Raw genomic sequence first — 72,089 nt, 5'->3', positions numbered from 1 at the left:
GGTTGAGAGTGAGTGTGTGAATGAGTGAGTGAGTGAGTAGTGAGGGATGGAGGGAGGGAGATGGAGGCAGAATGGAGGCAGAATGGCTGGAAGTGCTCTCACTCGAGATAGTAAGGAAGTCAAGGATTACCTTGTGTTGGTGGAGAGTGAGGTGGGGTACTGGAGGAGGAAGAGATGATGGTGATGATGATGATGATTATAAAGTAGGTGTAGTTCTGCTGCATGATGATGATGATGATGATGATGATGATGAGATGATGATTATGAAAATGATGATGACAAAGATGGGGGTACTGATGATGATGATGATGGTGCAGTGCTATTTGCTTAATTGTAAAGGAGAGAGGGAATAATGGTATCAGCATTTTGTCAGCAATAACCAGCGCTTCTAGCTCCTTGAACGCGATGAAGAGGTGATCGAGGTGGAATATATGGAATTATAGCAGAACGAAGTGATAGTAATATATATACACACACACACATTATATATATATATATATATATATATAGATATATATATATATATATATATATATATATATATATATATATATATATATTTTTTTTTTTTTTTTTTTTTGTATTTTTTTTTTTTTTTTTTTTTTGTTTTTTTGCGAATGAAGGTTAGTCCCCGACCATAATAGAATGCTACGTCCCTCTGGTCCATATGGGTGGAAATAAAATCCTTAATATATTGATGGCATAATACCTCTATCTCACAGGCATAAGTTGTTCAAGGTTAAGTAGTAAGTTTCTTTAAAGTTGTCTTTAATCATTGATTCTATTAGTAATGGCGTGTTTAATGTGTGTGTGTGCGTGCGTGTGTGTGTGTGTGTGTATTTACTTCGTTGTATCATACGGGAAGGGAGCTATGCTCGTGGTAACCCGTCTTTGTATCTTTCAGCATCAAGTTTTTTCTTAAAATCTTGAATAGTGTTTGCACACACTGTTTCTTTGTTTAATTTGTTCCAGGTATCTATCACTCTGTGTGGGAAGCTATTTTTTCAGATCTCTTCTGTAATTATCTTTTTTCAGTTTCTTTTCGTGTCCTCTTGTTTTTCCATTGCCCCATTTCAATAAATCATTCTTATCTAAGATTTCCATTCCTTTCATAATTCTATAGATAGTAGGTCTCCTCTTTCCCTTCTTTGTTCCAGAGTTGGTAATTCTAATTTGGACAGTCTTTGTTCATATGTCATTTTGGAAAGAGTTGGTGCCAGTTTTGTTGTTGCTCTTTGTATTCTTTCTAATCTTTTTATATTCTTTTTGGTACTGGGTGTCCATAGTGTTGCTGCGTACTCGAGTTTTGGTCTTATTAGTGTAGTTAAATTTTTTTATCATTTCCTCGTCCAAATAGACAAATGCCACTTTTATTGACCTCAATATATTGTAGGTTTCTCCGACTATTTTATTAATATGCTTATCCGGTGTCATGTCTTTGCTGATCATCACTCCAAGGTCTTTTTCCGAGTTTACTTTTTTGACCTCTTCTTCATCAATTTTATAATCTCTCGATATTCTGTTTTTACTTTTTCCAAATTCCATTATACTACATTTCTTGATATTGAATTTCACTTCCCACTTTTGAGTCCATTTCCAGATCTTGTCCAAGTCTTGTTGTAGTGAGTTGCAATCCTCCTCCGTTCTTACTTTCTTTAGTATTTTTGCGTCGTCTGCAAAGAAATTCATATAACACTCTACTCCTTCATCCATGTCATTTATGTATATGGCAAACATGATCGGGACCAGTACTGATCCCTGCGGGACACCACTTATCATTTCTTCCCAATTTGAGAATTTATCTCTAATTACTACTCTCATTTTCCTCCCAGTCAGGAAGTCTTTCATCCATTCCAATAATTTTCCTCTGATGCCACCTATTGACTCTATTTTCCTTATTAGTTTCTTGTGTGGTACCTTATCAAATGCCTTTTGTAGGTCCAGAAAGGCACAGTCTGCCCAACCATCTCTCTCTTTTATTATATCTATTAATCTCGAGTAGAAGCAGATCAAGTTTGTTGTACATGATCTTCCTTGTGTGTGTGTGTGTGTGTGTGTGTGTGTGTGTGTGTGTGTGTGTGTGTGTGTGTGTGTGTGTGTGTGTGTGTGTGTGTGTGTGTGTGTGTGTGTGTGTGTGTGTGTGTGTGTGTGTGTGTTATTCGCCACCATGATCTTGGATCACGTGCTGGTTTAGAGATCGACAGCTATGACCCTACCGGATGAGAGCTCAAAGCTCATGCCTGACCTGATCTATGGATACAACTGTGACCTTACACACACTTACACACACACACACACACACACACACACACACACACACACACACACACACACACGGGTGGAGAGCATTCGGAAGAAGAAGTAAAACAATAGAAAAAGGGAACGAAAAGAGGAAAAAAAAAGAGAGAAAAAGAGAAAAAGAGAAAAAGAATGGAGAAGCAGTGGACAAACAGGACTCCCATGGGATCAGGAGGAGTGCCAAATGGATCTAAAGTCGAGGAGAAAGAAAGTTTCTCTCTCTCTCTTTCCCTCTCTCTCTCTCTCTCTCTCTCTCTCTCTCTCTCTCTCTCTCCGCCCCTCCTTCCTTTCTCTCTCACTGACGGAGAAGATAAAAAAAATCGCGAGGATATGGAGATGTAGATAACAACAATGCTGGAACGTCTTCCTCAGAGGATAAATAAGTGCCAATGATCTAGGACAACGGTTCTCAGCCTAAGGTCCGTGACCCCTTGGGGGATCAGTGAGTTTCAACAGTGGGGCCACAATTCGAAAACTAGTGTTTGTTAGTGGATGCAAAGCGATTAACTTTAGTGATGAAGTGGTTTCATGGGGGGGGGGTAAAGAACAGCGATTCATAAGTGTCGAATGCATGAAAAAAAATTGTTCAGGAGCAATGACCTTAGGTCACGTTCTACGTCACACATAACCCCAGGGACCTAAGGTCACCCCCAAGGCGCCTTCATGAGGGTCGTCGTGACCTCGTTTTCTGCGAAGTAACACTAGGAATGATGTCATAGGATTTTTCTTTTTAGTATTTCCCACAATGCATTCCTGTTGATTATATTAGACACAATGTACAACCCTTTCCTTCCCCCATCCCTATCATACTTCAAGATATAGTTGTTGCGCCTTTTGGTAAAACTACTTCATAAAATGACCCAAACAAATCTGGTAACCATTTACCAGGTAATTTCATTTTCGAATCAAATTAAAATTGTCGTCCAGATCCCAGACGACAAGACGCGAAATCCCTCGAGTTTATCTTTGCCTCACACACAGTGACGATACATTGCGAAACAAAGGATTTTCGTCTTAGTCACAATATCTATAAGGATCAATTTCGTTTCCTCTCTTACTGCATAGGCTTAGGATATATATACATCATAGACATGAAATGTGTGTGTGTGTGTGTGTGTGTGTGTGTGTGTGTGTGTGTGTGTGTGTGTGTGTGTGTGATTCACCATGGTCTTGGATCACGTGTTGAACTCGTGATCGACAACTACTACCCTCTCGGAAGAGAGCTCAGAGCTCATATATGACCGATCTATGGGTAATGCTGTGACCTTACACGCACACATACCCCCAACTCCCCGCCCACGAGAGTTGGAGTAACGACTTGCAGCGCAGCGATACTGAAATTATTTCAGGCCTGGACGGGATTCGAACCCGGACCGCCGTGGTGGAAGCCGTGAATGCTACCACTGCGCTATCGAGAGAGAGAGAGAGTGTGTGTGTGTGTGTGTGTGTGTGTGTGTGTGTGTGTGTGTGTGTGTGTGTGCGCGCGCGCGCGCGTGTTGTCAGATCTCCTTACTCCATACCTACCTGTCACTTTACATAATATACTCCTATTTACACTATCATATACTTTCTCTAAATATATAAACACAACATACCACCAAGCTCTCCCACTCCAGCATTCCATTCTTTATTGTCACATTTTCTTATTCCACAAATATTCGTTACTTTCCATAAAGTGATCCTGGTTATTTTATCATACACTTTCTCTAAGTCTATAAACACTACATAGCGCCAAGCATTTCCGCTCAATTTTTAACTTTTTCACTAAATATTTTCAATTTTCATTGGTTTTCGGCCAAAGAATTTACCTTTTTTTCTTCAACTGTCTTCCCTTCCTTTGCCTTACCTTCCTTCCCCTTCCCTTTTTCTTTGTATTCATCTCCCGCACAGCTTAAGCCACTGTTGATCTTGTATATATTCTGAACTCTATCTTCTTTCTCCTTCTCTCTTTCTTTCCCTGTTGGAATATATCTTATCTCTTCCTTCACACAACTCCATACGTTGCGAGCAGGAATTTATCTTTTTCAGCTAAAGTTCATATATACTTTTCTTCTACGTTTCCATTTTCTAATTAGGGTATTACACCCTTTACATTCCTTTTATCACCCTATTCTCCACTCCTGATCAATCCATCTCGATTCCATCCCGATGCGTTTTTGTTTTTATGGTGATTACTGGTCCTTCCCGTCTCTCACACCGACTTGACGTCATCACTGTGGACAGTTTCTTTGCGTCCTCATCTCCTCTCGCAGTCGGGTGATGTTTTATGAGATATCTTGGATTCTGGGAAGGATCTGGGAGGATACTGGGGAGGAAGGAGTTGTGATGAGGAAATGTGTGCTGGAGAAGTGAGGAGTTGGGTTTTATCGTTATTTCTTTTACCCTTATCGTATATATTTAATCAATACTTCTGTTCCTGTGGACAATATTATATCGACGTTCAGGGGAATTTTAAGTTCTTTCCGTTGTTTTAGTTAGTCGGTGGTGGATGTATATCGTAAGATATTTTCTGCCCATGGGAAATGTTAAAGTGTTCTTCTTTATATTACAGTGCAGTTGGGATAGATGTTTAGTTTCTTATATAAATGTGTAAGAAAAATGGTATGTGTTCTGGTATTATTTCGGTAAAGATTAGGGAACAGTGTTATTACTATTTGTTGTCAGAAGAGAAGAAAGGATGAAGAGGTGAAGGATTAGGATAGTAGAGGAACACAAAGAGAAACACGGAAGAGGTTGTGGAAAAGAAGGAGACCACAAATGGAAAAGAGGAAAAAGAGAACAATGGTGGAAAAAGTGCATAACGAAAACAGAAGGCAAGGACAAAAGGGAAGGAAGGGATAGAGAGGAGAAAGAGGATAATAAAAGAGAGAAAAGGGAGCGGAGAGGAAAGGAGGAGGATTATATTACAGATGACCAGTGTTTCTATCCTAACAAAGAAGAGAAGTTAACAGATTTAATATGACGGTCTCAAGCATTCTTCACAGAAATACAAACGCTCTTTACAAATCCTCTTACGGATTTGTCAGAATCTTCAAGTGCCACTTCAGATTTCCCTGCGTCTGGTGAGGTTAAGTTTTTCTGCATGAAATGCCAAGGAATTGACTTCCCTGTACGTTTTTAAGTTGTTTATATGTTGACACGTATCACTTGTACAGTCCCTTCGGCTATTGTCGTTTTCCAAGACGATATTTCTCTTCGATGTCCTCACCAATTTGTCATTATTTCTGTGGGTCACCTAGGTTATGCCCATACTTGCTTTAGAAATTATAATAGAATAGTATTAATAATGAATAAACGAATAGATGAAATATGTTGACGAGGCATGAAGATCTAGACTTCCATGGTTCCATCTACGGAAACATTAGTGAACAATGCTTTGACATCAAGTGACATCGTAACTAACTTCTTACCTGTGATGTCCATATCTATAAGCATCAACACAACTCAAAAAATATATCAGATGTGCGCTTTTCATAAATCCTATATACATATTCATATATACATATAAATATACACATACATACACACATGCTTATATACCTACATATAGATAAATACATACAAATATGCACATACACGTATCTACACATAATTTTATTTACCTTTGAATTCATTCTCGCAAAGTCCCTTTCCTAACTCTGCATTTACGAAGAGAATAGTTGCATCCGCTTGGAAAGAAGCGATGGAGCGAAAATTGAATAGAAGGAATCTGCATGAAAATGAAGACGGGGAAAGGTGGAGGCGAAGTCATGCAAGAGAGAGGAACTAGAAGATTCGGCGAGTCGGCGAGGAATCAAGAATGCGATGGAGAAGGAAAAGAACGAGACGAAGAGGAAAAGGAGGGCAAGGAGGAGGAGGAGGAGGAGGACGAGGGTGAGGGCGAGGAGGAGGAGGAGGAGGAGAAGGACGAAAGTGAGGGCAAGGACGAGGAAAAGGACGAAGACAAAAATGTAGACGAAGACAAAGGGCAAGACATAGACGAAGCGGAGAAGTAGGACAAGATCCAAATTCTGAGGAGAAAGGTCAAAACACAAGGATGAGGAAAAGGATGAGATAAAGGATAAGGGTGTAGATAAGAATGAGGATGAGAGTGAGGATGAGGATGAGGGTAAAGATAAAGATGAGGAAAATGGTGATGATGGTGATGATGAGGAGGAGAAGAAGGATGGGGATGAGGTTGAAGATGAGGATTAAGATGAGACTGACAAAAGGATGAGGGTGAGGACAAGGATGAGAGTAAAGATAAAGATGAGGGAAATGTTGATGATGGTGATGATGACGATGATGATGATGATGATGATGATGATGATGATGATGATGATGATGATGATGACGATGATGATGAAGAGGAGGAGGGGGATGAGGAGGAGGAGGATGAAGATGAGGATAAAGATGAAGTCTGGCTTGTGTTCGCTCGGAAGGAACACAAGCCTTGAGCAAGACCGAGAAATAATTCATTCTTACATTTAATTCCATCTCTTTCTCACCGGAAGCGGAGGAAGGAAAGTTAAGGCAAAGTTCAAAACATTGTTTTCACTCCGCCTTAAGTTCTCGTTTATTTTGGGAAAAGAGGAAAGAAAAGAAAAAGAAAATAAGGATGAAAAGAAGAAAACAAGAAAGGTGTAAAAACAAACAAATTGACGTCATCTCTCCTTAGGATTTTTTTTCATATGTTTAGTATAATTTTTTATAAGAAATATGGGATTTTTTTTTTTTTTTTTTTTTTTTTTTTTTGTATTCCATATAAAATTAATTGATGACACAAACTAACAAGTTGAAGTAGGTGGGAAGAGGGAAGACTGGGGTCTTATTCCGAGTTTCATTCTTGACTAGTTTCGCTACTAGCCCTGTAGCACTTCTTTTGAAAAAGCTTCTAGCGAAACTAGTCAAAAATAAAACTCGGAACAAGACTCCAGTCTTTCCTCCTCTCACCCACTTCATATTACTAATTACCTTTATCCAAGTCTACGATTTCAATTTTCATACTAAGAGACAAATGGTTGTGATCCTGATCCTACAAGATGGACGGCAGAGAGAATCATCTCCCTCCATCTGAAGGTGGAGCCCCGAGGAGATGACATACGGTCTTCGGATCGGGCCCAAGATCTCTCACACGTCCAACTTCAACCATATCAATATATATATATATATATATATATATATACATATATATATATATATATATATATATATGTATAAGGTGGAGGGAGTAAAACGAAGACTATCTAGGGATTGATCTACTCTAACGTTTCAACCAACTTGGTCTTCTTCAGAGAGATGTACAGGAAGGTTTTACATGGAGTGATATAAATCGTAACCCATGTAAAAACTTTCTGTACATTTCTCTGAAGAAGACCAAGTTGGTCAAAACGTTAGAGTAAATCAATTCCTTGATCGTCCTCGTTTTGCTCCTGCCACCCAATATATATATGTATATACATATGTATGTATATATATATATATATATATATATATATATATATTATCAACCACCATGCACTTTAATCCTAAGCCATCAACATCGGACGAACCGTGGAGGCACATGCAGAAATTGAAACGTGGTACGCATGTGCCTCCACGGTTCGTCCGATGTTGATGGCTTAGAATAAAAGTGCATTGTGGTTGATAAAAATGTATCTCTAGTCACTGGGACCCATTCAGTGTTGTACATACATACACACATATATATAAACATATATATATATATATACATAGATATATATATATATGTGTGTGTGTGTGTGTGTGTGTTTTAACATATATACAAAGAGAAGGAGGGGGGAGGCAGGGCGGGAGAGAGAAAGAGTTATTTCGTGGTGCGCCCGATCACGAGCTGCCTAAAAGCCTCGATCGCATTAGCCACAAGAAGGAAATTCGTTCAAGTCTGCGACCGTGTCAAGGGATTGAAATCTATCTCCTCTAAGAAGGTGTCCAGTTCTTTTTCATTTCCAAACTCTCCTTTAAGTTTCTTGGAGTCAAAGGGCTGGAAAACACTCGGTTCCCTTTCTTTCCGCTTCCAGGCTACCTGGAATTGAGATAGACAGCTACAGATTCCATACTCTCACCGCCTCATTTCTCCCTTCCAGTCTTAATTTCTTCCTATTTCCTGGAATTCGAGACCCAGGAGAATATCCAATTCCTTTTCCTTTGCTCTCATCATTCTGGGTTTTCTGGATTCTTAGAAGAGGTCTTCAAGTTCTTTTCTGACTGCTATGTTCCAACCATATGTCTTTTTAACCTTAAACCTTTCTTATTTTTTGGGGGGTAGAAGGAAACGATCTCTAATTCATTTTCGTTCTTCCTTTTTCTCCTCCAGGTTCCCTGGATTTTTAGAAGAAATTTTGAGGTTCGTCTCTCACTGTCAATCTCCTTTAACCATAGGTTCTTTTTCATTATTTTTTTTAAATCTCCATCAATATGTCCGCTTACCTCAGATTTTTTTTTTTTTTTGGGGGGGGGGTTTACAAGCAACGGGCTGGGCCGGACCCCACTACGCGGGGGCTCGGCCCTTCAGGCGAGCTTGTTTCACTTGCAAACGCCTTCGGCCAATCAGTCGTCTCCGTTCCCGTGACATCGCCTCTCTTGGCCAATCAGTTGTCTCCGTTGCCATGCCGTCGCCATTCTCTCAGCCAATCAGGGGCCGGAGGGGACGTGTCCCCTTGAGGGATTTCCGGTTTCCGGTCCGATTCAGATTGATATCAACAGGAATTCTTTTATTAGTATATAGACAAGTAAATATATTCTTTTTCTTCCTTCCAGGTTTCCTGGATTCGAGGAAGAGACCTCCAGGTTCTCTCCTCCGACCGACACACCTTCTCGACCGACCTCCGGATATCCGTTCTTCCGGGGCCAAGCAGGAAGTCGGCTATCGATCGCCACTGGAAACCGAAGAAGGCGCTGAAGAAGAAAGTTGACTTCAAGGGCGCTCGACATCGGAGGAGTCTGACCCAGTCCCGAGTCGATGTGTACACAAGTGATGTTGGTACAAAAAAGAATGGCGACGGGGGCTTGAGAATAGTCGATAGAGAAAAGATGCCTAAAATTGGACATCATTCCCTTGCTTCCAGGAATACACTGACTCGTAGCTTGGAAGAGACATCTGAAACAGGGTACCGTTACAAAACTCAGAATCATATCGACGAATCAAAACATCATCAAGTCGATTATTACAGAAGTAGGGCTCTCACAAAGGAACATAGGTATGACCGGGGAATGATGAGAATAGCCAAAGAAAATGAGATGTCTATCAATAAGCACAACTCTTTGATTACAAATGACATCAAGATACCCGGGAATAGTTCTTGTGGTTCACATCATGAGGTGAACGGTAATTTCCTCGTAAGGAAAAACCCACAAATGTTACGTACATCAGAACCACGCACAGCAACAATCAGACGAAGACGATGGACAAGAGAGAGTCACCTCAAACAGGAAAACTCACACGTGTCTGAACCACCCACAAGAACACGAGAACCATGGCCTGAAAATCAATCAGAGTCCCTGGATAATTCCCAAGTGGAGTTTTCTAGAACCTCCTATCACCTTCATCACCAACTACACAACATCCCCCAAGATTACGAGCCTCTCCATCACCATCCACAGCAACATCACCACCACCAACATTACCAGCAACACCAACACCGTCCCCAACACCAGCACAAGAACAAAGTCTATTACTTCCAGGACAATTCGCAAGAGGAAGATGATGAAGACACTTCCTGGAACGATGACCACCGAACTCGCTCACAGGAATCCAGCGTCATCTCCGGCCATCATCCAAAATTGGTCGCTGATTGGTCGTATGTGGATAACGAGAAGGGGCTACCTGCAAACCAGACAGGGGACCTTGTCGTAGAAGCAGCCCCTCCCGCCCACAGGACCTTCCTTCAGGTTTCCAAGAAGACGTTCCCCTTCGGAGAAGGATCAAATTCCGACCCCACCGTCAGGCAGCCTAAAAATCTCCCCTCGACATCTCCCCCTCTTCCCCTTCGTCCTCCTCGGACCATAAATGAACCATTACTGACCCGAGGACTGACAGTAAAAGCCAAATCGCACTCGAAACGATCATCCTCGAAAAAGTCGTCCTCGGAACAGACGCCCCCGGCAAAGTCGTCCTACTCTTTCTCGCCCAAGTACTCCTTGAAATCTAAACCGTCGCCATCCTTTTCCGGGTCCTCGTACTCCAACTCCAACGACCTGACCCTCGACTGGAGGGCAGACGACTTCACCCTCCAGATCAGGTACACCGAGCCTGAGGACGCAGGCACATACATCTGTCAAGTCAATACAGAGCCTTCCATGGTTCAGGTTGTCAGGCTCAACGTCATAGGTGAGTAGAGAAATAATAACACTTGTCTATGGTAATGTCTGTGATCGACAACGACAGTGCTACGGTGAAGCGTGATGGGATAATTGAAGCTGGGGTGGGGGGATGACGCTACCGAGTTGATGCCACAGATACACACACACATATACACAGACACATATACATATACATTGGGGTGATCAATTCAAAGCACTGTTTTATTCCTACTACTAACAACTGTTTCTCTGTTGCAACAGACATGGTGGCGGAGATCGTTGGGAAACAGGAGCTCTTTGTGAAAGCGGGAACCCCAGTTGCTCTGACGTGCAGAGTCCGACATGGGGATCTTATGCCTGGTAAGCATAAAGCTTAATTTCCTTTACCTTATTTTGAGTTTGGATCCCAAGAAGGACTGGTCAAGAAATAATCACAGGAAAAATGTTACGTTGATAATTATGAAACGATCTGACATCATATGCTGTACGAAGTAATCTAGAGATAGCGTGGGATAGTGTCAATAGTGTGACATATAACTAGGTGACTAATCATAGTCACCAGGAAACCTTGTAAGACATGTAGCCATACTAACCAGATGTCATTACCAAAGCTTTAGAACAATATTTTTTTTTCAGTTTGTATATTTTTCATCACCTTACATAGGTATTTATATTCTTATAATCTGTTGAGTCAGTAATTAAATAACTTCATAGTTTTGTATATTCATATGGTCACACACACACAAAGAAACACACACACAGCCCAACCTCGAACATTAGACGAGTTGAAATTTAAATATGATTAGAAATAAAAAATATAGATTAAGTTGGAACCGTACATGAATTTGAGGCTTGGTAGGATTAAATGGAGAGTAGAAGACGGGACCCGACGAGCGTTGCTCCTTTCCTGTATAATACAATTAGGTACATACACATACATACACACACACACACTACCACTACCACTACCACACACTACCACTACCACTACCACACACTGCCACTACGGAGGTCCGGGTTCGATCCTCGCCCGGGGCTGAAATAATATCAGTATCGCAGCGCTGAGGGGTGTTACTCCAACTCTCGTGGGCGGGGAGTTGGGTGTGTGTGTGTGTGTGCAAGGTCATAGCATTACCCATAGATCGGACCTACGAGCTCTGAGCTCTCTTCCAGGAGGGAAATAGCTGTCGATCACGAGTCCAACACGTGATCCAAAGACTAAGTGAAAAGACTAAGACTAAGTGAATACACACACGCTCGTGTTAGGCAAAGTAAAATGAAAATAATACCGAATAGTTGAAGGAAACTTGAGGAAAATTCGAGAAGAGGTAAAAATTAATTTGAGAGAGATAAGAGAAAAACAGAAGAAAAATGAAAAAATAGAGAATGAAGTGGTGATTAGATTGGAAAAAATTGAAACACTATGGTTAGAAATTTAGTTTACAAATTAAAACATCATAATTACATGGCGGAAAGAATCCCACATAACATCGATATAACTGAGAGGGAATCGTGAAAAGAATAATGTAAGAGAAAGCACATCAACAATTGTGGATAAATACTCCAATATGATGATGATGATGATGATGATGATGATGATGATAACAATAATATGAAAAATAGAATAAAAACAGTGTTTAGGTTAGGTAGTTACGGAAAAGGATGGGCGCGGCCACCTAAAACTTAAATTCAGCCAAAGGCCACGGTAAACAAAATCTTCGGTAGCAAAAAAAAACTCACCAGATCGGAGAAAACGTAAGGCCTTGTTTAAACTAGCGGTTTGAACCGCGCGGAAACCGCGGCGGTACCGCATAGTCAAAGAAAAAATGCTCGGTTGTGTGTGAACACCTCCATTGATTTACATTGTAATTGAACCGCTGCGTTTCAAACCGCTAGCGTGAACAAGGCCTTAAGGATATATTGGGTAAAGAGAGGTGCTACTGAGGGAAAGAAAAAATACATATACATATATATATATATATAGATATACAAATAAACATATACATATACACAAACACATATTCGCCATTTGGATTTCAACCTGTGAGAAGCCCTAAGGCCTGTTTCATTAATTTCGTAGTCTTCTGGGTCTATGAATAGAAATTCCAATTACCGTAACAGCGTTTGTGTTCATCTGACCAAACCCGCGCTTCGAATACGAGCCGAGGTGCCCATTGTCAATTAGTCCATCTCAACCTGTCCGTAAGAGGTGAGTCTACTCTCTCTTTCAAGTTCTCGCTAAGCCTTTCCGTTGTGGATCCATTCCACTTTCGGACCAATAACTTTGCTGTGTTGATGAATAAAGGCATTGTTGTTAGTCGCGTCTAGGGAACAATTGTCGCGTCTGGGGAACAATTGTCGCGTCTAGGGAGCAATTGTCTCGACGCTTTGATCACCCGTGCCACACACATCAAAGCCATCGGGTGTACTTTCTTCCTCTTGTGCCCTCTCCCTCTATATGTGGTTCTCACTGAACAAGTTCCAAGTGGTCAGTGTTTTAGGGGTTCTGGGGACGTTCCTACAGAATAGTCACGTAGTTGTCTTTTATGACTGAAGACTAATCGCCACTCGAAAAAGAATGTCGGTCAATTTTGAATTTCGTCGTTTCTCTATTCTGCTTCCCATCTTAAATCTCTCCTTTGCCAGTTCTTTGGCTCCACTTATTCGGTGTGATATTGTACTCAAGGATAGAACCGATAGTTAAAGCTAGCACAACTCAATTGTATAGAATTACTCTGTTAGGTGAATATATGCATATACCATAGGCTTTTTCCCCCTTACAACGGAGGTAGCCAAAAACACAAAAGCATAAATTCCATTCCCACCCATTCTATCCTTACGTATTCTACTCCCATGCACTCCCCCTCCCTCCCTCTTATCTTGGCTCCTCCTGGATGACGGGTCATCCCTGCATCTCGCCCACTGTCCTAGGTCAGAAGCAGTGTTATGTGAATACAGCGAGGGGAACACACGCACACACACACACACACACACACACACACACACACACACTCACAAACACTTAATCTATTCTGCCCTCGAATAATGAAGAGCTTTAAGGCTAATGATCTTTAAACTATAAGAACCAAAAGATACGGAATAATATAAGCAAGAGTCCTGTAAACCACAGACACACTAGTACAAATAGGTGAATACAAATAGGTAGCTTTAATAAGGTCGTAATAAATAGACAATCATATTAGGGGGTAATTAAGAATTGGTAACTGAAAATTGGTCATTATAGGTAGGAAACCACAATCTAATAAATACAAATAGAGCAAAGTAGGCATATGATAAGTATAAATGTGTGGATATAAATATCTTAGTGTAAATATCAGAATATGTACAAGAAAGATAATAATGAATAATAAAGGATAAATAATAAAGGATAGATAATTAAGGATATCAATAAAGGAAGATAGATGAAGAAGACATGGGTCTTGGTCCTGGATTTTTTTCGTAACCAGCTTTACCTTAAGCCTCTTTGGAGGAACGAGCTTAAGGCGAAACAGATTAAGAGAATATCACATTGGGTTTTCCACGGGCTTCGCCAGCGCCGACCGTTGAGAGTTCGTTTGAGCAAAAACGGCTTCGGTTACAATATTTGAATTTTCAAATCCCCAAATATCAAATCATCTCTCCGTCATATACAACAAAAATGAATGATGTACCGAGAGCTTGTAAACCTATTCGAATGTTAGACATTTTGTTGAAATGTTCTTAGAGATGTCTAGATTTCTGTAAGCGAAGTCATATTCTAGTTATTCTAATGGAGGTTGGAGGTAGGACGTCGAAGGAAAAATATCCCAGTGTGATAACCAACACGTATTAATAGATAAACAAAAATACAAATAAGCAGAACTGGGAGCGTTACCGCCGGACAGGTAGTGCGTTACCGAAAAATCCATATGTATACATATACGCATTGTATATATATATAATATATATATATACATATATATGTGTGAATATATATATATATATATATATATATGTAATATATACATATGTACATATATACATATGTATATAATACGTACTGACGGAAACGCACCCAGATTTTTCGGTAACGCACTTTACCTGTCCGGCGGTAACGCGCCCAGCTCTGCAAACAAATTAGCATAGTTACAAAGGATTACAAAGGAGAAGCATACCGACAGGAGACCTTTTGGTCTATAACTAATTAAATTCAACTTGAAGAATTCGTGCACAGAGTGACCATCTCATCTCATGTGTTGATCTCCCTCCCCTCCCCCTCCCCCAGGATTCATCTTCTGGTACAAAGGGAAGAACCTGGTGGACTATGCCTCGACTGGTGGACGCATCCAGGTCCTCACGAAGCCCGAAGGGCAAAGCCAGCTCGTCCTCCAGAACGCTGTTCCTTCGGACTCTGCGAACTACACCTGTTACCCTCCAGGCGGGACCTCAGCCTCGGTACAACTCGGTGTCATTGTGGGTGAGTACGAAGGTGGCGGCACACTAAGCGTTTCTCGATAGCATGCTATTTGCTTTTGCTACTTCGTTTTGAGTTGAGATTATTTTGGTTATAATGTTCTAGACTTCCGGAAGAATGTCTCAACAATGTGTCCAACATTCGTATGGGTTTAACTTCTCTTTGTGTGTGTGTGTGTGTGTGTGTGTGTGTGTGTGTGTGTGTGTGTGTGTGTGTGTGTGTGTGTGTGTGTGTGTGTGTGTGTGTGTGTGTGTGTGTGTGTGTGTGTGTGGTTCACCACCATGGTCTTGGATCACGTGTTGAACTCATGACCGACAACTATTTTCCCTCCCAGAAGAGAGCTCAAAGCTCATGTATGACCAATCTGTGTGTGTGTGTGTGTGTGTGTGTGTGTGTGTGTGTGTGTGTGTGTGTGTGTGTGTGTGTGTGTGTGTGTGTGTGTGGTTCACCACCATGGTCTTGGATCACGTGTTGAACTCGTGACCGACAACTATTTTCCCTCTTCCGGAAGAGAGCTCAAAGCTCATGTATGACCGATCTGTGTGTGTGTGTGTGTGTGTGTGTGTGTGTGTGTGTGTGTGTGTGTGTGTGTGTGTGTGTGTGTGTGTGTGTGTGTGTGATATCCTAGTTATTCAAATGGAGGTTGGCGGTAAGATGTTGGAGGGAAATTATCCCAGTGTGATAACCCCTTTAGACCTCCATCAACCTGGATATGCATATATTCTTACAGGCAATCCACAAAAACAACTGATTGATTCCGTGATCGAACACGAAAGATGGATTCTTTCGCTCCCCGGCCGACCCTTCCAACTTTGGACCTGTGTCACATAGACGACGGGTTCAAAGAAAACGGGGAAAGGTCCTCCCAATGTCAATTCACAGAACGTCAACTACCACTAACGCAGAAACAAAAATCTATCCTAAGTGATTGATTGTTGGTCAGGATGGTGATGATAGCAATTGATGTGATGGTGATAGAAAGACCTAAGAACAGATGACTGGATGGAGTAAAGGGGTTATCCCACTGGGATATTTTTCCTCCAACATCCGATTAATCGGTGGTACCGCCCACCTCCAGCATTTTTCCGCTGTAAAATCCCTATGGCAAACTGTTTCGTTTTCTCAACAATTTTGATAGAATGTCAGTTGATGCATATGCTGGTGCAAATTTATTTTCCTCCAGCATATCAGGTTCCTTCCCGAAAGCTGTGGGCTTCAAACCTGAAAACCACCAGAGTAAAGACGTTATCACACTGGGCTATTTTTCCTCCGACTGTTGGAGCAGATTTATAGCCCACAGCTTTCGGGAAGGAATCTGATATGCTGGAGGAAAATAGATTTCCTCCAGCATATCAAATGACATTCTATGTAAATTGTTGAGAAAACAAAATAGTTTGCCATAGTGATTTTACGGCGGAAAAAGTTCTGGAGGTGGACGGTACCGCCGATTAATCGGAGGTTGGAGGAAAAATAGCCCAGTGTGATAACGCCTTAAGAGTAGAGTAGTAGTAGATGGCGATAGAGAAGAAAGTGGGGAAAGGAGGAAGGAAAGAAGGAAAGTGGGGAAAGGAGGAAGGAAAGAAGGAAGGTGGGAAGAAAGGAGGGTAAGAGGGGGCGAGGGAAGGAGGGGAAGAGAGAAGGAGGGGGCGAGGGAAGGAGGGGACAAGGGAAGGAGGGGAAGAGGGAAGGATGGAAGGGAAAAGGGAAGGAGGGGCGAGTGAAGGAGGGGGCGAGGGAAGAAGGGGGCGAGGGAAGGAAGGGAAGAAGGAAGGAGGGGAAGAGGTAAGGAGGGGGCAAGGGAAGAAGGGGAAGAGGGAAGGATGGAAAGGAAAAGGGAAGGAGGGGAAGAGGGGAAGAGGGAAGGAGGGGAAGAGGGAGGGAGGGGAAGAGGGAAAGAGGGGAAGAGGGAAGGAGGGGCGAGTGAAGAAGGGGAAGAGGGAAAGAGGGGAAGAGGGAAGAGGGAAGGAGGGGAGAGAGTGAGAGTGGGCGAGTGCGGAAGTTTAATAAAACTGATGAATTGGATCGGGTTACAAAAGAATTGACAGATGAAAAATTGGAACGCGGGTTGTGCTGGGTCAGGGAAGGAAGGGGGTTAGCTAATAGGACGATGGAAATAAAAAAGGAAAAAATAAAATATATTGTGGAATGGATGAGTTTATTCTCTTTTATACTGCCTTCCGTCAGGATATTTTATTGATCTCGGTAACACATTCTTGTATGTACGAGTATGTCAATAGCAAAATATAAACGACAAGAGACCCCTTCATATGTTAAGGAATGTATGCAAAACAAAAAATAGATAAATAATAACAATAATGATAACAATAATGATAATAATAATAATAATAATGATAATAATAATAATAACAATAACAGTAACAAAATAAAATAAGATAATGAAATAATCTAACTTTTTTATAAGTTTCTTTACGTTTTATTTATTTTCTTATAAGTTCCTGTCACGCATGCGCGATTGAAGTGAGTTCGTTTGAGTAGAAACGACTTCGGTTACAATCTTTTATTTTTCGAATGACTGAATGACGAACTAAGAAGAATTAAACCTAGATTACGAATATAAGACACGTTGCAATAAAGTCCTTAGAGAAGTCTAGAATACTGTAAGCGTTGTCTTCCAGCTTTATTCACAACATTTGAAGGGAATCGTGATAGCGTGACTGGGGCTTAAGTTCCTTTGTTTCCATTACTTTTTGTAAGTCATAAAACTCTTTGTAAGTTCATATATCCCTTACGAGTTTTATTAGGATATGAAAATCCAAGTTTTCTTTGTAGATTACAATATATTTTCTCTTTATAGTTTCATAATCTTTGCAATCTGTTGTACTAAAGTCATATAATGTTCGTAAACTGACAAATTCTCTTTAAGTTCCAATAATATTTGCGAATATATATATATATATATATATATATATATATATATATATATATATATGTATATATATATATATATATTACGTTCTTGTGTTTTTCATGGGTTCCAATACTCTTAGTATTATACGCCCTACTAACTCTCATGTAGTTTTTTAAGTTCTTTCACTCTTTGTTACTGAAAATAGCCTGTAGTTCTCAGAAATCTTTGTAAGTAAATTCTCTTCCCTCTCTTTTGTTTTTCTTTTTTCTCTTTTTACTTTTGATTTATCTTATCTTATTTTCCAGACGAGAGACAAGCGGCAATGCAGCAAGGCAGTGGCGGGTCGACCACATTCATCACCAACACCAACACCGAAACCGACGACGACAGCAACTCCTACGTCACATCCTCGGCCGGCAACCTCGGCCGGAACCTCGCGTGGCCCGTTGGCAACGCCACTATGTTCCTCTTCGTCTTGAGCTTCCTGTATAAGGGCGACTTCCTCGACCTCCTGCTGGGGGAGACGGTCTCGCGTGTGGCACTCACCCTGAGTGCCGGGCTGGCACTCCTGTCCCTCATCAATTATGGGCCGGATGTCCTCATCATGACCCCCGGCCTCGTCATTCTTGCAACCGCGTTTCTTCTGCAGTGGTGGTGGTGGTACCCAGGGCACGAGGCAAGCAAGGGTGGAGGAGGAGGAGGAGGAAGAGGAGGAAGAAGAAGAAGAGAAGGAAAAGGAGGAGGAACAGGAGGAACAGGAGGAGGAGGAGGAACAGGAGAAGGAATAGGAACAGGAGGAGGAACAGAAGGAAGAGGAACAGGAGGAACAGGAGGAGGAGGAGGAACAGGAGGAGGGGGAAGCGGAGGAGGAAGAAGAGGAGAAGGAGGAAGAGGAGGAAGAGGAGGAACAGGAGAAAGGGGAGGAAGAAGAGTAGGAGTAGGAAGAGTAGGAGAAGGAAGAGGAGGAGGAAAAGGAGGAAGAGGAGAAGGAGGAGGAATAGGAAGAGGTTGTCCTCCGGACACAGGCTCCTCTCCACACTCCCCATCCTCCTTTCCCTCCTCGTCCTCCATCCCTTTCCTCCATCACTCCATCTTCCCATCAACATCTCCCTTCCACTCTTCCTTCCTCTTCTCCTTTTCCTCCACAAATTCGTTCGTCTTCTTATCCTCCTCCTGCTCTTCCTCCTCCTTCATCTCCTCCATTTTTCCTTTGCCCTTCAACATTTCAACCACAATTTTTCTATTTTTTTGTTCTGACACTTCTGCTATTAATCAAAACACTCTTATGGTGACGAAACTTGTCCTAAGACGTCGTCTCCAACCAAACTGCAGAATGGAACCAGATGAAGGAAGGGCATCAACTTGGCTGATGAGCGTCAGTCATCACGACCCAGATAGATTCGTTTCTTTGCTAAAACCTCAAAGAAGAGGTGAATGGGCAATAAAGAGCGAAAGTCAAAGAGAACGATCGAAGGAAAGAGACAAAGAACCAAAGGTATGCCTTCATTCGGGAGGTCTGAAACAGGAGGAGAGTTTTTTGAGTAAAGACGAAGAAGAAGAAGAAGCAGCAGAAGAAGCAGAAGAAGAAGAAGAAGAAGACTACATCTTAGATCATAAAGACCCCTTATCTCTTTTGGATGAAGAACATGATGGCCACCTTCTCCAGTCCCTCAAGGTACAGAACTCGCGGCTTCAGCCGAAGAACCTAAAACAGGGAAAGGTTCTCTGGAGTCAAAACGAAGAGAGTAACGACTTCGGGAACCCAAAGCTCTTGGACTCCAAAAACTCTAGAGAACCACTGACTCCAGGAGACGTCCAGAAGACACGTCCTCCTCCAGGGCTCGAGGCCCAGCCCATCCGGAAGGTCAAAGAGGATTATAGGTCCTTCTCGAGATTGAAGGACGACGAAGAACGTTGTCAAGAATGTCAGGCAAATCTTCCAGAGGAAGTACCTAGTGATAATCATCTTCTTCGTCCAGCATGTCACCCTTCTCTTCCTTTTCCTAATGCTCCTCACCACACTCTTCCTTCTCCTCCTCCTCCTCATGCTCTTAGCCTTCCTTTTCCTTTGTCTCCTCCTTATACTCCTGACTCTTTTCCTCTAACTCCCCTAAATCACCACACTCCTCCTCCTCATACTCCTAGTTTTCCTCCTGTCTCTCCTTGTCCTTATACTCCGCTTTCTCTTCCTCTAACTCCTTTTCTTCATCTTCATCCTACTCCTCCTTGGTTCTTCCCCCACACTCTCAAGCTCTTGCTAGTCGTCGACTTGGGACTCGGAGTGTGGGAGAGGGGGGAGGGGGAGTGGGAGGAGAAGGGGAGTGTGGAGAATGGGGGCGAGGGGGAGTGGGGGAAGAGAGAGGGAGTGGAGGAGAGGAGGGAGTGTGGGGAGAGGAGGGAGTGGGGAGAGGATGGAGTGTGGGGAGAGAGGGGTAGTGTGGAAGACGGGAGTGGGGTAGAGGAGGAGGGGTGGGGAAGAGGGGAGTGGAGGGAGAGGGGTGTGTGTGGAATGGGGGGAGAAGGGGGCACTTCCCGAGACCACAGAACACCCCCCTACTCCTTCCCCCCTCTCATTTCCACCAGAAATCTCTTCCCGCCAATCTTCCCTCCTCCAGCCTTCCCATGAGGACACAGAAGCTAAGTGAATGAATGTCCAGGCCCGTGTGTTATATTATATATTATCTGTTTGTACTTCTTCCGGAAATATTTTCATAAATAAATGTGAAACTATCTACTGACACGGTTTTTCGCTAACCTTTGCTTCTTGTTAGATAATAAGAGCACAAAGATAGTGCAGAAAAAATAAACTTTTTTGTTCAGTTATATTTTCAGGATTCGTATTCAGTCATTGTAAGCCAGTCCACTTCTAAATATGATCATGAAAAAAGAATAATAATACTGAACACTCAATTATAAACGATATATTTCAACATATATGTATATATATATATATATATATATATATATATATATATATATATATATATATACACTTTCTATCTCCTTTGCACTTTATTTATATTTCCCTCCTACACTATCTTTCTCCCTCTTCACTCTTTCATTCACTCATCATTTTCTTACTCATTGTCTTATTCGCCCCCTCCCACCTTCACTCAGTCCCTCTCATCCTCCCTCACTTACTCCTCCACTCATTTCCTTCCTCCCTCATCCACTCCCCCTCTCTCTCTCTTTCTCCATCTCTCGCTCGTTCATTTTTCATTTTCGCATTTCAAACTCCATGAACATTTTTGTTCTCGCATTCTTAATTTATTTCTTTTCCTTCTTTCCTTCCCCTTTTATTTATTTCTTGTATTTCCTCTACGTTTTTTCCCTTACCTTTTCTTTGTTATTTTTCTGTTCTTCGTTCTTTGACCGTATTTTTCGTCTACTTTTTCTCCATTTTATTTCTTTTCAATTTTCATTTCCGATTTTTCCATCCTTTTCTTCGTCTTCTTCTCCGTCTTCTTTTCATCTATCTTCTTCATCTATTAATTCATTTACTTACTTGTTTATTAATTTATTGACTGATATATTTATTTCTTCATTAATTTTTTTAAACCATACAAGATCATTATTTATATTAGTGTTTTTCTACTTTTGTTTATGTTTGAAAAAAATCTTTTGACTCTCTACCACTTCTGTGACTTTTGAAGTTCTCTCTTTCATTAACCCTTTCCTTCCACGTCTTTCCTCCTCCTCCTCTTATCTCTGCCCTTCCCATTTCTTCTCTTTCTCGTGTAAACCATAAACATCCTCAGGTAGTTGTTAGTATGAATTATGTACAATAAATCCATCAGTGCTCCAACATTCCTTCCAATTTACGTTCTTACACTGGAATTCTTCATATTCTCATCTTGTTTTCCTCTTACGTTTTCTCTAATCCTAGAATGATCTTCTCGAGAACTCTACCTTCTCTCCGCTTCACATTCTTACAATGGAAGTCTTCAAATTCTAGAAACTCTGCATCCTTACAAAGCGGGCCCTACACGATCAATATTGCGCAATATTTCATATTACACAATATTATTGATGGTGTAGGAATGGTGTTGAAGCACACGAATTTGCCCTGTACATTCGATGCCTTCAATATAATGTCATTCTTTAATACCATCCCTACAACTTCAATGATATTGTACAATACGGAATATTGCGCAATAATACTGGTTATGTAGGGCCCCCTTTCTTGAAACGACTTGATCTCCACTTAGGTACGGAAGGCCATCCTTCAAGTGAATGAAATCGTCTGGCTATTCTCAAAATAAAATTTGTAGAGTACATTACATTATTCAAGGAGCTACTTGAGACTAAACCAATGAATTGATCAAGAACCACTTTAATAAAGCTTCTTCAGGGTGGAGACAGCGATAAGATCAGTAGGTCCTTTCAGTGCAATGTCTAGGTGGAAATTGGTCTGTGGACTAATGTCGGAGTGGAAATTGGTCTGTGGACTGTCTGTGTGGAAATTGGTCTGTGGACTAATGTCTGAGTGGAAATTGGTCTGTGGACTAATGTCTGAGTGCAAATTTGTCTGAGTGGAAATTGTTCTGTGGACTAATGTGTGAGTGGAAATTGTTCTGTGGAATAATGTCTGTGTGGAAGTTGGTCTGTGGACTAATGTCTGCGTGAAAATTGGTCTGTGGGCTGTCTGAGTGAAAATTGGTCTGTGGACTAATGTCCGAGTGGTAATTGGTCTGTGGACTAATGACTGGAAATTGGTCTGAGTGGAAATTAGTCTGTGGATTAATGTCTGAGTGGAAATTTGTCTGTGGACTATCTTGAAAAGACCACCTGCTCTCGAGGGATAGTAGTTTTGTGGGAGGGAAAGAAAATTTTCTATGAAACTTAAAAGATAGTCGTGTATAACAGGTGGTGAACTAGAACAATGATATTTGACACCAGAAGGAGCATCACTGCTCTAGTTCGCATGTCTTTCTTCAAGTGTCTTTTTTAAGATTTTTTTTTCAGAAAAAAAATATATATATGGTTTTAACATGGGTTCTAACCTTTCTCTTGTTTTGGCCAATCTTTACATGGAGTTCTTCGAAAGGGCTCTTCTTCCGACTAACAAACCCTCGGGGACAAGACTGAATGAACACAAACGTTCGATCAAGTACGGGCAAGAAAGCTCAGCAGAGTTCCAGTACGTGAATCGGTTTAACCATCGTCTTGACTGGAACAAACCTGATCTAATATATAAATCTGGTTGCGGGTTCAGAAGGAAGATGGTTGAATCCACACTAAGAGAATATATTCCTAATATGAATATTTCAAAGGGGCAGTGGTCTCCGGACATAACATCCGGACTTATGGTCACCAACATCGTTAACAGGCATCTTTCATCTGACCTCACACCAAATGACCACCAGGTCAACAATTGAGTAAAAGTCGGCCTCTCTGGTCCGTCCCCGGCTCCTATTTAGTAATACAGTGCATAAATACAGTATCCTCCTTCTGTACTGTACTACTGAAGAGGACTGTAGCCAGCAGTCGAAATATATTGACTCCCCTTTTCCAGTCTTTTCTTATGCTCCAACTGTGGTATTAGTTTTGATACACACACACACACACACATATATATATATATATATATATATATACATACATATATATATACATATATATATATATATATATATATATATATGTGTGTGTGTGTGTGTGTGTGTGTGTGTGTGTGTGTGTGTGTATTAAGAGTATATACGGGCAGGAGATTTTCTCTTATACATACTTCATTGAAAGTGATGGCTAATTGTGCATTTATTATTTTTAAATGTATTTCCCATGTACAAAAAATAATAAATGCACAATTAGACATAACTTTCAATGAAGTATATATATATATATATATATATATATATATATATATATATATATATATATATAAATATGTGTGTGTGTGTGTGTGTGTGTGTGAGTGTGTGTGTGTGTATGTCAAGTTCAAAGACAAGTGAATATTAGCCACATATTTGGAAATCCTCGTTGAATCTCAGGTCTTAATATGAGGCTAAACCGACAAATGCTTCGTTCCAAAAATCTAGTCCTCTCCGAGGGTCCCTGAAAAGATTTGCAAATTACTAAAAGCTTTTAGCATCTTAGATTGTATGTCCGTCCTTGCTCAGCGCATGCAATTATCATGTCTTTTCTCTTGTACTCGTTTTAATGTGAGGCAGAAAGGGCTGCTGAATAAAATATGTTCCAGTTGAAAGCCGTAAAAGCTTTGGAGGAAGACGAATGAAAATATTTGATCCCCAGAAGATGTCGAAGATAAAAAAAAATAATAATAAAATAAATAAATAAATAAATAAATAAAAAATCACCCCTTTATAAAAGAGGGTGGCTGGATAAATAATAAACAAACAAACAAACAAATAGATAAATATAATGTAGTATCTACAGTACCTACAATAATTTATATCTAACTGCCTAACCATACCAGAAGCGCCAGTATAGTTAAATGTGGAGGCACGAGAAAGAGAGAGAGAGAGAGAGAGAGAGAGAGAGAGAGAGAGTGAGAGAGAGAGAGAGAAGGGGGGAGAGGGAGAGAGTAATATTTGTAACAATTTTACTACAATAAGAAAAATTCCTACATATTTTCATAAAAAAATCTATTTTGTTTATTTTCCTGTTCTTCTGCAGCAATGTGCCATCACATAATTAATCTCAATAATCAAACACGCAATAAAAAAAAGAGAAAAAACATCTCTCTTTGTTTCTCTCACTTTGCTTATTTTTCTCTTTGTCCTTATTAATCTCTTTCACTTTCTCTTTTTTCTTTTGCTCTCTCGTTTTTTGGTTTTTAATCTAGACCTCCTTGTCGTCTTTTTTTTATGAAGAAGAAAAAAGAAAAAAAAAATCGTCTTTGCCAAACTTCTGATCCTTTTTTGGAACGTCAGACAGAATGAGTCTCAAAATTTACTGAAGGAGGAAAAAATTGTCTTTTGTTTGCTAATGACCTCCTTCTCCTCCTAAACACAGGTTCGAGTCCCGCACTCCTCTTGCCCCGCGCCACCAGGTGTAAACTCCTCATCTTCCATGTGCAAAGAAAGCAAACAAATAAACAAAATAAATAAACAAATAAATAAATACGATAAATAAATAAATAAAATTAACAAATAAATATATTAAATAAATAAATAAACAAATAAGATAAAATTGTACCGCCCATCCGATCCGCTGCCCTCCTTAGTACTGCTCACACTAGCGGTTTGAGCCGCGCGGAAACAGCGACGGTACCGCAGTCCAGGAAAAATTCCGCGCTTGTGCGGAAGCGCTTCCATTGTCTTACAGCGTAACTGAAACCGCGGCGGTTTCAACCGCTAGTGTGAACAGGACCTATATCTCCTTGACCACCTCTATGACTTCATCACCTTTTCGGCGCCATATTGTCCCCAAGGATAAAAGCGCTGGTAATTTATTTCCCAAAATATCAAAAAATCTCTGTTCTTCTTTCTCCTCTTTTTCTCTCTTTTTCCTCTTTTTATTTAGTGCGCTGGTGGCGTAATCGCTAGCGTGCTGGTCTCGCATTCGCTTAGTTGTGGGTTCGAATCCTGCACTCCTCTCCGATTCCCTGCTGTGACTGCCTGCTACCTACCCCAACAATTCCCAAAGGTGACGGCTTCGGCCGCAGCTACTCATGGAACTGCCCAGTGTAGGCCTTATGGTCTCTTGCAGTCTCCTTCATTCTTACGTTCTTATGTACTCAGCGCCTCCTGGCGTCTCCTTTTTTTTTTTTTTTTTTTTTTTTACTAATTATTTTTGTTTTTCATTTTCCCGGTTTTCCTTCTTCTTCTTCCACGTCTGTTTCCTCTCGTTGTCCTTCGAATTAGTCTTTCTTTTTTATTCTTCTTCTTCTTCTTCTCCCCTCTTTCACTCAGAAGTGAGTTGTAGCAAGAATTAAGTCATCATGTCGGAGAAGGAGAAGGGGGAGGAGGAGGAGGAGAAAGAGGAAGAGAAAGAGGAGAGAGCGGAGGAGGAAGAGAAAATGGGAGAAAAGGGAGGGGGGAGGAAAAGAGGGGGAAAATGAAGGAGAAAGAGAAGGAGGAGGAGGAGAAAGAGAAGGAGGTGGATGAGAAAGGGGAGGAAGAGGAGGAGGCGGAGGAGGAAGAGAAAGAGGAGGAGGCGGAGGAGGAAGAGAAAGAGGAGAAGGTGGATGAGAAAGAGGAGGAAGAGGAGGAGGAGAAAGAGGAGGAGGAGGAGGAACAGGAGAAGGAGAAGAAAGAAGATGAAGATGAGAAAGGAAAGGAAAAGGAGAAGAAACTGGTGAAGAAGAAGAAATGGAAGAAAAAGAAGAGCAAGAGGAAGAGGGATGAGGAATAGGAGGGGGGAAGGGAGAAGGAAATGAGGAGAAGGAGGAGTAGGAGAAGAAGTGGAAGAAAGAAACAGAAGGAGGATGCGGAGGAAAATGAGGAAGAGGAAAGGAGGAGGTGGAAGAGCAAGTGAAAGGAGAAGGAGGAGAAGAGAGAAGGAGAAAGGGGAAGAGAAGGAGGATGAAAAGAATGAAGATGAAAAGGATGAGAATGAAGGGGGAGGAAAGGAGGAGGTGGAAGAGGAGAAAATGAAAGGAGAAGGAGAAAAGGGAGGAGAAAGGGGAAGAGAAGGAAGAAGAGGAAGAGGAGGAAGAGGATGAAAAGGACGAGGAATAGGAAGAGGAGAAGTGGAAGGAAGAAGCAGGAGTGGGCGAGGGAAGAAGAGGAAGAGGAGAAAGTAAAAGGAGGAGGAAAAGGAAAAAAGGAGAAGGGAGAAGATAAGGAGAAAGGAGAAGGCGAAGGAAAAAAAAGGAGGAGAAAGGAGAAGGCGAAGGAAAAAAAGGAGGAGAAAGGAGAGGGCGAAGGAAAAAAAGGAGGAGAAGAGGAAAGAGGAGGAAGAAAAGGAGGAAGAGGAAGAGGATGAAGAGGTAAAAGAGGACTGGGACCCCGCTCACGGGCTCAAACAAAGCCCGTGGGAGTGACACTTCACTCCCCCCCCCCAAAAAAAAAGGGGGGGATTCACAAGAACACCAAGAAAGGAAGAAGAGCATTAGTACAAACGTATCATCATGCCTTGATGAACAGAGAAAATCTAACGTAGACGAATGATATGTGGCTCTGGTCCGTAAGGGCGCCACCAGAACAGTCTCTTAGATATAGTTTGCATGGTAACACTGGATAACACAGGACGGGGCAATACTCCAGTACTGGGTATAGTTCGAACCCTGAATGAATGTCGAATTTCTGGGAATTTGGAAAATAAAAATCCTTTCAAGCACTTTGGGTTATATGAAGGCGTTATCACACTGGGCTATTTTTCCTCCGACTGTTGGACCAAATTTGCAGTCCGTATTTTTCGGGAAAGAATCTGATATACTGGAGGAAAATAATTTTCCTCCAGCATATCAAATGACATTGTTGAGAAAACAGAATAGTTTGTCACACTGATTTCAAGGCGGAAAAGGCTCGGTACCGCCGATTAATTGGAGGTTGGACGAAAAATAGCCCAGTGTGATACCGCCTTAGGCGCCCAGACGTGCTGTAGGTGTTGGATATTTTTAATATTAATATTATGTTTATTGCATATCTTAATTATATAGCTAACTTATTTAATGTTTTTATTTAGATAATCTAATTAATGATTGGTTAATATTTTAATTGATATTTAATATTATGTTAATCTAATGTAAATGGACAACGCTGTTTGAATTATTTCCCAGTGCATCATGAACTGTGGTGATAGAAAACGAAGAGTAAAGATAATAGGAGGAAGAAGAGGAGGAGGAGGAGGAAGAGGAGGAGGAGGAGGAGGAGGAGGAAGAGGAGGAGGAGGAGGAAGAGCAGGAAGAGAAAGAGAAGGAAGAAAAGGAGGAAGAGGAGGAGGAAAAGAAAGGAGGAGGAGGAGGAAGAGGAGAAGGAAGAGGAGGAGGAAGAGGAGGAGGAAGTGGAGTAGGATATGAATAAGAGCCTCCTGGCATACGCTCCTCATCTTGTCGTAACTAATTGTAATTATAGATTCGTGAATGAACTAGCAAGGGTTGGTCGCTAGGCTATCCAAGAAAATTGGGCAAAGGTGATGGCTTTGGTCACAGAGGTGGCGGCACACTAAGCATTTCTCGCTAGCCTGCTACTTGCTTTCGCTACTTCGTTTGAGCGGAAACGACTTCGGTTATGTACAAAGTCGTACAAAATATTGTACAATATTTTGTTTTTCAAATTTCTTAAAGTCAGATTATTCTTGCGTCATATTGTGAGGAGTTAAATGGCGAACTAAGAGAAGCTAAATCTAGAATACGAATGTAAGACACTCTTTGTCGAGATGTTCTTACGGAAGTCTGGAATAATGTAACCGAAGTCGTTTCTACCCAAACTGCGTAGCAAAAGCAAGTGGCATGCTAGCCTAGTGTGCCGCCACGTTAAGCTCCTATTCATTTTTAAACTAACCAGCTTAATCTAGATCTGGGAAAATTAGAAGTATGAAATCACATAATCGTAGCTTCACGTAGAATGAAGAGGTGAATTCTAGTTTTGGAAGAAGCAGAGGTTCATCTAGCTCTGAGAATACTAGAAGTGGTTAAGCATGATATTCTAGTTCAGTCAGGAATAATTTAGAATTGGGAGTTGATCTGCAGTTTGGTCTGCACAATTAGAAGTATGAAATCACATAATCGTAGCTTAACGCAGAATGAAGCAGTGAATTCTAGTTTTGGAAGAAGCAGAGGTTAATCTAGATCTGAGAATACTAGAAGTGGTTAAGCATGATATTCTAGTTCAATTAGGAATAATTTAGAATTGGGAGTTGATCTGCACAATTAGAAGTATGAAATCACATAATCGTAGCTCAACGCAGAATGAAGAGGTGAATTCTAGTTTTGGAAGAAGCAGAGGTTCATCTAGCTCTGAGAATACTAGAAGTGGTTAAGCATGATATTCTAGTTCAGTCAGGAATAATTTAGAATTGGGAGTTGGTCTGCACTTTGCAGTCGTTGCTGACAAATTCCTCCTCTTTGTTGCAAAATGGAAACCTGCAACAATGGAAGTTGCGTCAAACGTTTTTCCGCAACAAGTTAGGTTGTCGCTCCATCAAAGAGAACGGCGCCAATAAACGATATGAGGTCATATCAATAAGTGGTGTCACTGACTCCGTGAAGGTTTCGTTCGCTAGCGTCTTTCCGTGAATTCCATAAACGAAGCGTTCTGAAACCAAAGACGGTATTTATTGAGTATTCTTTTCCCGCTGACCATCGACACGCGATATTTTTTATTTTATTTTACTTTATTTATCTATTATTATTATTATTATTATTGTTATTTTTTTTTCTTTTTTGGTCGAGGCAATTTCTATAGTCTTGCTTCTGGCTAGCGCCATACTATTCTAGTCAGTCCGGTTCAGTCTCGGGGACAGGATGAGGACTCGGTAGTCGAAGTCGATCGTCAATCAGAATTCCACTTCAGGATTCGGTTTCAGCTGAAGTCGATCCTTCAGCGGGTCGAGGAGGTGCGGAGGGAGAGGAGGAGGAGAAGCAGGAGCAAGTGATGGAGGAGGAGGAAGAGGCGATGGAGGAGGAGGCGATGGAGGAGGAGGTGGTGGGGAGGAGGAGGAGGAAGAGGCGATGAGGGAGGAGGAAGAGGAGGAGGAGGTGGTGGAGGTGATGGAGGAGGAAGTAGTGAAGGAGGAGGAGGTGGCGGAGGAGGAGGAGGAGGGGAAATGGTGGTGAACGAGGGGGACAAAGATGGAAGAAGGAGGGTGAGTAGAGGGAGAAGATATGAGAAGAGGAGGAGGAGGAGGAGAAGGAGGAGGAAGTGAGCATGTGGACAAGGAGGGGGACAAGGATGGGAGGAGGAGGAGAAGGAAGAGCAGGTGAGCATGTGGACAAGGAGGGGGACAAGTATGGAAGGAGGAGGAGGAGGAGGAGGAGGAGGAGGAGGAGGAGGAGGAGGAGGAGGAGGAGGAGGAGGAGGAGGAGGAGGAGGAGGTCCGTCATCGAAAACGGAATCTATAAAGTTTGTCATCCTGTTCAAGAAGCTAATACAGTTACAAACCAAAAGTCAATAAAGACTTACAAGGTCTTATCACACTGGGCAATTTTTCCTCCGACTTTTGGAGCAGGTTTGCACCCCGCAGCTTTCGGGAATGAATATGATATGCTGGAGGAAATGATTTTCCTCCAGCATATCAAATGACATTCTGTGTCCTGGAGATGGGCGGAACCGCCGATTAATTGGAGGTAGAATAGCCCAATGTGATAACGCCTTCAGAGGTCCGAGTCCAGTAGCTTAGCGCTAAGAAAAGGCCATGTTTGTGTATTTTTCTTTACAAGTGCCAAATTTGGCACAAACATAAAATAATTACAAGTCTATTTAGATTTAAGAAGGAAATAGGCAAGAATTGATTTACTAATCGGGTGGTCAACGAATGGAATAGACTTAGTAACCATGTAGTAAGCGCTGAAACTATCAGTTGTTTCAAGAAAAGGTTAGACAACTTTATGGATGGGGATGACATGTGGTGATGGATATGGAACTGCCTAGTGTAGGCCTTATGGTCACTTGCAGTCTCCTTCATTCTTTTGTTCTTATTGCTGACGTCACTATTGTTTAATTAATCAATTTCACGAAAAAAATCTTGGCTCTAATCCATATATTAAAAATCCGTTTGCAGTTACAGATTTCAGTCATTTTTCTAAATATAAGTCATTAACACTAAAAACGCTGGAACAGGTGTTTATTGATGAAAAAAATCGTACAAAATTCCCGAGTCAAAATCATGCTGCGTGGTTCTGGGCCGTAGGGGTTTTTTAGTTAACTCCCGAGCATATTGACAGAGCAAAAGTTATGTATTAAAAATATGAAGAGAAACAGACAAGGCTAGCGGGCAGAAAGGTAGGCAGGCGGTCAAACTCATAAGCAGACATACACACAGACAGACATGGAACCAGACAGACAGTTAGGTAGATAAGCATACAGAAAAACAGTCAGACAGACAAACAAACACAGACAAAAACAGACAGGCAGATATCTAATCTGGCAGACAGAATGTCACAAAAGATAAGCACACATATAGGGAAACAGACAGGTAGGCAGACAGATACATTGACAGACAGGCAAATAGGCATTCAGGCAGACAGGGAGACAAGACCCACAGACAGACAGACAGACAGACAGACAGAATGGCCATCAGCTGATCGCCGGGCATGATTGATGGCCACTCTACTGTCGTGGCTGAGAGGTTCGATCCCACAACTGGATTACGTTCATCCACCAAATGAAAGGGGGAGGAAGGAGGAGGAGGAGGAAGGAGGGAAGGAGGAAGAGGAGGGGAAGGGTGAGGAGGAGGAGGGGAAGGGTGAGGAGGAGGAGGGGAAGGGTGAGGAGGAGGAGGTGAAGGAGGAGGAGGAGGTGAAGAGTGAGGAGGAGGAGGTAAAGGGCGAGGAGGAGGTTAGGGCGAGGAGGAGGAGGTGAAGGGCGAGGAGGAGGAGGTGAAGGGCGAGGAGGAGGAGGTGAAGGGCGAGGAGGAGGAGGTGAAGGGAGAGGAGGAGGAGGTGAAGGAGGAGGAGGGGAAGGAGGAGGAGGGGAAGGAGGAGGAGGGGAAGGAGGAAGGAGGAGGGGGGGAGGAGGGAGGAGGGGGGAGGAAGGAGGAGGAGGAGGGGATGAGGGGAAATATGAGGAGGTGGAGGAGGTGGAGGTGGAGGAGGTAGAGGAGGAGGGGAGGAAGAGGAGGGGAGGAGGGGAAGGATAAGAAGGAGGAGAAGGAGGAGGGGAAGGATAAGGAGGAGGGGAAGGATAAGGAGGAGGGGAAGGATAAGGAGGAGGGGAAGGATGAGGAGGATAAGGAGGAGGAGGGGAAGGATGAGGAGGGGAAGGAGAAGGAGGGGAAGGATGAGGAGGATAAGGAGGAGGAGGGGAAGGATGAGGAGGAGGGGAAGGAGGAGGAGGGGAAGGAGGAGGAAGAAGAAGAGGAAGGAGGTGAAGGAGGAGGGAAGAGGGCATCTCATCGTTAATCACTGGCGATTCTATCCTTAGGGGCAATATGGCACCGGAGAAGTGGAGTCAAAGAGTAGTTGGTCAAAGAGAATTGAGGGAGGTAATCGTAGTGCAAACGATAGCAGAAGTTAAAAGTGGTCGGCATTTCTTCAAAATAGTCGGCATTTATAAGTAGTCAGCCTTTTTAAGTAGTCAGCCTTGTTTAAGTAGTCAGCATTGTTTAAGTTGTCAGCATTGTTTAAGTTGTCAGCATTGTTTAAGTTGTCAGCATTGTTTAAGTTGTCAGCATTGTTTAAGTAGTCAGCATTTTTAAGTAGTCGGCATTTTTAAGTAGTCGGCATTTTTAAGTAGTCGGCATTTTTAAGTAGTCGGCATTTTTAAGTAGTCGGCATTTTTAAGTAGTTTTTTTTTTTTTTTTTTTTGGGGGGGGGGGGGGGGTAGAGATTAGCCTTTCATCAAAAAAATTATGTTACGTGACTCTGGTCCGTAAAGGATGCAATCCAAGTTTCTAGAATACTATATAAATGCGTTAACGATTTTAATTTCCTTTAGAATGGTTTTGATAAAAAAAAAATGGAGAAGTATATACGAATATTTCAATAATACCTAAACTATAACAATAATATTCCCTATTCTAAAACACAAAATTACAAGAGCTGGGCACTTCGTTACTAACGCACTACCTGTCCGGCGATAACGCGCCCAGCTCTGCATTATTTATGTATTTGTCATACAAGAATCGTGAGATCTCCGTAACGTGGCATACCAACACGCCTTGTTGTGGTGTACGTATAAGCACCATATAGTTGTGAATATTGTGTGCATATGTATATATATTGTTAGATTGGGAGATATGTATTTTCCCTTTACATAAAAGAATTAAAGTTGTTGTATATTATTATAATTGTTTGTATTTATGAATGAGCATGTTGTAAACACCAAATGTTCTGCTCGTTAATTCGAGTTTTCCCACCTAAGCTTGGTGTCAGTTAGTATTTTGATTATGCCTTTAAGCGTGCGCATGCTTTTGGTCGTAGTGCTTATTTAAGTGATTAATACAATATTTTACTTTGTTAGTATTATTTCATTAGCCACGTACAACCTCCGTTTTCTTTGATGGGTTTCGTTGGAATATCCTGTCGGAGCGTGAGAAGACGATCACGAATCTTAGGACACAAGAACGAGAAATGCAAGGATACAGTGGGAGGTGTAAAAGGTGAGGTGTGATAAGAAAACGGGAAAAGGAAGAAAACGGGAAGAGAATGGCATAGTTGGGCGCGTTCCTCGGTGCGTTCCGCTTTAGTTTGGCCGCGGTTAGCGCTCCCAAACTATAAAAGCTTAAGAGACAGGTTCAAACCGAAATAAAAGTCCGGTAGGCCACATATCATACCAAAGAACAATTTCGTAGGCACCTATACTGCTTTAATGGTTTGGGAGCGCTAACCGCGGGCAAACTAATCCGGAACGCATCGAGGAACGCACCTAGGAACGCGCCCATTTCTGGAGAATGGGTATGGGAAGTGGGGAGGGAAAAGGGACGAGGTAAGGGTTATTAGGAGAAAAGGGAAAGGTGGGTAAGGGTGAGGGAAAATGAGAGGGAAGGTGAGATGGAGTGGTTGGGAGATAAAGGGAGATGACGGAAGGAGCGATCAAAGGGTAGAGATGTGAGATAGAGAACAGATCCCCCCCCCAATAGAAAATGGACCCCTATGGAAAATGGACCCCCACTTAAAATACTAGGAAACCTAACCTATCTAAACCTAACCTAACCATCCTAGTGAATGGTCGGAAGGCCTTGGAGAAGTCTGGACAAAATCTGTAATACAATCAAAACTTATATTGTATAACTGTATTACTGTGGGCATGCATTAGCAGTGCAGTACATCAGTATTAACGACAAAGAGTTGAATATTTTAGTGGGAGGTCCATTTTCTATTGAAGGAGTTCGTTTTCCCGTATAGAAAACGGACACCGGGTCTAATTTCAGTGGGTCCATATTCTATTTTACATCAGCAACATTCTCAACCTACTCCAATCCTCTAATACTCCACCACCCCGACTCCCACCTTACTCCACTCCGGACCCACCACTCCACATATCACGTGACCCGTGCAATCTCCTTCTCCATCGCGCTAACAGCAGTGGTCATAACGAAAAGTGGAGTCATAATATTCCCTCTTTAGTTCTCCTCCACCAACACTCCTCCTCCCTCACTCCCTCTTGCAATGCCTCTCCCCCTTTCTCACTTTATTCCTCCCTCCCTATCTCTCTCCCTCACTCACTCCCCTCCTTCCTTCCTTCAATGCCTCTCCCCCTTCCTCAATTTATTCCTACCTCGCTTCCTATCTCTCTCCCTCACTCACTCCCCTCCGTCCTTCCTTCAATGCCTCTCTCCCTTCCTCACTTTATTCCTCCCTCGCTTCCTATCTCTCTTCTTCACCCTATTCCTCCCTTCCTTCCTCACCTCCTCCTCCCTCCTTCCTTCCTTCAATGCCTCTCCCCCTTTCTCATTGCATTCCTCCCTCCCTTCTTCATCCTATCCCTCCCTTCCTTAACTCACCTCCTCTACCCTTTCCTCTTCTTCACTCCCTCCCTCCTTCCTTGTCTCTCTCCCTTCCTCAACCCCTCCCACCTTCCCTATCACCTTTGTCACACCGTATCTCCCTTTCTCCATTTCTGTCTTCCCCTGTTCTTCCCTCACTATGTCTCTCTCCCTCACTCCTTCCCTCCCTACCTTCCTTCTCTCCCCTGACCATTACCTCTATCTCTCCCTCTCTCCATTTCTGCCTTCCTCCGTTCCTCTCTCACTCCCTGTCTCTCTCCCTTCCTCCTTCCCTCTCTGCCTTCTCTACTCAGTCCCATCGACAACAGCTGGTACTCGGGTCATCCTGAAGAATCAAGGAACGTTTTACTCTGTACGATTATCGCTCAACGATAATCGTTCATGGCTCAATGATAATCGTCAAACGATTGTCTTCAGATCATCCAGAGGAGTCCAGGTACGTTTTGCTCGGTACGATCATCGCTCAACGATGATCGTTCATGGCTCACTGATAATCGTCAAACGACTGTCTAGAGCATCATTTTTTTTTTTTTTTAAACAGGGCTGTTTTGCTTCGAGCTGTAAATACAAGGCTGATCATTGTAACCGAACCTACCAACGCGTTTACCCATATAGGATGCACGTCACTTGCCTTTGGCTGCAGTAGACACTAACAATAATAATCTCACCAAACAAAACGTGCCTTCACACGATCACGTGGTTAGAGTGAATGTGACAATCAAGACATTCTTCACTTGTATCGAGTCTATAAAGACAACAGAGTCTATCCTCATTACAGTGGCGTGGTTAGGATGATTGTGTTCATATCAAAATAAAGGACAGAAAAAAAAGCGTAGACTCAGAGGTGACTTGATACAAGTCTAAGATTCTAAAGGGAATTAACATCAAAAGTGACAAAATGTTCACACTGAATGAGAATTCTGCCGGTAAAATACAAAATAAATGAGTATTTATATAAACAAATGAGTGATGAATATATGAAATGATATTACAAGGAACCAGAATACGATCTCGTCATAAATATATCGTAGTTCTCAAGAATTCTGCCAATAAAATACAAAATAAATGAATATCGATATAAATGAATGATAGACGAAATTATATAATTACAAGGAACCAGGATACGATTTCGTCATAAATATACCTTAGTTAAAGAATTCTGAATGATAACCTGAATGATAAAACCTATACGGGTGTTAGACATATTGTTGAAATTTTCTTACTTAGAGTAGTCTAGATTTCTGTAAGCGAAGTCATATTCTAGTTATTCAGATGGAGGTTGGAGGTAGGATGTTGGAGGAAAAACAGCCTAGTGTGATAACCCCTTTTTACTTTATCTTAAATGGACACCATGGTGAGAGAATCCAATTGTAAAGAGGTAAATTGGGTGCACTGGTGATCTAATGTATGAGGTAACAACTACGTATTCTGTTCTCTTTCAGCCACTTTTAGGCGCTGTGGAGATGGAAGGTGGAACTGAAAACTCAAGAAAGCAATCCAACAAATGTAGTACAATCAGTGAATGCTTCCGTATCGTTTGCTTTGAGCCAAGTGCGCAAAGACTTCGAGGAACATAACGCAAAGAACTCAGCACCTGGGGAATCCCCTCTTGGGTTGTGCTTCCTGCTGCCGTTGCAGACCAGGAGAACGATGATTGATGAGATAGCGTACCAGGTGTTACCCTCTCTATCTCTTCTCCCTCTCTCTCTTTCTCTGCAGAACCTCTTCTACTCTATCCTCGTCTTTATCCCCGTCCATCTCTATTCTTTTTCCTTTCCTCTTCCTTCCACAAAGACACGTCTTTCCCTTCCCTCCCTTACCTTCCGTTTCAATTTCTTTATTCTAAATCCTCCACATATATTACTCTTTTCTTTCTTCTCTTTTCTTCCAAACACTTACTGGTTCCTTCTCTTCCCACTTTCTCCTTTCCTGATTCGTTCCAGACATTTTCTTTGAATGGATTGCATTCTCCATTCCTCTTCTCCCCTTCTTTCTTTTTCCATTTATCTTCTACTCTTATTCCTGCGCCTCTTCCTCCTTTCTTGTTATTCTACTCTAAGTCTCCTTTCTCTTTTCCTTAATGTCCTTTCTCCTTTCTTGCGCACACGCACACACACACACACATATTCACATACGCACACACACAGCCATCAAGGACCAACGCATATCAAAAGTTAGGGGAATAACTGATTCAGGTCTAATTGGGATTGTTGAGCGGATTTGGCCAGCCGGCTGAATCTTTCCAGGGAACATGGTTTGCATAGTTCGACGGAGGTTGGGGAGGACGGAGGTGGGTTGGGAGACTGGGAGGGGGGGACCGGGGGGGGAGGCTGGGGGTGAATTGTTAGCCACTTCTGAGGAGCACAGAGATGGTCTAGGGTTTGATGAAGCCTTTCGGGCGCGTCAGAGGTGGTCTGGTGGACTGCTGTGGGTCTAGATGTCTGGGTTTGTTTTGAGGTTCCTCTGGGTCTTATGGGTTAGCGTTCTGGGTCTCAAAGATCTAGGTCTGGTTGGGATTTTCTCTGTTCAGCTTTCTGGGAAACAAAGATTGTGGGTTGTTCGTAAACTGCCCCTCTGTTGTTTGCAACTGTCCCTCTGTTGTTCGCAACTGTCCTTCTGTTGTTCGCAACTGTCCTTCTGTTGTCCGCAACTGTCCTTCTTTTGTTCGCAACTGTCCTCCTGTTGCTCGCAACTGTCCTCCTGTTGCTCGCAACTGTCCTCCTGTTGCTCGCAACTGTCCTCCTGTTGCTCGCAACTGTCCTCCTGTTGCTCGCAACTGTCCTCCTGTTGCTCGCAACTGTCCTTCTGTTGTTCGCAACTGTCCTTCTGTTGTTCGCAACTGTCCCTCTGTTGTTCGCAACTGTCCTTCTGTTGTTCGCAAATGTCCTTCTGGTAGATAGACAACGGAGAGAATCGTCTCCCTCATGTCTTTTTTTTTTAACCCCGCCAATCCCTTACCGGGGATAGTTGTACTGCACGTGCACATACACACACACACCATCTTGCTCAAGGGAGGATAGTAACGGCCTTTGTTATTGAAGCTACTAATCCGTCAACGGGGCTCGAACTTGAACTTACAGAGTAGGAAGTCAAGATGCTAACGCTACACCAAACGTGTTTGTGTGCAGTGCATATTGCTCCGAGGAGAGAGGGGAAAAATATTCTTTAGTAGCATTTCAAAAAGGAAAAACAAATACACAAATTTTAAAACGGCAGACTAAGAATATCTTGAAAAAAAGGGGTGGTTCACGCCGTTAGTAACATAACAGGAAACCTAGAACAGAAAGAAAAAGAAAAAAAAGGGGGGGGAGAGCATAAAAAATAACGATAATAAAATTAAATTAAAAATAAAAATGAAACAGAACAAAGGAACTGTTTTGAAGAATCCCACGCAGCAGCATACGAAACGGTAGAAGCAGAACAGGTAGCAACAGTAGCATAACATTATGCTGTATGCTGCACGTACGTAGAACCCTCGCCGAGCGGGCTAGAGCGTCGCTATTTGCGGCGGAGGTCGAGATGACGGCAGATCGAGCTCCGCCACCAGCGAGTTGGACCAAGGGTGTGGTTCATCAAATTCCACGCTACTAAGTCCTCTGTAAGAAGTACCCTCCTAGCCTCCCGATAAGGGAGTTTGTGACGTTAAACCAATGCATACAAAGACGATTTTTCCCCTCATATGGGGGGTTAGCCGTGTCAAGGCTCTTTTCCCCCCCGAATGTTCGAGCAGATATCCAGGGCACAGATTTCGAGAATCATATTTACTTGAAAATAATTTTCCTCCAGCATATCAAATGCCATTCTGTGTTTTTGTTAAGAAAACAAAATAGTTTGCCATAGTGATATTACGGTGGATGGTACCGCCGATTAATCGGAGGTTGGAGGAAAAATAGCCAAGTGTGTAACATACAACCACACCAAGAGACCATCCCCCGTCCTCTCTCCTCCATACTGTACGAGGCAAGCTCCCATGTGGCATGTGGACACAGTCTCGCTCAAATCCCTCCCGTACTGAACGAGACTAAGCAATTTCCAAATTTACTCCGTCACCAAATGTTTGATTTAATTTATTTTCAATATGAAAGATTAATTACTTTTATTTAATTTTTGTCTACCAGGACGGCATTTCGAGACCGATGCCTACAGACATCTTTCGCGTTTTTTTTTTGTTTTTTTTTAATCTTTCATTGTTCCTTCTCTAGAAGAATCACACTCAAAACAGGCTTTCTACGTAGTTTAGGCAATAGTGTCTCCCCTGACATATATCAAACTTACAGCAATAGGAATCTTAGGAACAAAGATTTTGACTGCTTTATCCATTTGCCATTTTAATTAATCTACCTATATTTACTCGTGTATTTGTTTAGCTATATATTTACTTTGTCTATGGCAGTTATCTATATTAATTTTATGTACACTAATTCACTTATCTATTTATGACAGTTATTTCACAAGTGCATAAAAGTAATAATATACAATTACTGTACTTGCTAGCGTCTACGCGCATAGGATCTGCACGTACAACGTTGCAGTATTGTTTACAACTTGTTACAATAATTGTAGAGGAATCAAATAGTGGGAAAATAAAATTTATCTTTAACAGATTCGTGGATGTAAAAACATCTAACAGAATAATGTTAGAAACCAGGGACTGCGGCGAATTCTGAGAAGGTTATTTCTTCCTTACATTTTTTCAAGTAAATTCCTGCTTACATGTGGTGCACGTCGTTACAATATTTTCCTATGTAAACTAAATCGCTCGAGTCAACATCTCGCTGATTTCATAAGTGTCCGCAACAGTCGTTCTATATGGTTTCATTTTTTTCTATCGTAATTTCTCGAGTATATCAAATACCAAAGGTAGTTTTTACTGTAATGACAGACAAAAATGACAGAATGTGGAGAAACATTTTTTATTTCCATGTTTTTCAGGTAACAAAAATCAAGTCCGAAAATGTTTAAATGAAACTGTGTGATCTGCACATATCTTCAGATCATAAGGATAGCCTATACAAAGCCTACATTAGGCAGTTCCAAGTCCATTGTAAGATACAATCCTCATCCATAAAGTTATTTTAGAAAGATAACATTTCTAAACCATTCTTCCCTCCATCCATACATCTTTGTCCAGTAGAAATCAATTACTACGAGTCCTGCCCTGCTGCCCTCGACTCGTTTGAATGCTTCTATTTTGATCAACTCCCGCATTCTACGTTTTTCCAGAGGGAAAGTTAAGGTGCCTCTGTCTTTGTAAAACCAATTTCTAAGCCCGTGTATCATTTTGATCATTCATCTCTCCACCGGGCAGCCTCCAGACTATACCAGTGGTATTCACACAGCTGATAATGGTGTCGGACTGTCTGGTGGTTAGTCTGAGATTGGTCTAGTGCGGTACGATCACCATGGTGCCACGCCTCCAAGTCCATAAACATTCTTGTGCTCTATACAAATCAGTGTCACCGTGTCTTGTCGAAACCAGTATGTACTTTGTGTTGACATCATGTCTTATGTACTATGTGCGTCTACCCTTACCTTACCTTGTGCGTTTGGCAATGACGTCAAACTTCACTGTTCGTTCCCGGTACTATTAGAGGACAGTGGGCGGGAAATCCTAGGAATTTACCACCCATTTACAACTGAAGAACAGAAACGAGAACAAACACCGGCAATATGAACACAAGTAGGAACAAGAGTAATAACATTAACTTGAACATGAGTGAATAACATTATCAGCACTAAAGAGAGCATGAACAAGTCGAAATATTAATTGAAATACCAACACCTAACACAAACGGCGACAATAAGAATAAAAATACAGCATGAACAAGGTTATTAAGAGATTTTGAACACTTGGATTAAACAAACACTGCTCGATGTAAATGTAATGTCACAAGGTCGAGCTGTGCCATGACCGGGCAAGTCTAGAGACTCATGCGCGTTGTCAACCCGGACTTTCGTTAGTAGGCCAGCACGGTTTCAAGATCTATATAGACCTTGCACGGTTTGAGAGAGGGGTCTGGTGCGGTTGGACCACGCACCTTACATTCCATTAACTTTCGCATGTTCTACATAGGTACATTGTTAGTCTCTTATCGAGACCATTGTGTACATGGCAAGGACATGTCCTAACTAGTGGTTGTGTTCACACCTTACCTCGCGTTTGGCAGTGACAGACTTGCACACTGCTTTTAGATACCAGTGAACACGTAGTTCGAATGCTAGTTGCCCAGACGGGCGAATCCTTCGTGCCAAAGGCAAATTATTTTGTCCACATAATCAGTTCAGCCCACGAGTCTTCGACGAAAGCGTGCTGCTGACGAGAAGTGGTGTGCAGCATTGTCGAATATACGGGTTTGTACAATTTTCATGAAAGATGGCGTCTTTTCAGTCATGACAGTTCAAAGATTTTATAGTTACATTTTTATTTTCAGGGGTTTGGCATGTAGATACACTCTTGCAGTAATCCATGCCTTTTTCGTATAAATTCTTAAGCTTACCATTCTTCAGGCAGAGCTGGTTTTTAGCAGTGCCATAAAATTAAGTACCGTTTTCGGTATGGCTATGAATAGTTTAATTTAACAGGTTTATTAAACCAGCGAAATATTTCATCAAATTGTTGGGTTGTCAAAACCTAGCAAACTTTATTTGGTCATGGAGCTTCTTGTTGTCCAGATGCTCCGTTCATTAATCATGACCTTTAGAACAATTTGCAGCAAACTCTTGCAAGGGTGAAATGGAATAAAACAATTTTCTAGCTCTTTATAAAGACAAGTTGAAATTGAAACACTGATATATTCACAAAATCAGCAAGTTTTTAGAAGTTCACACCTAAGCAATACAATATAAATTATGTAAGATATAATAAATGAATGTAACGATATTAGGCGGAAATAACAAAAAGTTGCTGAAACAAATTTAGCAACGAAGTCATGCCGGGCGAATGGTACGCCATGTTTTTTGATAGATACCTTGTCTAACGTAACTTACGTAAATCGGTACCTGTAACATCATCCAGGACGACGTCGTGGTGAATCATGCTGGGCTTCATCAACGACTCCTTCGTACTGTGGTATTCTAGAAAAATCTTTCCCTATATACATCCTTGGAAGGAAAAGATTACTATAAGGAAACAATGCCACCAAGATTCTTACGGTGGCATTAAAATAAATATTTTCTGTGTAAATCTTTCCCTTCCAAGGATTTATACATACATATACCAAGGCTTTCCCTTTACCAGGGGGGGTAGCCAAAAGGACAAGGCACGAAAACATTCCCACCCATTTCATCCCCGAAAACACTCCACACCCCTCCTTCCCATTTAAGCACCTCCTAGATGACGGATTTACACAAGGAAATATAATCTTTTAAGAATACCACTAATAGTTGCTTCAAAGCTTGAAGGAATGTGGCAAGCCCTTCCTTATTTAATTATTGTATATATTTACTGTATATGTATCTCTTTTACTGCATATGTAACACTTCTTTATTATACATGAGTACTTAATATCAACATACATTCATTGTAAATATTTTGTATAAATAAGCCTATGTAGTCATTACGTTATACAAGTGCCCTATACATAATTATATAACAGATTATATATACCCGGTACGTCATTAAGCGTACGCTACAGGCGTATGCGTCTATGCCAATTGTACGTCGCAAAAGTTACCCTCAACCATTTTGCATGCATATTCATCATTATATGTAATTGTTCTCTTCAGTATATTCTTAGGTATACAGTAGATGTTTGTATGTATTGTTTTGCCTAATCTTGAAGAGGGTGCTAATCGACGTCCTTACCAGGTCTCCGCCGGAACTCTTTGATGCCTTGGTCCACCAGAACAATATAATGTATAATAAACCAACGACCTTCCTACGAGAACTTCGCACCATAGGGAAGCAACTCTGTGTTGACTTCATCCGCCTAGTTTTTACGTGCAGTGCCAAGTGCTAAGTTTGACTTACAACGTGCATATCTGCAGATTCCTATAGCTGAACAAGATATTCCTAAGACTCCGATATGCACGCCATTTGGTTTATTTGAATTGTTGCACATGCCCTTTGGATTGAAAAATGCCGGAGCCACATTTCAACGCTTTACAGATACTCTCTTAGCTAACGTAAACATGTTTACGTACCTTGATGATGAACTGATTGCTAGCGAGACCCTTGAAGAACATATTTCAGATGTTCAAACTGTTCTTTCTATTTAGGCTCAGCATAACATGCGACTTTCTCTCGACAAATGTCACTTTTTCAAGTGAAACCTTACCGTTCTCGGTTACAAGATTAGCTCACAAGGGATTAAGCCACCTTAAGACTGTACCACAGCCATTTCAGATTTCCCTTTGCCTCAGACTTCACAGGCTTTGTGCCGTTTCATGGGTATGATCAATTTTTTTTCGGCCCATGATTCCTAATTTTGCAACCGTAGCCTATACCTTTACTGAGCTTCTTAATATAAACAATATCCTTCTTCAAAGTGTCTCACTTGGACCAACGCAGCAAAGGACTTCTTCAATAATTTGAAGCAAGCCTTACTGGACTGTCCAACCTTAGCTTACCCTTCCCTAATACCGACAAACTACCAACTCATGACTGACAGTTCAAGCCTAGCCGTTAGAGCCGCTCTCTATCAAGTTATGGAGAATGGTTGGGTATGGATGCTGCTGCAATGTATGGGTGAGTGAGGGTGTGTGTGTGAACATCTTGACAGCCTGAAGGGATTTCTCCCAGTCTTCTCTGCATTAGGGTATGGGGGGTCACCAATTAAATGAAACTGCCCTCTTCCTGACCCAGAACAGTGGGAGAGATGCAGGGATGATCTGTCATCCAGGAGCTAATAAAAGAGGGTGGCAAACAGAAATGGAGTACGTGGGGATGAAATGGGTGGGAGTGGATTTACACCTTTGACTCTGGCTACCTCCACTGTAAGGGGGGGGAATGCCATTGGTGTATATGTGCATGTTCAAAAGGGAAGTCGGTTGTGGGTGAATGACTCCCTACTAAGTTCATCCCTAACATTAATCTTTGTACAGGTGATTCACTTGCCACAGGCATACATTATCCTTGTACAGTTCTAACCATTAAATAAAATCTTTACAACACCAGCAGATCTGCAACTTTCGTGACAAGTGAAGAGGTTTGGTGGGTTTTCCGTTATGCCTCGCCAATCCATCATTGCTGGGAAGAATGGCACGAAACCAGTGCCGTACATGCCTCAATTTGAGCATGTTGCAGGGACTCCTGGGCGTCAGTTCCCATGATCTGATGTGTCGTATCATGGGGCAGCAGGGGCAAAGAGCAGGGCACATGATGGCAATAGAAGAGTGGTGCTAGTCTACTGCCGTCTCAGTTGGTGGCTTGAGAAAATTCCCATGCTCCATTTAAGTGGGAAGTGGCTGAAAAATATGAAAGATTTCACATTTCAAGGCAATGTCTGGAAAACAGTTTCTGCAGATTTCCCCCCTCATCACCAATGGTTATATTATTTTTTTAATATTCTCCAATTTGATTTTTTCTTTTAAACCAAGTTCAAAATAACAGCCATATTACAATCTGCACACTCCAAGGAGTCTAAGGTGTGGCATATATAGTCATTCACAACAAGCTATTCTGCCTAATCCACCTATCCATGTCCCATTCCATTTATTTAAATGGAGAGATTGACTAAGGTGAGCATTACGATTTCAATAAATTTCAAGAAACTTGGTGGTGCCTTTTCTCCATGTTGCCACAGGAGAGAAAAGTGATAATCCTTAAAATTATACTCTTACTATACAACTTCCTTTAATGTGCGAGTTTGTTATTTTATACATTATATACATGACAGGAAATACTGTGATGCATGGAAGAAAGTGGATGGGTGATAGTGGGGTGTTAAGGTGTGGTTAAGTGAACATTTTGACAGTCTGAAGAGATTTCTTCCAGTCTTCAATGTGTGTGTGAAGGGATAGAGAGAAGGGGTTGAGGTCACTGATTAAATGAAGCAGCCTTGCTGTGAATGTAGTGTATCTAACTGCATCGTTTCTAACCCAGGGCGATGGGCAAGATGCAGGTGTAATTCATCATCCAGGAGCCAAGAAGAGAGGGAGGAGTGGTGAATAGCAGTGGATTATGTCAGAGTTGGAGAGAGAAAAGTATATGTACATATACCAAAGGTGTGGAAGGCAGATATGGAGGGAGTGAACATGAGGGGACGTCCTAGGATGAGGTGGATGGATGGGGTGAAGGGGGCTTTGGGGAGGAGGGGAATGTCTGTTGAGGAAGGACGGGAGAGTACAGAAGACAGGGGTGAATGGAGAATGGTTGTATATGGATGATGTTGTGATAGCATGAGGTGGAATGGGCGGGTGGATGGGGGGTGAGGTAGTATGTGTGAGCAAAATTTGACGCAGCCCGAAGGGATTTCTCCCCGTCCTCTCATTTTATGCAATGGGGGGACGTAGAGGGGGGGTCACCGATTTAATTAAGCGGCCTTGCTGTGGATGTGCTGTGTCTTGCAACACTGCTTCTGACCCTGGGCAGTGGACAAGGTGCAGGGATGACCCGTCATTCAGGAGGTGCTAAGATAAGAGGGAGGGTGGAGGGGTGTGGAGTGTATTCAGGGATGGAATGTGTGGGAATGATTTTATGCCTTTTTCTTTCTTTTTGGCTACCCCCCTTGTAAGGGGTAAAAAGCCTTGGTATATGTATGAAATTAAGAGAGGAAGAAGAGGCGAATCAAGTAGAGAAGAAAAGGCAAAAGGTGCAGATGGAGAGATGATAATGGAAGAGAAGGCAGTAAGGGGAAGATGGGCAGAATATTTTAGGGAGTTGCTAAATGTGAAGGAGGATAAGGAAGGAAAGATTGCTGCAGTGGGAAGTGCGAAGAAAATGAGTGATGAATGAGGAGAATGGAGGAGAAATAAGGAAGGATGAGGTGAAGGCAGTTGTTAAGATGATGAAAGCAGGTAAGGCACCTGGTCTGGATGGATGCCATGCGGAATGTCTGAAAAAGGGAGGTACAGTGATGGTGGACTGGTTGGTGAGGTTATTTAATGTTTGTTGGAGAGAGGGTAGTGTGCCGGCGGACTGGAGGAGTGCCTGTATAGTTCCTCTTTACAAGGGAAAAGGGGACAAGTGTGAATGTAGTAGTTTCAGAGGGATTAGCTTGTCGAGTGTAGTTGGGAAGGCTTATGGGAGGATCTTGGTTGAGAGGATTAGGAGAGGAACAGGAGTAATTGGTGAGGAACAGTGTGGATTTAGGACAGGTAGAGGTTGTGTCGATCAGATCTTTGTGGTAAGACATGTGAGAAAGCTATAGGAAAGGGGAAGGATGTTTTTTGGGCTTTTATGGATCTGGAAAAGGCTTGTGATAGAGTAGACAGGAGGGCACTGTGGGAGGTTATGCAGATATATGGGATAGGAGGAAAGCTTCTGGGAGCTGTCAAGAGTTTTTATGAGAGTAGTAGAGCTTGTGTCAGGATTGGAAATGGAGAGCGAGTGGTTCGAGGTAAAGGTGGGACTTTGTCAAGGATGCGTTATGTCGCCCTGGCTGTTCAACTTGTACATGGATGGGGTGGTGCGAGAGGTAAATGCAAGGGTAGTGGGCAAGGGATTAGAGATGGTTAAAGAAAATGGAGAAAAGTGGGAGGTGAGCCAGCTGTTGTTTGCGGACGACACTGCGCTTGTGGCAGGATCGGAGGAGGGATTGAGGAAGTTGGTGGCAGAGTTTGGGAGAGTATGTGATAGAAGAAAGCTAAAGATAAATGTGGGTAAAAGTAAGGTGATGAGATGTACAAGGGGTGAAACTGGCAGTAGACTGGAAGTGAGCATTAAGGGAGAGCGACTGGAGGAAGTGGATAGTTTTAGATACTTGGGTGCAAATGTGGCAGGGAAAGGTGGGGTGAAAGTGGAGGTAGAATGTAGATTGAGAGAAGCGAGTAAATGCCTTGGTGGATTAAAAAGTGTAATGTGGAATAGACATTTGAGAATGGATGCTAAGAGGAGACTGTATGAAGGAGTGATTGTGCCAACAGCACTGTATGGGGCAGAAACATGGAACATAAGAGAAGAAGAGAGAACGAGTTTGAATGTGTTTGAGATGAGGTGTCCGAGAAGTATGATGGGGGTTACTAGGCTAGATAGAGTGAGAAATGAGGAAGCGAGAAGGAGAACAGGGGTGGAAAAGGAGTTGGGAGATAGGGTTGATGAAAAAATATTAGGATGGTTTGGACACATGGAAAGAATGAGTGAAGAAAGACTAGTAAAAGAGGTGTGGAAGGCAGATGTGGAAGGCAGATGTGGAGGGAGTGAACATGAGGGGACGTCCTAGGATGAGGTGGATGGATGGGGTGAAGGGGGCTTTGGGGAAGAGAGGAATGTCTGTTGAGGAAGGACGGGAGAGGAAAGAAGACGGGTGAATGGAGAATGGTTGTATATGGATGATGTTGTGATAGCATGAGGTGGAATGGGCGAGGTAGTATGTGTGAGCAAAATTTGACGCAGCCCGAAGGGATTTCTCCCCGTCCTCTCATTTTATGCAATGGGGGGACAGAGAGGGGGGGTCGCCGATTTAATGAAGCAGCCTTGCTGTGGATGTGCTGTGTCTTGCGACACTGCTTCTGACCCAGGGCAGTGGCCAAGGTGCAGGGATGGCCCGTCATTCAGGAGGTGCTAAGATAAGAGGGAGGGTAGAGGGGTGTGGAGTGTTTTCAGGGATGGAATGGGTGGGAATGATTTTATGCCTTTTTCTTTTTGGCTACCCCCCTTGTAAGGGGGAAAACGCCTTGGTATATGTATGTACAAGGGAGGTAGCCAAAAAACAAAGGCATAAAAACAATTCCCACCCATTCCATCCCCAATACACTCCCATCCCCTCCACACCTCTACCCTCCCTCTCATCTTGGCACCTCCAGGATGACGGGTCATCCCTGTATCTTGTCCACTGCCCTACGTCAGAAGGAAAAAGTATATGTATGATGGGAAAAGACATGGGCATGGACATACATATTCAGGGATTTCCCCCCTTATATGACAGCCAGTCATCAATCCACTCCCACCCATTTCATCCCCACATGCTCCACTCCCACTCACCACCCCTAACTCCCTCTTTTCTTGGACCCTGGATGATAGGTCATCCCTACATCTCGCCCACTACCCTGGGTCAGAAACAAGACTGAGCACATCCAAAGCAAGGGTGCTTAATTTATTGGCAAGCTCCCTCAATCCAATAATGAATTCACATTAACAAACCGACTACACAGGCCTTGCTATCTGAAGTACAAGTGTTCACATTTTAGAGACCTACCTTGCTCAATGTGGGTTAGGGCAGGTGTGTGCTTTCTGGGGAATCAGGATAATGGCAACAGGTGGAGACAAGAACCTGGTGGCTTGCGGGGCAACAGAACAGCAGTCCCACAAGGTGCTGAAAGGGGCAAAAGGCATCAGAATTGTCATCAAGTGTTGTCTAAACAATGACTACCAAATTGACGACCTCCAGTGAAATGTCGGCTTTACATCACATGAACCAGGAGACAAGCATCTATAGATTTGTGTAATGTTGCCATTGTACAATATACATTTGTTTTTAAATTTCAGATATACTATAATGTACATTGTACACTGTAGTACAACTTGGTATTATAACAATGATTTGAATAAATTCAACAAGTGGCAGTGGTTTCCCCACCATGTTGCCAAAGGTGTCTGAGGCAAGATGGGTAATTATTATAATTTTAAGTTGTACAAATTTGTTTACTATGCATGTGTCAAATTATATATGTAGATAGACTATGATAGGAAATACTACAATGCATGAAAGGGAAGGTGGGTCATAGGGGGGTGTTCGAGAGTGCTTACATGTCAATTACATTTTGATGCAATCTGAAGAGATTTCTCCCAGTCATTTTCTGCATGAAGGCCTTGCTTTGGATGTGCTGCATCTTCCTGCAATTTTTGACCCAGGGCAATGGGCAAAATTCATATATGGCCAATTATCTGAGAAGACAAGATGAGAGGAAGGGTGGTGGTGGGTTGGAGTGGAATGGGTGAGGATGAAATAGGTGGGAGTGGAATTATGCCTTTGATTTTGGGTACCTCCCCTGAAACTGAAAAAGGCCTTTGGTGTGTATGATGGGAAACGAGACTACAGCAATCAAGGTTTATCTGGCACAGTGCTCATCACCCTAAATGCCCTGGAGCACACTAAAGCGTCCTCTTTTAAGATTTCTTTCTTTGTGAATGCTAACAATGAATCCACAATAAAACCATACCTACCATTACACATGCATGTGTGCAGTACAAGTGTTCACATTTGAGACCAACCTTGCTGAAGAGTAGGGTAGGGCAACAGGATGACTGTCAGGTGGAGACCAGGGACTGCGAGACTTGCAGGGCAACAGAACAGTATTCCCACGAGGTGCTGAAAGTGGGGCAACATGGATCAGATTTGTATTTGAAGCGTTACCTAAACATAACTACCAAATTTATGACCTCCAAAGAAATGTCAGCTTTACATCAAGTGAACAAGGAGACAAGTATCTACAGCTTTGTGGAACATTGCCATCATACTATGACATACTTCATTCCAATTTCAGAAATACCAGAATCACAATACTCACCTTAGTCAACTACACCAAACCAAGCGCCTTCTGTTCCTTCAAGTCTGTCAGACAGATGAAGTTCCTTCCCATGGCAAGGGTAGTTCTTGATAACCTGTTCAAAATCCAATGCTCCATCCCCACCAAACCTAACCAGCATTAAAACTCCCTTCCCCCACACACACACACACCCAGCAAGTACTTAGCCACCAACCACTTGTTTAACATCTCATTTCAGTTCCCAACCTGGATCATTTTCCCATACTTTTCCATCAGCAACTTATCATAACCTCACCCCACTTTTTTTATTCTTTTTATTCTAGGCTCCTTGTATCTATCAACTCTCCATTCCTCCTTAACCTCTCCACACATCACCTCACTCGACTACTATTACTTCCTCAACATCAATAACTATTCCTTCAAAGCTCAAACTTGTCAGCAACCAGCATCACCACCTTACAACCGACTCCACCACTACCTTCAACTCTTCACCTTCACCACCACCACTGCCTTCAACTCTTCACCTTCACCACCACCACTGCCTTCAACTCTTCACCTTCACCACCACCACTGCCTTCAACTCTTCACCTTCACCACCACCACTGCCTTCAACTCTTCACCTTCACCACCACCACTGCCTTCAACTCTTCACCTTCACCACCACCACTGCCTTCAACTCTTCACCTTCACCACCACCACTGCCTTCAACTCTTCACCTTCACCACCACCACTGCCTTCAACTCTTCACCTTCACCACCACCACTGCCTTCAACTCTTCACCTTCACCACCACCACTGCCTTCAACTCTTCACCTTCACCACCACCACTGCCTTCAACTCTTCACCTTCACCACCACACTGCCTTCAACTCTTCACCTTCACCACCACCACTGCCTTCAACTCTTCACCTTCACCACCACCACTGCCTTCAACTCTTCACCTTCACCACCACCACTGCCTTCAACTCTTCACCTTCACCACCACCACTGCCTTCAACTCTTCACCTTCACCACCACCACTGCCTTCAACTCTTCACCTTCACCACCACCACTGCCTTCAACTCTTCACCTTCACCACCACCACTGCCTTCAACTCTTCACCTTCACCACCACCACTGCCTTCAACTCTTCACCTTCACCACCACCACAGCCTTCAACTCTTCACCTTCACTACCACCACAGCCTTCAACTCTTCACCACCACCACAGCCTTCAACTCTTCACCTTCACTACCACCACAGCCTTCAACTCTTCACCACCACCACTGCCTTCAACTCTTCACCTTCACCACCACCACCACTGCCTTCAACTCTTCACTTTCACCACCACCACCACTGCCTTCAACTCTTCACCTTCACCACCACCACAGCCTTCAACTCTTCACCTTCACTACCACCACAGCCTTCAACTCTTCACCACCACCACCACCACCACTGCCTTCAACTCTTCACCACCACCACCACCACTGCCTACAACTCTTCACCTTCACCACCACCACAGCCTGCAACTCATCACCTACACCACCACCACAGCCTTCAACTCTTCACCTTCACCACCACCACTGCCTTCAACTCTTCACCACCACCAGAGCCTTCAACTCTTCACCTTCACCACCACCAGAGCCTTCAACTCTTCACCTTCACCACCACCAGAGCCTTCAACTCTTCACCTTCACCACCAACTCTCAACCTCCACCTTCACCACCACCAACTCTCAACCTCCACCTTCACCACCAACTCTCAACCTCCACCTTCACCACCACCAACTCTCAACCTCCACCTTCACCACCAACTCTCAACCTCCACCTTCACCACCAACTCTCAACCTCCACCTTTACCACTACCACCAACTCTCAACCTCCACCTTTACCACCACCACCAACTCTCCAGTTGCACCTCTACCACCAACTTTCCACCTACACCTTCACCACCACCAACTCTCCAACTGCACCTTCACCACCACCAACTCTCCAACTGCACCTTCACCACCACCAACTCTCCAACTGCACCTTCACCACCACCAACTCTCCAACTGCACCTTCACCACCACCAACTCTCCAACTGCACCTTCACCACCACCAACTCTCCAATTGCACCTTCGACTGTCACCGGCTCCTCCACCACCACCTGTCACCAGCTGCTCCTCCAACACCACCACCAACTCTGTCACCGGCTCCTCCTCCAACACCACCATCAACTGTCACCGGCTCCTCCTCCAACACCACCACCAACTCTGTCACCGGCTCCTCCTCCAACACCACCAACTCTGTCACCGACTCCTCCTCCAACACCACCACCAACTCTGTCACCGGCTCCTCCTCCAACACCACCACCAACTCTGTCACCGGCTCCTCCTCCTCCACCAACAGTCACCGGCTCCTCCTCCACCACCAAGTCACCGGCTCCTCCTCTCCTCCACCACCAAGTCACCGGCTCCTCCTCCACCGTCACCGGCTCATCCTCCTCACCACCAACAGTCGCCGGCTGCTCCTCCACCACCAAGTCACCGGCTCCTCCTCCACCACCAAGTCACCGGCTCCTCCACCACCAAGTCACCGGCTCCTCCTCCACCACCAACTGTCACCGGCTCCTCCTCCACCACCAACAGTCACCGGCTCCTCCTCCACCAAGTCACCGGCTCCTCCTCCACCAACAACTCTTGTCACCGGCTCCTCCTCCACCAACAACTCTTGTCACCGGCTCCTCCTCCACCACCACCAACTGTCACCGGCTCCTCCTCCACCACCACCATCAAGTCACCGGCTCCTCCACCACCACCACCAACAGTCACCGGCTCCTCCACCACCACCAAGTCACCGGCTCCTCCACCACCACCACCAACAGTCACCGGCTCCTCCACCAACACCACCACCAACTGTCACCGACTCCTCCTCCAACACCACCACCAACTCAGTCACCGGCTCCTCCGCCAACACCACCACCAACAGTCACCGGCTCCTCCTCCTCCACCACCACCAACAGTCACCGGCTCCTCCTCCAACACCACCACCAACAGTCACCGGCTCCTCCTCCAACACCACTACCAACAGTCACCGGCTCCTCCTCCACCTCCACCACCAACTGTCACCGGCTCCTCCTCCACCACCACCCCCAACTCTTGTCACCGGCTCCTCCACCACCAACTCTTGTCACCGGCTCCTCCACCACCAACTCTTGTCACCGGCTCCTCCACCACCAACTCTTGTCACCGGCTCCTCCACCACCACAAGCTCCTGTCACCGGCTCCTCCACCACCACAAGCTCCTGTCACCGGCTCCTCCACCACCACAAGCTCCTGTCACCGGCTCCTCCTCCACCACCACCAGCTCCTGTCACCGGCTCCTCCACCACCAACTCTTGTCACCGGCTCCTCCTCCACCACCACCAACAGTCACCGTCTCCTCCTCCACCACCACCACCAACAGTCACCGGCTCCTCCTCCACCAAGTCACCGGCTCCTCCTCCACCAAGTCACCGGCTCCTCCACCACCACCACCAACAGTCACCGGCTCCTCCACCACCACCACCAACAGTCACCGGCTCCTCCACCACCACCAACAACAGTCACCGGCTCCTCCACCACCACCACCAACAGTCACCGGCTCCTCCACCACCACCACCAACAGTCACCGGCTCCTCCACCACCACCACCAACAGTCACCGGCTCCTCCACCACCACCACCAACAGTCACCGGCTCCTCCACCACCACCACCACCAACAGTCACCGGCTCCTCCTCCACCACCACCAACAGTCACCGTCTCCTCCTCCACCACCACCAACAGTCACCGTCTCCTCCTCCTCCACCACCACCAACAGTCACCGTCTCCTCCTCCTCCACCACCACCAACAGTCACCGTCTCCTCCTCCTCCACCACCACCAACAGTCACCGGCTCCTCCTCCACCACCAACAGTCACCGGCTCCTCCTCCACCACCACCACCAACAGTCACCGGCTCCTCCTCCACCAAGGCACCGGCTCCTCCTCCACCACCACTACCAACAGTCACCGGCTCCTCCTCCACCACCAAAAACAACATTCACCGGCTCCTCCACCACCACAAGCTCCTGTCACCGTCTCCTCCTCCTCCACCAACAGTCACCGTCTCCTCCTCCTCCACCAACAGTCACCGTCTCCTCCTCCTCCACCAACAACAGTCACCGGCTCCTCCACCACCACCAACAACAGTCACCGGCTCCTCCACCACCACCACCAACAACAGTCACCGGCTCCTCCACCACCACCACCAACAACAGTCACCGGCTCCTCCACCACCACCACCAACAACAACTGTCACCGGCTCCTCCTCCACCACCACCAACTGTCACCGGCTCCTCCTCCAACACCACCACCAACTCTGTCACCGGCTCCTCCTCCAACACCACCACCAACTCTGTCACCGGCTCCTCCTCCAACACCACCACCAACTCTGTCACCGGCTCCTCCTCCAACACCACCACCAACTCTGTCACCGGCTCCTCCTCCAACACCACCACCAACTCTGTCACCGGCTCCTCCTCCAACACCACCACCAACTCTGTCACCGGCTCCTCCTCCTCCACCAACTCAGTCACCGGCTCCTCCTCCTCCAACTCAGTCACCGGCTCCTCCACCTCCACCAACAGTCACCGGCTCCTCCTCCTCCACCAACAGTCACCGGCTCCTCCTCCTCCTCCACCAACAGTCACCGGCTCCTCCTCCACCACCTCCAACAACAGTCACCGGCTCCTCCTCCACCACCACCACCAACAGTCACCGGCTCCTCCTCCACCACCACCACCAACAGTCACCGTCTCCTCCTCCTCCACCACCACCAACAGTCACCGTCTCCTCCTCCTCCACCACCAACAGTCACCGGCTCCTCCTCCACCACCACCACCAACAGTCACCGGCTCCTCCTCCACCAAGGCACCGGCTCCACCACCACCAAGGCACCGGCTCCACCACCACCAACAGTCATCGTCTCCTCCTCCACCACCACTACCAACAGTCACCGGCTCCTCCTCCACCACCAAAAACAACATTCACCGGCTCCTCCACCACCACAAGCTCCTGTCACCGGCTCCTCCACCACCACAAGCTCCTGTCACCGGCTCCTCCACCACCACAAGCTCCTGTCACCGGCTCCTCCACCACCACAAGCTCCTGTCACCGGCTCCTCCTCCACCACCACCAACAGTCACCGGCTCCTCCACCACCACCAGTCACCGGCTCCCCTCCACCACCAACACAACAGTAACCAGCTCCTCCTCCACCACCTCCACCAACTGTCACCGGCTCCTCCTCCACCACCAACTGTCACCGGCTCCTCCACCACCACCAACAGTCACCGGATCCCCCTCCACCACCACCAACTGTCACCGGCTCCTCCAGCACCACCACCAAACTCGGTCACCGGCTCCTGCAGCACCACCAAGCTGTCACCGGCTCCTCCACCACCACCAACAGTCACCGTCTCCTCCTCCTCCACCACCACCAACAGTCACCGTCTCCTCCTCCACCACCACCAACAGTCACCGTCTCCTCCTCCACCACCACCAACAGTCACCGTCTCCTCCTCCTCCACCACCACCAACAGTCACCGTCTCCTCCTCCTCCACCACCACCAACAGTCACCGTCTCCTCCTCCTCCACCACCACCAACAGTCACCGTCTCCTCCTCCTCCACCACCACCAACAGTCACCGTCTCCTCCTCCACCACCACCACCAACAGTCACCGGCTCCTCCACCACCACCACCACCACAACTGTCACCGGCTCCTCCACCACCACAAGCTCCTGTCACCGGCTCCTCCACCACCACCACCACCACAAGCTCCTGTCACCGGCTCCTCCACCACCACCACCACCACAAGCTCCTGTCACCGGCTCCTCCACCACCACCACCACCACAAGCTCCTGTCACCGGCTCCTCCACCACCACCACCAACTGTCACCGGCTACTCCACCACCAACTGTCACCGGCTACTCCACCACCAACTGTCACCGGCTACTCCACCACCAACTGTCACCGGCTACTCCACCACCAACTGTCACCGGCTACTCCACCACCACCAAAAACAACAACTCCTCCTCCACCACCACCAACAACAGTCACCGGCTCCTCCACCACCACCACCAACAACAGTCACCGGCTCCTCCACCACCACCACCAACAACAACTGTCACCGGCTCCTCCTCCACCACCACCAACTGTCACCGGCTCCTCCTCCACCACCACCAACTGTCACCGGCTCCTCCTCCACCACCACCAACTGTCACCGGCTCCTCCTCCACCACCACCAACTGTCACCGGCTCCTCCTCCACCACCACCAACTGTCACCGGCTCCTCCTCCACCACCACCAACAGTCACCGGCTCCTCCTCCACCACCACCACCAACAACAGTCACCGGCTCCTCCTCCACCACCACCAACTGTCACCGGCTCCTCCTCCACCACCACCAACTGTCACCGGCTCCTCCTCCACCACCACCAACTGTCACCGGCTCCTCCTCCACCACCACCAACTGTCACCGGCTCCTCCTCCACCACCACCAACTGTCACCGGCTCCTCCTCCACCACCACCAACTGTCACCGGCTCCTCCTCCACCACCACCAACTGTCACCGGCTCCTCCTCCACCACCACCAACTGTCACCGGCTCCTCCTCCACCACCACCAACTGTCACCGGCTCCTCCTCCACCACCACCAACTGTCACCGGCTCCTCCTCCACCACCACCAACAGTCACCGGCTCCTCCTCCACCACCACCAACAGTCACCGGCTCCTCCTCCACCACCACCAACAGTCACCGGCTCCTCCTCCACCACCACCAACAGTCACCGGCTCCTCCTCCTCCTCCACCAACAGTCACCGGCTCCTCCTCCTCCTCCACCAACAGTCACCGGCTCCTCCTCCTCCACCACCAACAGTCACCGGCTCCTCCTCCTCCACCACCAACAGTCACCGGCTCCTCCTCCACCAAGTCACCGGCTCCTCCTCCACCAAGTCACTGGCTCCTCCACCACCACCACCAACAGTCACCGGCTCCCCCACCACCACTACCATCAAGTCACCGGCTCCTCCACCACCACCAAGTCACCGGCTCCTCCTCCTCCACCAACTCAGTCACCGGCTCCTCCTCCTCCAACTCAGTCACCGGCTCCTCCACCTCCACCAACAGTCACCGGCTCCTCCTCCTCCACCAACAGTCACCGGCTCCTCCTCCTCCTCCACCAACAGTCACCGGCTCCTCCTCCTCCTCCACCAACAGTCACCGGCTCCTCCTCCTCCTCCACCAACAGTCACCGGCTCCTCCTCCTCCACCACCAACAGTCACCGGCTCCTCCTCCACCACCAACAGTCACCGGCTCCTCCTCCTCCTCCACCACCAGTCACCGGCTCCTCCTCCTCCACCACCAACAGTCACCGGCTCCTCCTCCTCAACCACCACAAGTCACCGGCTCCTCCACCTCCACCACCAACAGTCACCGGCTCCTCCTCCTCCACCAACAGTCACCGTCTCCTCCTCCACCACCACCAACAGTCACCGTCTCCTCCTCCTCCACCACCACCAACAGTCACCGTCTCCTCCTCCTCCACCAACAGTCACCGTCTCCTCCTCCTCCACCAACAGTCACCGTCTCCTCCTCCTCCACCAACAGTCACCGTCTCCTCCTCCTCCACCAACAGTCACCGTCTCCTCCTCCTCCACCAACAGTCACCGTCTCCTCCTCCTCCACCACCACCAACAGTCACCGTCTCCTCCTCCTCCACCACCACCAACAGTCACCGGCGCCTCCTCCGCCACCAACAGTCACCGGCTCCTCCTCCACCACAAAACCCGTCACCGGCTCCTCCTGTACTACCACCACAAACCCGTCACCGGCTCCTCTACTACCACCACAAACCCGTCACCGGCTCCTCCTCTACCACCACCAACCCGTCACCGGCTCCTCCTGTACTACCACAAACCCGTCACCGGCTCCTCCTGTACTACCACACAACCCGTCACCGGCTCCTTCCTGTACTACCACCACAAACCCGTCACCGGCCCCTTCCTGTACTACCACAAACCCGTCACCGGCTCCTCCTGTACTACCACAAACCCGTCACCGGCTCCTCCTGTACTACCACAAACCCGTCACCGGCTCCTCCTGTACTACCACAAACCCGTCACCGGCTCCTCCTGTACTACCACAAACCCGTCACCGGCTCCTCCTGTACTACCACAAACCCGTCACCGGCTCCTCCTCCTCCACCTAGTCACCGGCTCGTCCTCCACCATCAACTCTTCACCGGCTCCATCTCCACCACCAACTTGTCACCCACTGCTCCATTACCACCACCACCACCACCAAATTAACAATCACAAAACTATTTACCATCACCACTTTCTACCAACTATGTTACTATCCCCATCGTCTATTATACCTTTCTATCATACTTTAACCTTAGTACTATTGCATTTTTGAAAAACTACTGAATAAGTTTTCACAACAATCATTTTCCTAATTTTAAACTACATCAAGATGTAACAGTTACCTTGTGTCCTGTGGTAAAGTTCCCAGCCCCTATGATGCATTCTCGCAATTGCCTTTCAAAGATTGTACTTTCAAGTTATGGGCCCTCGTATTACAGTTACCAAGTGTTCTGAAAAACAAGTTTTGTTAATATAGAGAATATTCCCACGATTCTTGTTATACAGACGGCATCGTCAAACATTTATTGTCAAAAGGGATATTATTTACCTTTGAGAAGCGTTGGCTAGGCAGTCTTCCAAATCCAGTCGAAAATGTTCTGGGATAATTTGTGTGGGATGTGGGAGGAAAATTTACGGATATCAATCCGAAAATATCTAATCTTTCAAACACGAAAACTTATTTCATTATTATTTATAACTTAACACGTATCCGTAAACGAGTCCTGAATTAGGTGGGGGGGGGGGTGCTAGAAAACGCAACCGGAAAACCTTCGCTCGCGCCAAAACGCCATATTGGCTTCGTCCAGAAATAAATTTAGCGCAGCTTCCATAAATGATGTATATACTTACCGTTAAATACAAACAAGGTGTACTCACCCCTGGAGCGCTTGGCCTCGTGTATGTCCTCTTCTTTGTACCTAGAAGTGTAGAGTGTGTTGCGCAGCTACGCGTCATCTGTATGTATAATGTAGTATCATCGTATGCTCGAATCCAGGGACCGGCAACCGCACGCCATTACAAAAAACGCCTCATTTCTTCTGGGCTAAAGTTATGTAGTGGGCAGCGGTACCGTACCCTGGATTTTGTTTCAAGCATACGATGCCCTACGATGTCGAGCCCGTATATTATAAGCTAACCATCGACCTCTCTCCTCTGTAGGCTTGTCTTGCCTAGTATAAAGTTCGACAACTTACATTTAGGCCCTAGAAATCCATATCTCAAGCTAATCCATAAAAAAAATAACGCACCTATATACGGACCCTGCTGTGTGTGCTTGTGACTGTTTTCAGACCTACCTTCCACGATGCGGAGAGGGGGCATGTCCCGAACGGATTCAATTCCGTGCAAGACTTCATAATTAGGCTTCATTGCTTCACTTCCGTATTGTAACTTTCCATATATCACTTTCAGTAATAAATACATTTTAAGTAATTACATCGTTTTCGCATTTACTGCTATCTACAGACTATGAATTTTCCTTCCACTTGCATTCTGTTCCGTAGTCGTTGGCTGCCTTGTGTAGAATGACGTCAACTTCGTGGCTCGCGCCCGGGCAGGGTGGCGAAGGAGGACCGAAAAGCTAAAATTCTATTGGTCAAAAAAAAAATCACGTGTTTTGACGTTAACGAATCACTGTCCATCCCGAGAAAAGGCGGGCTTTTCCTCAAAAAATGTCGACAATTGATTCTTGCAATTTGCATGTATCCACATAATGCCTATTGAGCACGATACAATCGTTTTCCATGTGTTATCTTCCATTACTAAATACGGCGAGTGGCACCATTTTAAATGCAATGTCGTGTATGAATAAGATGTACCAAATACGGCATATCAATTATAGCATCAGCTGAAGTGGTCATTTTCAAACAGGCAATTTCAGTGAGACGACGCAAATCGTTCCTGGTGGGTCGTGCAGGTTTCTAAAATTAGTAACCGCAACCAAGGATTACGAAATATTGCCATATTCACTTTGAATTACCTGCTATATATATTTGCAGTAGTATTTCCTGTGGGACTCAAAGCTCTACATTTTGGCGGGATTAATTCGCGGGCATTATCATATAGAGGCATTATGTCTTTGTGAACATGCTCATGATTACTATGTAAAAATGATGTGCATTTTTTTTTATATGATGCGGCCGTTGTAGATAGTAAATCAGATTGTAATTGTGATTTGGGTTGTATCTATTTTTCCCGCCGATCAGTACCATAAGTTTAACCATTACCACAGTCCACCACCACCCATGGATAGCTCTCCAAACCACCAAAGACTTTAAGATACCGCAAGGACTTACGTTAGTGGATATTTCTAGCTGTTTAATATAAAAATTACATACTAGGTACTGGCACAACATTTTCATTTTTCTTTTAACCCTTAAATTATTGTTGCATATGAAATGCAATTTCATTAGAAACAAAATGCTTTTTAGTTTTTGGAAATAGCTCGAAAAATGGGGGAGATACGATTTTTTTAAATCATTTTTTTAGCCCGCATTTTTTGCTGGACTTCACCATAGCAAAATGTTAGAATTAAGGGTGGTCATTTGTAAAGATTTCGGTAAAGAAATACACATTAACTCTAAACCACTGGTCCAATTTTATTGAAATTTGGAATCCAAAGGTTTTAAGGATCAATAAATCATATGAGCATGTCAAAAACAATGTAAGACATCTCCATCATACCATATTTACCTTTTCATGGCAACCATGAAGTTGTCAATTTTCAAATTATCATCAATAAAAACCAAACCCCTGGCCCAACTCACATGCAACTTGGCATGTCTAGGTATTATGGGTCAATAAAACACCTGGGCATGTCAATAACATTGCAGGACCTTCTTCTGATACCATTCTTACTAACACCTATCACGTTGCCATGGCAACTGTTGTCAATTTAGAAATAATCAATAAAATCCAAACCCCTGGCCCAACTGACATGCAACTTGGCATGTCTAGGTTTTATGGGTCAATAAAACACCTGAGCATGTCAATAACATTGCAGGACCTTCTTCTGATACCATTCTTACTAACACCTATCACGTTGCCATGGCAACTGTTGTCAATTTAGAAATAATAAAATCCAAACCCCTGGCCCAACTGACATGCAACTTGGCATGTCAAGGTTTTATAGGTCAATAAAACACCTGAGCATGTCAATAACATTGCAGGACCTTCTTCTGATACCATTCTTACTAACACCTATCACGTTGCCATGGCAACTGTTGTCAATTTAGAAATAATCAATAAAATCCAAACCCCTGGCCCAACTGACATGCAACTTGGCAGGTATAGGTTTTATGGGTCAATAAAACACCTGAGCATGTCAATAACATTGCAGGACCTTCTTCTGATACCATTCTTACTAACACCTATCACGTTGCCATGGCAACTGTTGTCAATTTAGAATCAATAAAATCCAAACCCCTGTCCCAACTGACATGCAACTTGGCATGTCAAGGTTTTATGGGTCAATAAAACACCTGAGCATGTCAATAACATTGCAGGACCTTCTTCTGATACCATTCTTACTAACACCTATCACGTTGCCATGGCAACTGTTGTCAATTTAGAAATAATCAATAAAATCCAAACCCCTGGCCCAACTGACATGCAACTTGGCGAGTCTAGGTTTTATGGGTCAATAAAACACCTGAGCATGTCAATAACATTGCAGGACCTTCTTCTGATACCATTCTTACTAACACCTATCACGTTGCCATGGCAAATGTTGTCAATTTAGAATCAATAAAATCCAAACCCCTGGCCCAACTGACATGCAACTTGGCGAGTCTAGGTTTTATGGGTCAATAAAACACCTGAGCATGTCAATAACATTGCAGGACCTTCTTCTGATACCATTCTTACTAACACCTATCACGTTGCCATGGCAACTGTTCTCCTGACTTTATGAAAATCCAATCTTTGGCGTCTTTCAGAAATGTAAGTCAAATCATCTTGATATATGATGCTAAGATAGTCTAGGATGTTTTTCCATGACAAATGTGAATCCTTCTGTTTCTCCTTTTGTCCACGACGGTGACTCATTCGTTTAACAATTTCACAAATAACTCTATTAGTCAATTGTTCTGGATTCAATGACTTCAGCTGCTCCAGAAAAGCAGCAGAATCTTGAGCCCAACTGATAGGGCCCTTGACCACTTCTTGTGGCTCTTCATGACTTGATGCCATCTGAGAAAAAAAAGAGTCAATTTCCTAGCGGTAAAACCTGACAATCCTAGTTGCATTTTCCAGCATTTTCAGGAAAAAAAAGGTAAAAGAACTACTATCACATTAAAGTGCACATATATGTGCCTTAGCCCTTACCTTTAGATTATGTTGAAATTGGCAAGTTAACTCTAACACTAATTTACTGAAATAGAAAAATTATTATAGTATTTTTACTTTCAAATGAGTTATTTTGTTTAATCATGTTTTTATGTTATCTAATCATCATCATGATAATGATCCCTTGACTGTTTCTTGTGGCTTTGCATGCCTTGAAGCCATCTGATATCAGTTTACTAGCGGCAAAACATGACAATCCAAGTTGCATTTTCCAGCATTTTCAGGAAAAAAAGCTAAAAGAACTACTATCACATTAAAGTGCATATACAGGTGCCTTAGCCCTTCTTACCTTTAGATTGCAAGAGGGTACACTAACCATACACCAGGCAGTACTGCAACTATCCTTAGCCTAAGGCCTAACCTAAATTTATGTTGAAATTGGCAAGTTAACTCTAACACCAATTTACTGAAATAGAAAGATTATATAGAAAGAGTTACTCACGTCATCCATACGTTGGTGGATATTAACTGCATACATACATATATCATACATACATACATACATACATACACATGTACATATTGCAAAAATAATCACAATAACGCGTGACTAAATAATATTGCAGAAACCACAGGGAAAATAAAGTCGGAATACAGTACTTCCGACTTTATTTTCCCTGTGGTTTCTGCAACACACACACACACACACACACACACACACACACACACACACACATATATATATATATATATATATATATGTATATATAATATATATATATATATATATATATATATATATATATATGTATGTATGTATGTATGTATGTATGTATGGCAAGAGTGGTATAGGTAAAGTCCAGGAAGGAGCAGAAGTACTTTATTCTCTAACGTTTCGACAGAGTCTTCTCCAGAGAGATAATGGTACAGGCAAATTGAAATACATTGTCTATATACTAAGCGGGTCATCTCACAGGTCGCCTTGGGATAGAGTTCGCCGTTTGTGCCCCCTCGATGATTAATCTTGCTGTTGCGTGTGCTAAATTTACAAACCCTTCTCTATGATTGGTTGATTTAAAAGTATTGATATATGCAGCTTCGATAGTTTTTCTTGTCGTCTTTTTCATACCGGTGTGTAGGATTTTGGTGTTGTTCCAATTGGGCATATGTCCGTGTTGTGTAGCGTGTACTACTAACGAATTAGATGTCCTGTGATGTCGCATGTCGTTCTTGTGTTCGTATAATCTTTTTGTGATTCCTCTTGAAGTTTCTCCAAAATAAGCTGCATCACATCCACCACATGGAATCTTGTAAACCACGCTCTTTTAATTTTTCTCTCCCGTGTGTTGGTTACTGGATAAAATGTCCCTTGTTTTGTGTCCTGAGGAGTGTACAACTTCCATCCCTATTCTCGCGAGGAATTTGGAAATTAATTCACCTCTTGAGGAGTAAGGAACCACTAGAAAATCTTTTTCTTTCCTCTGTTCTTCTGTAACTGTGTTTTTTCTTTTCCATATTTGTTTGGCTTTATTTTTCAGTTTTTGTATGAGACCCGGTGGCTATTTTAGGCGGCTGAACGTCTCTGTAATTTGTTTACATTCGTCATGTAAAAATTCTTCGCTACAAATTCTAAATGCTCTAAGGAAAAAGCCAATTATTATGCCAGATTTTGTTCTTGTGTCGTGTCGTGATAAGTAATGAATAAAATTTTCTTTGTTTGTTGGTTTCCTATATACTGAAAATTTTGCACTTCCGTCAATACGATGAATTATCGTGTCTAAAAATGGCAGTTTCTTGTCTATCTCCTTTTCCACTGTGAATTCTATGTACTTATTTACACTATTGAGCCTACGAAGTTTGTTATCTAAATCAGTATTTTCTGGTACTATAACTAATACGTCGTCTACGTAGCGAAACCAGGATGCTCCTCTTCCCATGATATGTATGTATTTATCTACTTCAAGTGACTCCATGTAAAGGTTTGCCATAATGGCACTGAGAGGAGATCCCATAGCTAAGCCTCGGAATTGTATATATTCATGATTGTTAAAAGTGAAGCAGTTGAATTTTACACATAATGAAATTAATTTCACAAAGTCTGCTTTTTTAACCGGTAAATCACTGTCATTTACTTGATTTAGCACCTTCGTTACTGCTTCCATTGCCCCTTCAATCTCTACGTTTGTGAATAAAGCTTTTACGTCATAGCTAGCCATCTTCTTTTTGTTTAAATCTAAGTGCTTCAATCTATTGATTAAATCAGTGGAGTTGTGTAAATGTGCGCTGCTGATTGTGCCTATTGCTGCAGATAACGGTTTCGCTAGATGTTTTGCGAGTCGATGGGGTGCACTTCCTATTCCTGAGGTAATGGGTCTCATCGGGATTCCTGGTTTGTGTAATTTGGGAATCCCTCTCATCCTTGGTGTTTTTGGGGCTTCTTCGAGTAGGTATAGTAGTTTTTCTCCTCTAGCTGAGCTGGATAAAATCTTCCTTGCTTCTTTCTTGAACTCCTCCGCTTTCCTACTTGCGTAACCTATTTCTACATTCTTGTACGTATTTCTGTCACCTAGAAGATCCTGCATTTTTTCATTATAGTTTGTTTTCTTCATAATCACTATTCCACCACCCTTGTCAGCTTGTGTTATGACAAGGTCTGTGCGTTCTTGTAATCTTATTAATGCCTCTCTAAATCTCCCGGGTACACCGCATTCATCTCCTTCCGCTAGTGCTTGGTAGCATGCAATTATCCCTTGCTTGAATCCTTTGACGACGTTCTTTTCGTTCCATCGGTAATTCTTGACTAAAAAGTTATTAAAATTAAGCTTAGGTATACCGGTGTCAAATTTAAATCCTAGCGATAGTGCTTGTAGCTCGGTGTCGCTTAGTTGTCCGTTGGTGAGATTATTGACGAGGTCTTTGAATCCCACGAGGTTCCATTCACTGTAGCGGCACAGTTCATCCAGTTCTTAATTAGTTTATCTTTTTGTTTTAGTTCTTCGGATTTTAGCTTTTCTAACCAGTGTTGAGGTAACGTAATTGTTTTTACAAAGGATTGCAAAGGATTACAAAGGCGGAGCATGCCGACAGGAGACATTTTGATCCATATCTAGGTCGGATAAAAAAAAAAAAATCATGTTAATAATAGATAAAAACTATAATAATGTAAATAACAAATAAAATACATAAATAAATGCATAGGTATAGTTGAATAACAAACAAACAGGTAAATAGTAAATGATAATAAATTGACATATAACTAATAATAAATGAAAATCAGACAAATTATAACAAAACAAAAACAAATATAACATAAATTATAATCATTACAGCATCTTACTTAGGTATTTATCTAAATGATTCTTAAAGCTTCGAACTGAACTACATTGCACTACCTGTGCAGGAAGTTTATTCCATTCATTAACTACACGGTTGGCAAAGTTGTTTCTACCTACTTCCAAATTGAATCTATTTCCGGACAGTTTGAGACCATTGTTTCTTGTCTGATTCTCATTCAATGTGAAAATTTGGTCACTTTTGATGTTGTCAATTCCCTTTAAAATCTTAAAGACCTGTATCAAGTCACCTCTGAGTCTACGCTTTTTTAGGGAAAACAGATTCATGTGCTTAAGTCGATTTTCGTATGATTTATTTTTGATATTTGGAATCAGTTTTGTGGCTCGCCGTTGTACTTTTTCCAGTCTGTCAATGTCTTTAATGAGATTCGGTGACCATACGGAAACAGCATATTCCAAATGTGGACGAATTAACGATTTATATAGCTTGTTAATGAGTGATGGACTTTTGAAATCAAAAGATCGCGCAATCAATCCCAGAATCTTATTTGCTTTCTCAGAGGCTGAAATACACTGCTTAGATGATTTGAGATAGTTATTGATAATTACGCCGAGATCCTTTTCACTATCCACCTTTGTTAACGAATTTCCAAATGAGTTGTAATCGTTCTTACTGTTATTTTTACCTATATGCATTACCTTGCATTTACTTGTGTTAAATTTCATCAACAACTTTTCAGACCATTGCTGTAATTTATCTAAACCTTCTTGAATATCTAACTGGTTTAAGTGATCATTTGTCATTCCGCACAGTTTTGTATCATCAGCAAATTTGGAAACAATAGATTTTAGTCCATGGTCTATACCATTTATATATACTATGAATAGAAGTGGCCCAAGAACGGAACCTTGAGGAACTCCACTCGTAACAATTTTCCATCCAGAAATTTTTCCATTTAAAACAACTCTGTTTTCGATCATTCAACCAATTACTAGTCCAACCTAATAGGCTACCACTTATTCCATGCAAAGCTAATTTAGTAAGTAGTCTTTCGTGTGGGACGGTATCAAAAGCTTTTGCAAAGTCTAGATATATTAAATCTATATTGTTTCTTTTGTCATAATTCGAGATAACTGTTTTAAGGCTCATAGGCTACGTAAATCATAGATTCTGTCAGTTAATGTATCGCACGCTTCCTTAAGTTAAGCTCGGGCACTGTTGGTGAATGTTTTTTTTTTTGCTTAATAATTGTCTCGGTGCACTTTTTGGAAGGACTTGTTCTTCTATACAATCCTGTAAGAATTTTCGCCGTAGTATACAGCTGCTGATTCCGCGTTGCCTGTAGTACTCTTGCTCTTCTAACCCCGGTTTCCTACTACCACTCGACATTTTTGACAAGAGAAAAGACAAATGCATGGCAAGAGTGGTATAGGTAAAGTCCAGGAAGGAGCAGAAGTACTTTATTCTCTAATGTTTCGACAGAGTCTTCTTCAGAGAGATAATGGTACAGGCAAATTGAAATACATTGTATATATACTAAGCGGGTCATCTCACAGGTCGCCTTGGGATAGAGTTCGCCGTTTGTGTCCCCTCGATGATTAATCTTGCAACACGCAACTGTGTTATGTGAGGGCCACTCCCGGATCAACAGTGAGCATCAAGTCCAGAATACATAACAGCTTCTCGTTCAGTGGGCCAAGATTGTTCAACTGCATTCCGCCTCAACTGAGAAACATAACAGGGGTGTCTCCAGACACCTTCAAAAAAATCTGGATATATGGTTGGCCAAAATACCAGACCAGCTGCCAACACCAGGATACACCAACCCCAACGCCAATCGACTAATCGATTGGACAACTGATGTGAGGGAGCTGCCTGGTCACAGTGGGACCCCAGTCTAGCTGCGTCGATCACCGACAGAAGTCATCTAAGTGTATCTACTATCTATACACTGGCTATCTGTAAAAGAGTTTCGATTTATCTTCAGTTTTCTCTTTCGTGGTAATTTCAATGGCTTTCCTTTATTAATCCATTTAACAATTCCGCTGGATATTTCGGTTTCTTAAATTATTCGATCATTATTCTTATTAATTCTTAATCAACTCTGCACTATTTATTTGGATTGCCCTTAGAAAAGACTGTGACTACTCCTCGTTTCGTTCCTTCGCTGTGTGCTGACTGATAATGAATGAAATTATCTCTATTGGTTGGTTTCCTGTAAAATGAAAATTTAACGGTGTTGTTTACTCGAAGAAGTACGGCGTCCAAGAACGGTAACATTTAGTCAGCCTCCATCTCCACAATCAATTCCATGTTCTTCTCGTCCTTTTGAGTTTATCGTCTACTCGTGTTTTCTCTGGTATGACGACGAAAATGTCATCCACATAATGGAAGCAGACATTTGCATCAGAGCGGCTGCCACCTTCCGAAGCTATCAGAAATAATCATAAGTTAGGTGTTGGAATATATAACTACTCAGGAAAATATAGTTATGGCTAAATCAATCGTAGAGAATTGTATTGGTGGTAATATAAAAATAGAAAATGTGTTTTTTGGAAGGTATGACTAAAGAATTATAAAAATACATCTGTATCTTATGAAATTATGTCGTGGAAAATTACCAGACACAACTATTGTAAATTTTTGCTTAAAGAAAAAAAAAAAAAATACAGAATAATATAAGCAAATAAAAAGTAGACCACATACAACCCCTTAGGTTAAATTAGGTTAGATTGGCTTAGGTTATGTTATGTTAGGTTATATTAGGTTAGCTTAAGTTGGGTTAATTCAAGTTAGGTTATGTTACGTTAATTCATATTAGATTAGATAAGGTTAGGTTAGATAAGGTTAAGTTAGGGTAAATTGGGTTGTTAGGTTACTTTCTGTTAAGTTGTTAGATTAGGTTTGGTTATATTAGGTTAACTCAGGTTAAACTAGGTTAGGTTAGATTATGTTAGGTTAGTTAAAGTTATGTTAGCTTAGTATAGAATAGGTCATGACCTTTTATGTCGAGGAATCGAACCAAAGATAGTATATTTGCAATATTTCGAAATTAATTCCAACCGCATTTTTCTTTATCTAATTTGATTCCACTGGAGGCCATTGGACAGCAAGCAGCCTCGTAAGCTCACAATTTGTAATCAGCACTAACTATTTTTATTCTATTTAAACCTAATAGGCTTGAGGTTATTAAATGTATTTTAAAAAGTAGCATTTGTTCCTAACATGCCCTTCCTTACCACACTGATGACATTTTGATTTTTCTTAGATTTTTTAGCGTATACTTGGCATTATAATTTCTAATCCTACTAATTTCTAACACCGGACCAACTTTGGGATCTAACGGATCTGTCCCGTATTTCCATCAGGTATAACGGATCCTCGGTTATAACGGATCTTCGGATATAACGACAGACCCCTGTCCCCATATCGTCCGTTATATCGAGGGTTTACTATATAGTCTTTTTCTTGTGTTACGCTTAGACCACTTTCATACCTCAACGATTTTCTTTCCTCGTTCAACAACTTTTCAGTGACAAGTCAGAATTTTGAAACTTCTGAATTTGCTCGGAGAGCTGTTGCTAAAATGCTATAGATGTCTGGCAGGTTTGCTAACAGATAAACTACTCGATTCTCTTCACTTATGTGGTCACACTAAGCTCCTCAAAGATTGTAGTCATCTTTATATGACCCTACGTTGAACTTCCTTCTGTCAATCTCAGAGGAAATAACCTACGCTAAAGTTGCATTTTTACATCAAGTTTTCTTCTGAAATTGGTTTGAAAATTTCTTCCAAACGACCCGTGGAACGTTTGGATCTCTTGTTGACAAATACAGCAACTTTGTGTCAACGATCTAACATTACAATGGCCAAGGCCTTGCTCTTCCTAGTAACATTTTTCTTGGTTCGGTTTGCCAGGGATAGACTCAGTACCGTCATCTAGGCCCGAAACATCTTAAAAAAAAAAAAAAAAAAAAAAAAAATCCTATACTGCACTTTCCAGGTAGCATAATCACTACCATTCAGAGGCACAGTAACATATTAATGGTAACAGAGGCAATATTAATCACTTACTAAAGTTCCGCAGCAACTAGAAGTAGGCACTATACTTGTTGGTTAACCTATCAGAGCCAAAATTGCTGTGATGCGCATCATCCTTGGGTAAAACGCGTCCGTAGGTTCAGTAAGAAATACTGGAATGTGAACTTATACGACCTTATAGAAACAACTCTCTAACATCTGTTAAAGAACAGGTATGTTGGACATTGAATAATGATGTAGTAAAGAAGATTCTTAAACGCTATAAAAAAAAATGCGCCACGACTGTAATGCTCTTTGAGCAACAATATACTGTATAAAACATAAACTGTGGTTGAGGCTTAAGAACAGTATACGGTCAGCATCCTTTTGATGTAAATTATCATTATTTTTTTCAATTTAATTAAGTAAGAAATAGAATTGTCAGCCTCGTACCTTGTAGCCATCAGACTTCTTGTGTATAATATCTGGACACATAACCTGATGGCGAAGACTGTTATAAGGAACCAGGACGCAAATACCTCAGTCCAGCAGCAGAGGAGTTGGAAACACAAGCTTACAGTTCAGCTCTTTCTTCCGTACTGGGTCACAATTGTATGGTAACAAGGAATGATACAATATATACAGAAAACGTGATATAGATATAGGAGAAAATGGAACAGTCTTATGACACCCTAGGTTACTGGTGATTCTTCTTTATTAAGGATGCAGTACAAAATGTAACTTCAACAGGTGAAGTGATGAGATGCACAAGGGGAGAGGATGGCAGAGAGTTGGAAGAAGTCTAAAGGAGAGAATCTGGAGGAGGTGGACAATTTTGAGTATTTGGGGTCACATATGGCAGGGAAAGGAGGAGTGGGTGTGGAGGTGAACTATAGATTAAGAGAAGCAAGTAAATATCTTGAGGGATTGAGAATTGTCATGAAAAATAAACATGTAGGAATGGATGCAAAGATACTACATGAAGAGGTGACCGTTTTTGTGACACTGTATGGGACGGAAACTTTGAATTTAAGAGAGACAGAGAGAATTTTAAGCGTGTTTGAGATGAAGTGTCCGAGAAGTATGGTAGGGGTTGCAAGGTTGGACAGAGTGAAAAACGAGGAGGTGAGGAGGAGAGCAGGGGTGGAAAGGGAGCAGACAGATGGAGTCTAAATACTATTAGAGTGGTTTGGACACATGGAAAGAATGAGTAAAGAAAGATTAACAAACGAGGTGTGGAAGGCAGTGGTGGCTGGAGTGAATTTGAGGAGACGAACGAGGTGATGGACTGGGAGAAAGGCGCTTTGTGGACGAGGGGAATGTCTGTTGAGCAAAGAAACGAGAAGGCTAGGGATAGGGAGGAGTGGAGGATGGTTGTGTATGGATGATATTTTGACGCAGCCCTAAAGGATTTCTCGCAGTCTTCAGCATTTTCCACATAAAGGAACGGGAGGGGGGGGGGGAGTTGTAGTGTAAGTAAAGCAGATCTGCCGTGGATGTGCTATGCCTTGCTTTATTGCTTTACATCCGGACAGTGGGCAGGAGACAAGGAAGACCCTTCATCCGCGAGGATCCAAGATAAGAGGGAAACAAGGGTGGTAGGTGGGAGGAAAAAGCTGTTGGCATATATAGATAGAATCATTATTATTATAACCACTATAATTATTATTATTAATGTCATTATTATTATTATTATCATTATTATTATTATTATTATTATTATTATTATTATTATTATTATTATTATTATTATTGTTACTATTACTACTACTACTACTATTATCATTATTATTATTATTATTATTATTATTATTATTATTATTATTATTATTATTATTATTATTATTATTATTATTATTACTATTATCACTATCATCATTTTATTATTATCATTATCATTATCACATTTGTGTGACCATGCTGTGGGCTGCTTCCCAGCTAGGTAAGGGTGCGTGCAGGTTAAGTTTAAGGCACCTTTTCTGATCTTCTCCGTGTGGGATGAGAGTGGTTCTTGAATAGGTTTGCTCAGTCGTGTAGGCTGATGCCAAGCTGTCTTACTCCCCCACCTTTCGTGTAGGTTGTGACTAAAAGGCTTATCACACCTGCTTTCCATGGGTTTCACTAGCGCCGACCGGTGGGAGTTCGTTTGAGTGAAAACGACTTCGGTTCCAATATTCTATTTTTCAAATCTCCAAAACGTCAAATTACCTTTTCGTCATATATAGGAAAGCTGAATGATGAACTAAGAGATTTTAAACCTGTACGAATGTTAGACATAGGATTTAAATGTTCTTGGAGAAGTCTAGATTTCTGGAAGCGAAGTCATATTCTAGCCATTCAAATGGAGGTTGGAGGATGGGTGTGGGAGAAAAAATAGCTCAGTGTGATAACCCTAATAGGTACCAGAGATCACCATTTCCTATCCACATCATCATACAACGAATAAGTCAGTGAAAAAGATGGTGACTGACTACAATATTTCAACAGATAGTCATTATGATAATATATATATATATATATATATATATATATATATATATATATACATATGTATATATATATATATATATATATATATATATATATATATATATATATATATATTGAAAGGTATTAGGAAACATGTCTTTCCATGCAGATGCGTACATTTGTGGAAAAAAAAAATCGATTTGATATCCAGGCCAACAGTAAAAATTGGTGTTGACCAAGTTGCAAGTAAAGTGATATGACTTTGTGGGCACAGTTCCAACCCTGTGAACTGGATAAATACAAAGTAAACACTTGCATTACATTTTATCATTCACTTGTAGACCATGTCTAATTCTTTCTAAATCTTCTTGAATATAAAGTTAATACGAGAGGCCATAACATACAACTTTGAATCAACAGCGAATTTGGAAACAGTTGCTTAAATTCATAGTCTACGTTGATATACAGAGAAATGTACTGAGAACAGAATCCTGAGAACTCCATTTATTTCAGCTTTCTATCGTGACGTTTGGTCACTTAGAACAACACCTTAGACTCTAGAGCGGTTGTTCGTATTTTTTTTAGTGACAGTACACCTTGATTATCTAAAAAAATATCGTACCCACATCCAAATACAATGCAAACATATGAAAAGGATAAGTGATACAAGCCTTATTCTTATACAAACCTTACTGTCGTTGAGAAATGGTTAGATATATTCAATTACTGAACAAAGGTACTTTCTTTATTTCAAAGTAAAAATGTCAATTAGTAGGATACAATGAATGCATATTATGCTTTCTCGTGGTAAATATACAGTA

The 72,089-nt window shown here is 43.1% G+C and overlaps 1 protein-coding gene and 1 long non-coding RNA gene across 2 annotated transcripts in view; one reads left to right on the top strand and one right to left on the bottom strand.

The window, feature by feature from the left end:
• Positions 1 to 20,570, top strand: part of LOC143040506 (uncharacterized) — a 58,636-nt gene extending 38,066 nt beyond the window's left edge. The window contains exons 3-8 of the mRNA XM_076211598.1: positions 9,058 to 10,627; positions 10,861 to 10,959; positions 14,864 to 15,055; positions 18,227 to 18,655; positions 19,565 to 19,851; positions 20,505 to 20,570. Of these exons, the coding sequence (XP_076067713.1) occupies positions 9,058 to 10,627; positions 10,861 to 10,959; positions 14,864 to 15,055; positions 18,227 to 18,655; positions 19,565 to 19,851; positions 20,505 to 20,570 (2,643 nt within the window). The remainder of the gene's footprint in view (positions 1 to 9,057; positions 10,628 to 10,860; positions 10,960 to 14,863; positions 15,056 to 18,226; positions 18,656 to 19,564; positions 19,852 to 20,504) is intronic.
• A 22,037-nt stretch (positions 20,571 to 42,607) lies between these two features.
• Positions 42,608 to 49,109, bottom strand: LOC143040178 (uncharacterized). Its single transcript, XR_012967692.1, has 4 exons — positions 49,041 to 49,109; positions 48,745 to 48,841; positions 47,729 to 47,845; positions 42,608 to 43,838 (listed from the first exon to the last, which is right to left on the bottom strand). It is a non-coding gene; the product is annotated as an uncharacterized LOC143040178 (long non-coding RNA).
• Between the last annotated feature and the right edge of the window lie 22,980 nt (positions 49,110 to 72,089).

This window comes from Oratosquilla oratoria, chromosome 28 (assembly GCF_046742065.1).
Source record: "Oratosquilla oratoria isolate Oo_2021 chromosome 28, ASM4674206v1, whole genome shotgun sequence".
NCBI classification, from domain to species: Eukaryota; Metazoa; Arthropoda; class Malacostraca; order Stomatopoda; family Squillidae; genus Oratosquilla; species Oratosquilla oratoria.
This window is presented reverse-complemented; position numbering and strand designations above follow the sequence as displayed.